General features: G+C 52.8%; 1 protein-coding gene across 3 annotated transcripts; it reads right to left on the bottom strand.

The window, feature by feature from the left end:
* Positions 1–54,030: 54,030 nt before the first annotated feature.
* Positions 54,031–71,106, bottom strand: YTHDF1 (YTH N6-methyladenosine RNA binding protein F1). 3 transcript variants are annotated; one of them, XM_049869406.1, is made up of 5 exons: positions 70,994–71,106; positions 70,779–70,803; positions 69,616–69,695; positions 59,563–61,083; positions 54,031–55,579 (listed from the first exon to the last, which is right to left on the bottom strand). In XM_049869406.1, exons 1-5 carry the CDS (start codon positions 71,018–71,020, stop codon positions 55,553–55,555), a joined length of 1,680 nt encoding a protein of 559 aa, XP_049725363.1. In that variant the 5' UTR covers positions 71,021–71,106; the 3' UTR covers positions 54,031–55,552. The 3 variants fall into 3 exon arrangements, with proteins under 3 accessions (XP_049725363.1, XP_049725365.1, XP_049725364.1); XM_049869407.1 differs by lacking the exon at positions 54,031–55,579 and adding an exon at positions 55,586–57,227; XM_049869408.1 differs by lacking the exons at positions 70,779–70,803; positions 70,994–71,106 and adding an exon at positions 69,349–69,448 and having other exon boundaries at positions 69,616–69,697.
* Between the last annotated feature and the right edge of the window lie 260 nt (positions 71,107–71,366).

The raw sequence follows: 71,366 nt of genomic DNA, 5'->3' as shown, positions 1-71,366 counted from the left end.
AACCATTGAAATGCAAAACGAGGACTCCCCCACGTGCCCCTACCAAGGAGGGGGCCATCCCTCTTAACACGTAGCAGACTCTCCAGACACCTCATCTCCCGATCCGTCCACGCTTTGTCCCACAACAAGGGCACACATGCAGGTCGGGGCTCGAAGACCAAGACAGAGGAGACTCAGGATGTTCTGGGGGAAGGTTCCCGCTGCTCTAGCCACACCGGACCCCCAAGAGACCACCAAGGTGGCACTTCCCATGTGATAAACACTCCTATGTGAAAGAATGGCGTAGTTAGCAAGGTGGGAAGTCGCAGGTCCCCATGTGGGTGTCTCTTCACAGCTTTCCTGTTTCCATCCCCACTTGAAAAGAATGCATTCCGGCTTGTTCTGTTACACGCGAAGTGCATCCCAGCTGACCGTCCCGACTCCCACACCACAGGCCGACAGGTGTGAGAGGGAACCAGAGCTGCAAGGCAGGGCTGCCCTGGCACAGGGCTCGGGCTCACAGGGAGCGGCCGGTGTCCACGCAGAATCCCGAGTGCCCTCCCTTCACCTGTGCATGGCTGCGCTGAGCAGGGTGGGTGGTGGGTGTGTCGTGGGTGCAGCGGGTGTTTCGGAGCCAAACTTGGGCTCTGGCATGACTCCACAGTTGGTCGCGGTCCAGGGGGTGAGGAGGCAGATACATGCCTTCTTGTCGTTATTCCCGTCCCCAGGGGCTGAGAACTGCTTTCTGCTAACTCAGGTGTTTCTCAGCGGCCGCTGAAAACCTAAGCTTGGCATTGTGAGAGGATTCCTCTGATTGAAAATAAAATGAAGGTAGGTCCAGGGGAGGCTGAGTGTGTACACACATGTGGGTGTGCATGTGTACCTGTGCTTGTGTGTGCATGCGCGTGTGTGTGTGTGTGCATGCATGCACAATGTGCACCTGTGACCAATGGGCCCAGTAGACTTGGTAACCCTCCCTCCACCCCAAACAAGTGGCTCTGGACAGCTGGTCCCAGCAGGTGGCTGCTTGAGGGTTGGAGACATGGCCCTGGTGGTGCACAGTGGACAGGAGGTAACGATTTCTCGGCAGCTGGCTCCACGGCACCTGTTCACGCACTAATTCATGGGCTGTGCAAGCCTTGACTGGTGTTTAAAGGTGTGACTTGGCTATTAAGCCTAATTTAATCTCTTTATTGAAGATGATACCAGACCATATTTCATCCTGTCCTTTGGTGGAGAGTCACTATTGATGAGCTCCAGGTTAGCTCAGTTGACAACCATCACTCAACCCACTTGGCCAGGCCCTCAGGGCCGTATAGTAAAAGCCTCCTGAGGAGTCCTGGGCCAAGGGCTGGTGTGTGGGCCTCGAGAACTGCCTCCCGGAGAGACCCAGGCATGATCAAGTGTCCACTGTGCCTGTCAGGGACAGGCATTTACCCAAACTCTGGGGCACAGGGGTTTAGTGGCACATGTGCACACATTCATGTGTGCACACACGTGCACACACACAAACACCCATGTATATACTCACATGCACACACACATACACACATGTTCCTAAATACTCATACATGTATGCACACAAACACACATGCACACGTGCACACATGTGTACACACGAGTACCTGTGCCTAGACATACATGTATACATGTGCACACACACACAGAGCCCAGGCATTCAGCCCAAAACTGGAGCTCCAAAACGGGCTCAGCCAGTGACAGCCCCCCACCCATGCCACCACCAACTCAATAGCTCAGATTGCCAGTGGCATGAGGCAAAGGTTGTCTGCCTGCTTGAACTGGAAATAAAAACCTTAATAAAGGTTGTAGTGATCAACCACTGAGCAACAGTGGGCCCACCCCGCAGCAGACACTGCATCCCTCCCCATCGCTGTCCAAAGATCACCCTGAACCAGAGCTAACCCAGCATCCCACAGCTCTCAGGACACCTGTGTGAGTGTCCCCGACCTCACTCCACCCCCGCCTCGGCACCCTGAGCCCGGAGAGCCTGTGTGCAGCTGGAGGAAGTGCCGGCAGGGTGGGTGTGCTGTCTCTGCTCCAGGGCTGGCAGCTCTGTGTCTGCACCACGCAGGCCTCTTTGTCTCCGGCACCTGGCGTTAATGAGTGTGGCCACACTGCAGAGGCCCGCCCCCTATTCCTGTGAGGAGGGGCGATGGTCGAGAGGCTGCCCCAACCCAGGTGTCACCAGCCCCCAGCAGCATGGAGGCTGGGATGAAGCTTGAGCCCAGGGGGACCGGGGTCGGGACCGCTGTCGCACCCTTGCCAGATGTGCCACACAGACTTTGCTCAGCCCCTCAAAGTTTCACCTCCCACCGTGAATGGGCACTGGTCCCTCGTCGGCAGTGAAGATGGCAGGAGGCAGCCCTCGTGAGGCGCCCTGGTCCCAGAACCAGTGTTGTGGTGGCTGTCAGTGCTGTGGCAAACTCCAACACCCTTGACCCTGGGACCTGGTTCTAGGTGGACCCCACAGTCCCGGCATCCTTGAGCCTCTGTTTCCACACCCCCAAAGCAGGCAGGAGGCCAGGGCAGCACTGCTCAGTGTGGGTGGTGTGTCAAGCAAAGCAGGCTTGAGGGGAGCCAGGAAGGGGCCCTCCCCATTTTGCAGAGTCTTCGGTTCCAACTCTTCTGGCCTGTAGAGTGTGGTGATGTCTCCAGTCCAGCAGGGAACTGGAGAGGAAGGGTCATCTCCATCTGAATGCTGGGGTCTGACAGCCAGGGTCCCTGGGGCCTAAACCAGAGTCTCCAACCCCTGTAAGACACCCTGAAAGTGACAGAAAAGGGCATCCACAATTTTACCTCCAATTTCAGGGACTCATGTTCCCTCAGGTCCCCATCCATGGATGGCCCAGGACCCTGCACACAGATTACACCCCGGGCCTCCATGCTAGTGTGAGGAGATGAGGCAGGATCTACAGGGTAGGGAACACAGGCTCTGGGGACAGGAGCTGAGGCCCCTGGGTGCCCCCCAGATAGGGAGCCTCGTTGGGTCCCCAGGTGGGCCTGGGTTTGCAGACTTTCCAGGCAGTCCTGCTCCGTCTGCTCAATGGTCTGAGGACAAGAACGGGGAGAGAAGGGTTGGTAGGGACCCCATGAAAAAGTAGCTCGTCGCTAGCTTTGGGATCCTTGTTTTGCAAAAACAAAATGCTGGGGGGAAAGTGAAAGAAAAGACAAAAGACGGGCTCGCTTGGCAGCAGACACCTTTGCACCGGCAGCGAGGGGGCAGGACACAGGTTGCGGGGGAGCGCTGGCTAGGAACCTGGCTCTGGCCTCTCCCCGCTCTAACCCTGGCCTGGGGTGAGGTCACTGCTGGGCTTGGCCAGACACCGAAAGCTGCCTGTTTGCAAGTGAGCAGCGAGGGCCCCCCTGGCTGATGAAAAAGCCCAGTGGAGACTTTCCGGAAATTTGAATCCAAAAGGCATGCTGTTACTAGGTCCATAGACAGCGAATTAAACGCTGCTGAATAAATCTTTTTGAGAAATCATTTTCTGAGTTCCAGGTCAGTGATATTAAAAAATTAATTTTTTTTTTCAGTGATATTAGATTAGCCTAATTGATTTTGAACTTGCTGATTTGGAATTCAAGGGCACTTTGTGTTCCTTATTCACAGGGTCGATCTTCTGTCCAGCAGCAGACTGTCTCAGTCACAGGGCAGCCACAATCCAAAGCTGGGACTCGTGGGGTTGGGAGCCCCGGACCCAACCATCCAGATGGGGTCAGCGTCATCCTGGCTGGAGAACATGGTAGGTTCCACGGCTCCTAACCCCGTCTCTCTTATAACTTGTCGGGAGGATTCAATGAGCAGGTGGGGAAGCACCAGACACCAGAGAAAAGGAGCCTTGGCAGGTCAGGCTGGGGGGGTGGTGGGGAGGAGGGGAAGATAATGGCAAGGAAAAGATTCACCTAGCACTCACCAGACACCAGCAGAAAATACTTCTCCTCAGGTCCTGGGATTGTCACAAATATTGACCATCTGTTGATCTATTAAAAAAAAAAAAGGCTCGAAAGAGATAAGTGGTATAAATCTCACCTGTGGGGTCCACTCTGACTCATGGCGCCCCATGTGTGTCAGAGCAGAACTGTGCTCCAAAGGCTTTTAATGGCTGATTTTTTGGAAGTAGATCACCAGGCCTTTCTTCTAAGGTGCCTCTGGGTGACCTCGAACTGCCAAACTTCAGGTTCACGATTTGTATGTTCTCGATTTGTATCACCCAGGAACTCTGGTACAAATCTTACCCTGTTCAAGATCAATGAAATTGGACAACAAAAGCAGACGAAAATTTCATAATCACTGACATTTTTAAAAAGCCAGGAGGCCAAGAAATGTAGCCTTTGTGTGAGAGTTGTGGGACTTAGCCAAGATGAGCTCAGGAAAGGTCTCGGCCCTAGACTTCATGGTCCCAGATAAGCAATAAGACTAAAGGAACTGAGTGTTCAGCTGGAGCAGGAAGAAAAGGAGCAGCAAATCCAGAGCGCTGCCCACTCCCGCACCACCTCCAGGACTCCTGGTATGTTTGAGTCCATTGTGTGGCTATTGTGTCAAGCCATCTCTCTGAGGATTTCCCTCATTTTTGCTTTACTTGACTTTACCATGGGCCCTGGTAGTGCAGTGGTTAAGCATTTGACTGCTAACCAAAAGGTCGGCAGTTTGAATCCACCAGCCGCTCCTTGGAAATCCTACAGGGCAGTTCTACTCTGTCCTATATAGGGTCGCTGTGAGTCAGAACTGACTCGAGGGCAATAGGTTTGGTTGGTTAGGTTACTTTACCAAATATAATGTCTTTTTCTAGCAGTTGGTCTTTCCTGATAATGTATCCAAAGTAAATGTGCCAAAGTTTCACCATCTTCGTTTACAAGGTAAGTTGTGGTTGCATTTCTTCTAAAACTGGTTTGACACTTGGCAAGCCACAATATATTAAACATTCTTCGCCAACACCCATTTGAACACATCATTCTTCTTCTGTTTACCTTTTTCACTACTCAACCTTAGTCATCAAAGTGATATCTTTGCTTTTTAAAATTTTAAAGAGGTCTTTTGCAACAGCTTTGCCCAATGGAATGTGTCATTTGGTTTCTTGACTGTTGTTTCCATGAACATTGATTGTTAACCTTAGTAGAATGAAATCCTCGACAACTTCATTTTTATGTCCATTTATCATGATGTTATTTATTGGTTCAGTTTTGAGAATTTTTGTTTTCTTCACGTTCAGGCATAATTCATACTGAAGGCTATAGTCTTTGACCTTCATCAGTAAGTGCTTCAAGTCATCTTCATTTTCAGCAAGCAAAGCTGTGTCATCAAAGGTTCTTAATGGTTCGTCCTCCAATCCTAATACTGAAGTTTCCCTCATATAGTCCAGCTTCTTGGATTATTTGTTCACCATTCAGATTGACTAAGAAAGGATTCAACCCTCTCACACACCAGACAGCAACACACCCCATCCAATACCCCAGGTTATATCTTCAAACAAATTATTTAAGAAAACAAGTCATCAATTCTGAACTCTCCACATTCCTCCAACTGCTTCAAACCACTTTCCACACAGAGATACCAGGCTTCTCAGGAAATCTTGTAGGAAGAATCATGGAGCAAAAAGATAATGCATTTAGAGGTGGAGCCAAGATGGCGGAATAGACAGACGCTTCTGGTGAGCCCTCTTTACAACAAAGACCCGAAAAAACAAGTGAAACAAGTATATTTGTGACAAGTTGGGAGCCCTGAGCTTCAAAGGCAAGCTTAGAAAATGAACTGAGGGGCAGGGGAAAGAAGAGACCATTCAGAAGCGGAGAGGAGTTACCGAACCTGAATCACAGGGAGCCCTCAGGCACCATTCCCAGAGCAGCAGCTGATGCGGGCTGGTACTAGCATTTGGCTACAGTTTCCTCAGGGAGAAGCAGGCAGCCACACAGCCCACTCACACCTCCGGAACCTGAGGAGAACGGCGCTCTCTGCAAAAGCTAAGCACTTGCGTATATTTTAACGTGTCCCCCCACCTGCAAACCAGCTTCAGCGGCTGAATTCCCTGGGCCTGAGATAGGCACTGTTGAGCACCTAGAGCCATCCTCCTGGCCTTGGGGAAGGAAAAAAATTGCGTTTGGGGGAAAAGATAATTTGCTAGCTCCACTGACCAGAGGAGCTCAGGACAGAAGCAGCTCCTGTCCAGGCATAAACCGTCCGTGGACTTTGAGCACTTTTCCCTTCTGCATGGACCAGGGTGGGCGTATTTCGGGAGAATAGGCCCTTGTTGGCAGACTCCAACCATTTCAGCTGTGTGGTGGAGAGGTGGGTGTTTGATGTTTGACATTGCTTTGCCTATTAAACAAGGCCCTCACCTACCCACATTAGGGAACTAAGGACTGGTAGCTTCACCCAGGCCACCCAGCCACCCGTGACAGGGGTCCAAAGATAACTGGTACCTCCCAGTCCTCACAACCAAAAACTTTGGGTGCCCATGGTCCATCTGCAGAACTCACCCGCCTGCACGCTTTAGGGAACGGGGACACGCTTTCCTCAGAGACACTCAGGGGTCAGTTCTCAGCCCCCTGCCTTGTTCAGAGCGTGACCCCCTGCTGCAATCAGGTACCGGTATATACGCCAATCACCCGTGCCCCTCTAAGACTGTATGACAGAGCCTGTACCACACACTTGATGATCAGCTACCTGGAAACCTGATCTGAATTCATAGACTGATATACCTGTAACAGCCCTAGCCATCTGGGGACAGGACGTCAGAGCTCCAAAGACAAAAATAATCAAGCTAGCTCACTCAAGCAACCCACAGGGGTATACCAAAACAAAACAAAGCAAGCAGCTATGACACAGTAAGCAAGCATAAACTAATACGATAACTTATAGATGGCTCGGAGACAACAGTCAATACCAAGTCACATAAAGAAACAGACCATTATCACTTCAACGGGCTCTCAAAACAAAGAATCCAGGGATTTTCTAGATGAAAGTGCATTCCTGGAACTACCAGATGCAGAATACAAAAGTTTAATGTACAGAACCCTTCAAGACATCAGGAGGGAAATCAGACAATACACAGAACAAGCCAAGGAACACACAGATAAAGCAATTGAAGAAATTAGAAAGATTATTCAGGAACATAATGAAAAGTTTAATAAGCTGGAAAAATCCATAGACAGACAACAATCAGAAATTCAGAAGATTAACAATAAAATTACAGAAGTAGACAACTCAATAGAAAGTCAGAAGAGCAGAATTGAGCAAGTAGAAGCTAGAATTTCTGAACTCGAAGATAAATCACTTGGCACTAATATATTTGAGGAAAAATCAGATAAAAGAATTTTTTAAAAATGAAGAAAACTTAAGAATCATGTGGGACTCTATCAAGAGAAATAACTTACGAGTGATTGGAGTACCAGAACAGGGAGAGATAACAGAAAATACAGACAGAATTGTTGAAGATTTGCTGGCAGAAAACTTCCCTGATATCGTGAAGGATGAGAAGATATCTATCCAAGATGCTCATCGAACTCCACATAAGGTAGATCTTAAAAGAAAACACCAAGACATATTATAATCAAGCTTGCCAAAACCAAAGATAAAGAGAGAATTATAAGAGGAGCGAGGGATAAAAGAAAAGTCACCTACAAAGGAGAGCCAATAAGAATAAGCTCAGACTACTCGGCAGAAACCATGCAGGCAAGAAGGCAACGGGATGACATATTTAAAAAATTGAAGGAAAAAAATTGCCTGCCAAGAATCATATATCCATCAAAATTGTCTCTTAAATATGAGGGTGAAAGTAAGACATTTCCAGATAAACATAAGTTTAGGGAATTTGTAAAAACCAAACCAAAACCACAAGATATACTAAAGGGAGTTCTTTGGTTAGAAAATCAATAATATCAGGTATCAACCCAAGACTAGAACACTGGGCAGAGCAACCAGAAGTCAACCCAGACAGGGAAATCCAAAAAAACAAAGCAAGATTATTTAAAAAAAAAAAAAAAAAGCCCAAAACAGGGTAACAGTAATGTTATTATATAAAAGAAGACAACATTAAAATAATAAAGAGGGACTAAGAAGCGTAATCATACACCTTCCATATGGAGAGGAAGATACGGCAATTCAAAGAAATAAAAGTTAGGTTTAAATTTAGAAAAATAGGGGTAAATAATAAGGTAACCACAAAGGAGACAAACTATCCTACTTATCAAAATAAAATACAAGAAAAAAATAGAGACTCAGCAGAAACAAAATCAACAACAATTAATATGAGGAAAGGACAATATATAAAGAAAATCTACTCAGCACATAAAATCAAGTGGGAAAAAGAAACTGTCGACACACAAAAAAAGACATCAAAATGATAGCACTAAATTCATACCTATCCATAATTACCCTGAATGTAAATGGACTAAATGCACCAATAAACAGACAGAGAGTGGCAGCATGGATTAAAAAACAAGATCCGTCTATATGCTGCCTACAAGAGACACGCCTTAGACTTACAGACACAAACAAACTAAAACTCAAAGGATGGAAAAAAATACACAAGCAAACAACAATCAAAAAAGACCAGGAGTGGCAATATTAATTTCTGACAAAATAGACTTTAAAGTTCAATCCATCAGAAAGGATAAGGAAGGACACTATATATAATGATTAAAGGAACAATACACCAAGAAGATATAACCATATTAAATATTTATGCACCCAATGACAGGGCTGCAAGATACATAAAACAAACTCTATCAGCATTGAAAAGTGAGATAGACAGCTCCACAACAATAGTAGGAGACTTCGACACACCACTTTCGGTGAAGGACAGGACATCCAGAAAGAAGCTGAACAAAGACAAGGAAGATCTAAATACCACAATCAACCAACATGACCTCATAGACATATACAGAACACTCCACCCAACAGCAACCAAGTATACTTTCTTTTCTAGTGTACATGGAACATTCTCTAGAATAGACCACATATTAGGTCATAAAGCAAGCCTTAGCAGAATCCAAAACATTGAAATATTACAAAGCATCTTCTCTGATCATAAGGCCATAAAAGTGGAAATCAGTAACAGGAAAAGCAGGGAAAAGAAATCAAACACTTGGAAACAGAGCAATACCCTGCTCAAAAAAGACTAGAGTAGAGAAGACATTAAGGATGAAATAAAGAAATTCAGAGAATCCAATGGAATGAAACACTTCCTATCAGAACCTTTGGGACACAGCAAAAGCAGTGCTCAGAGGCCAATTTATATCAATAAATGCACATACAAAGAGAAGAAAGGGCCAAAATCAAAGAACTATCCCTACAACTTGAACAAATAGAAAGGGAGCAACAAAAGAAACCCACAGGCACCAGAAGAAAATAAATAATAAAAATTAGAGCTGAACTACATGAAATAGAAAGCAGAAAAACAATTGAAAGAATTAACAAGACCAAAAGCCGGTTTTTTGAGAAAAATTCAACAAAATTGATAAACCACTGGCCAAACTGACAAAAGAAAAACAGGAGAGGAAGCAAATAATCCAAATAAGAAATGAGATGGGCGATATTACAACAGACTCAGCTGAAATTAAAAGAATCATATTAGATTACTATGAAAAATTGTACTCTAACAAATTTGAAAACCTAGAAGAAATGGATGAATTCCTAGAAACACACTACCTACCTAAACTAACACAAACAGAGGTAGAACAACTAAATAGACCCATAACAAAAGAAGAGATTGAAAAGGTAATCGAAAAACTCCCAACAAAAAAAAGCCCTGGTCTGGACGGCTTCACTGAAGAGTTCTACCAAACGTTCAGAGAACAGTTAATACCATTACTACTAAAGGTATTTCAGACCATAGAAAAGGACGGAATACTACCAAACTCATTCTATGAAGCCAGCATATCCCTGATACCAAAACCAGGTAAAGACACCACAAGAAAAGAAAATTATAGACCTATATCCCTCATAAACGTAAATGCAAAAATCCTCAACAAAATTCTAGCCAATAGAATTCAACAACATATCAAAAAAATAATTCACCATGAACAACTGGGATTCATACTAGGTATGCAGGGATGGTTCAACATTAGAAAAACAATTAATGTAATCCACCACATAAATAAAACAAAAGACAAGAATCACATGATTTTATCAATTGATGCAGAAAAGGCATTTGACAAAGTTCAACACTCATTCATGATAAAAACTCTCGGCAAAATAGGAATAGAAGGAAAATTCCTCAACATAATAAAGGGCATTTATACAAAGCCAACAGCCAACATCACCCTAAATGGAGAGAGCCTGAAAGCATTCCCATTGAGATCGGGAACCAGACAAGGATGCCCTTTATCACCACTCTTATTCAACATTGTGCTGGAAGTCCTAACCAGAGCAATTAGGCTAGATAAAGAAATAAAGGGCCTCCAGACTGGCAAGGAAGAAGTAAAAGTATCTCTATTTGCAGATGACATGATCTTATACACAGAAAACGCTAAGGAATCCTCCAGAAAACTCCTGAAACTAATAGAAGAGTTCAGCAGAGTATCGGGATACAAGATAAACATACAAAAATCAGTTGGATTCCTCTACACCAACAAAAAGAACATCGAAGAGGAAATCACCAAATCAATGCCATTTACAGTAGCTCCCAAGAAGATAAAATACTTAGGAATAAATCTTACCAGAGATGTAAAAGACTTTTACAAAGAAAACTACAGTATACTTCTGCAAGAAGTAGAAAAACATACCTTGCTCATGGATAGGAAGACTTAACATTATAAAAATGTCTATTCTACCAAAAGCGATCTATATATTTAATGCAATTCTGATCCAAATCCCAAGGACATTCTTTAATGAAATGGAGAAGCAAATCACCAACTTCATATGGAAGGGAAAGAGGCCCGGGATAAACAAGGCATTATTGAAAAAGAAGACAAAGTGGGAGGCCTTACTTTACCTGATTTTAGAACCTATTATACCACCACAGTAGTCAAAACAGCCTGGTGCTGGTACAACAACATGGACCGATGGAACAGAATTGAGAATCCAGACATAAATCCATCCACATATGAGCAGTTGATATTTGACAAAGGCCCCAAAACAGTTAAATGGGGAAAAGACAGTCTTTTTAACAAATGGTGCTGGCATAACTGGATATTCATCTGCAAAAAAATGAAACAAGACCCATACCTCACTCCATGCACAAAAACTAACTCAAAATGGATCAAAGACCTAAATATCAAATCTAAAACGATAAAGATCATGGAAGAAAAAATAGGGACAACGTTAGGAGCCCTAATACATGGCATAAACAGTATACAAAACATTACTAAGAATGCAGAAGAAAAACTAGATAACTGGGAGCTCCTAAAAATCAAACACTTATGCTCATCCAAAGACTTCACCAAAAGAGTAAAAAGACTACCTACAGAATGGGAAAAAGTTTTTAGCCATGACATTTCTGATCAGCGCCTGATCTCTAAAATCTACATGACACTGCAAAAACTCAACTACAAAAAGACAAATAACCCAATTAAAAAATGGGCAAAAGATATGAATAGACACTTCACTAAAGAAGACATTCAGGTAGCTAACAGATATATGAGGAAATGTTCACGATCATTAGCCATTAGAGTAATGCAGACCAAAACTACAATGAGATTTCATCTTACTCCAACAAGGCTGGCATTAAACCAAAAAACACAAAATAATGAATGTTGGAGAGGCTGTGGAGACACTGGAACACTTATACACTGCTGGTGGGAATGTCAAATGGTACAAGCACTTTGGAAATCGATTTGGCGCTTCCTTAAAAAGCTAGAAATAGAACTAGCATACGATTCAAATCCCACTCCTTGGAATATATCCTAGAGAAATAAGAGCCTTCACACGAACAGATATACACACACCCATGTTTATTGCAGCACTGTTTACAATAGCAAAAAGATGGAAGCAACCAAGGTGCCCAATCAACGGATGAATGGATAAGTTATGGTATATCCACACGATGGAATACTACGCATCAATAAAGAACAGTGAGGAATCTGTGAAACATTTCATAACGTGGAAGAACCTGGAAGGCATTAAGCTGAGTGAAATTAGTCAGTTACGAAAGGACAAATATTTTATAAGACCACTATTATAAGAACTTGAGAAATAGTTTAAACTGAGAAGAAAACATTTTTTTGTGGTTACTAGAGGAGGGAGGGTGGGGGGTGGGAGAGGGGCATTCACTAATTAGCTGGGAGATAAGAACTACTTTAGGTGAAGGGAAAGAAAACACACAATACAGGGGCGGTCAGCACAACTGGACTAAACCAAAAGCAAAGAAGTTTCCTGAATAAACTGAATGCTTTGAAGGCCAATGTAGCAGGGGCAGGGGTTTGGGGACCATGGTTTCAGGGGACATCTAAGTCAACTGGCATAATAAAATCTACTAAGAAAACATTCTGCATCCCACTTTGGAGAGTGGCATCTGGGGTCTTAAACGCTAGCAAGCAGCCATCTAAGATGCATAAATTGGTCTCAACCCACCTGGATCAAAGGAGAATGAAGAACACCAAGGACACAAGGTAATTACAAGCCCAAGAGACAGAAAGGGCCACATGAAACAGCGACTACATCATCCTGAGACCAGAAGAACTAGATGGTGCCCAACTACAACCCATGACTGCCCTGACAGGGGACACAACAGAGAACCCCTGAGGGAGCAGGAGAGCAGTGGGATGCAGGCCCCAAATTCTCATAAAATGACCAGACTTAATGGTCTGACTGAGACTAGAAGGACCCCGTTGGCCATGGCCCCCAGGCCTTCTGTTGGCCCAGGACAGGAACCATTCCTGAATCCAACTCTTCAGACAGGGATTGGACTGGACAATGGGCTGGAGAGGGATGCTGGTGAGGAGTGAGCTTCTTGGATCAGGTGGACACTTGAGACTATGTTGGCATCTCCTGCCTGGAGGGGAGGTGAGAGGGTAGAGGGGGTTAGACGCTGACAAAATGGACACGAAAAGAGAGAGTGGAGGGAGAGAGCGGGCTGTCTCATTAGGGGGAGAGTAACTGGGAGCATGCAGCAAGGTGTATATAAGTTTTTCTGTGAGAGACTGACTTGATTTGTAAACTTTCACTTAAATCACAATAAAAATTATTAAAAAAAAATAATGCATTTAAAAACAAAAGTAGCCACAGTTTCATCAGTTTCAGTGAAAATAACTAAAGCAACTATAGAAAACTTATCCAAAAAAAAAAAAAAAAAAAAATCCAGTGCCGTCGAGAAAACTTGAAGAGGATAAAAAAGACAAGCTACAGATGGGGAGAAAATATTTACATATCTGACAAAGGACTCTTGTGTAGAGTATAAAGAACTCTCAAAAATCAACAGAAAATAAAAAGTGATCAATTTAGAAAGTGGGCAAAAGACATGAACAGGCATTTCACTGACAGGATATACAGAGACAAACAAACACACAAAAAGATGTTCAGTATCATTATCATGAGGAAAATGCAAAATTAAAACCACAATGAGCCATCACTATACAACTATCAGAAAGACTAAAATTAAAAATAGTGACAGCACCAAGTGCTGGCAAGGACGTGGAGAAACTGGAACGCTCACACATTGCTGGGGGGAGTGCAAAATGGTACAGCTACTCCGGAAAAAAATTTGGCAGTGCAAATACTATATGACCCAGGACTGTACTCCTGGGCATCTGTCCCAGAGACAAGAAGTCTTATGTGCACAAGAAAAGCCTGCACACCTTTATTCATAGCAACCTTACTTGTAATAGCCAAAAACCAGAAACAACCAAAATGTCCTTTAACGGGTGAATGGCTAAACAAACTGTAGTCATCCACACCATGGAAGACCACTCAGCAATAAAAAGGAACAAACTATTGATATACCCAACAACTTAGATGGATCTCCAGGGTGTTACGCTGAGTGAAAAAAGCCAATCTAAGAAGGTTACATACAGTATGATTCCATTTACGTAACATTGGTGAAATGGCAAGATTATAGAGATGGAGAAGAGGTCAGTGGTTGTCAGGGATAGCGACAGCGAGAGAGGAGGGAGGTGGGTATGACTATAAGGGGTAGTACAAGGAAGATCTTTGAGGTGATGGAACAGTTCTGTATCCTGATTGTGCTTGTGGTTATGTGAATCTACGCCTGTGATAAATGACACGTGCCCGTGCAATCTCCTGGTGGTGACATTGTACTATAGTAACCTACCACCAGAACCTGTCTGCCAGTTTGTCCTACTGTGGTGGCTTGCATGTTGCTGTGATGCAGGAAGCTACACCCCTGGTATTTCAAATACCAGCAGGGTCACCCACAGCGGGACAGGTTTCAGCAGAGCTTCCAGATTAAGACAGACCAGGAAGAAAGACCTGGTGATCTGCTTCCGAGAATCGGCCAGTGAAAACCTCAGGGATCACAAGACTACTGCCCGATGTCGTTCTGGGAGATAAGTCCACTAGGTTGGGAGGAACTCAAAGTGCACAGTGGCCGAAACAATGGAATTGAGCATACCAACAATTGTGACAATGACGCAGGACCAGGCAATGTTTTGTTCTGTTGTACATGGGGTCTTCATGAGTTGGAGCCAACTCAACAGCAGCTAACAGCAAAAACAGCGATAACGTATTTACATAAGATGCAACCTTTGGTGGGAGCTGGGTGAAGGTACACAGAACCTCTCTCCACTTTCTTTGCAACTTCTTATGAATCTATAATTATTTCAGAAGAAGAAGTATTAAAAAATAATGATGACAGGCCTTGCTTTGTTCCAGGCAATGAGTTGCTTGAAGTGAATGCCGAGAAAGGCCTTTGCTGCCTATAGCTGGGGCACGAGTTGTTTTGGTAACTGTTATTCCAGTATCGTTTTATCTCACGTTTGAAGATATGAAGAAACCTCATTGTCATAACGGCAATTTTTAAATCTGTTTGCACAGCAAGACAGCAACCAATTGCAGTAGCCTTGACAGAGAAAGGGAAGCCGAGAAACAATACAGTACCAGTAGCCTCTCTGTGTGTAGATGTCATCTGTCATGATACAATTAATCCAAAACAGACCACAAGCACGGGGCAGCTCTGTCCACAGACCGCCGAGGGTGGCATGTCACCGCACTCTTATCCAGAGGTGGGTCCCACACAGTGAGAGGCCCTGAAGTCATTTCTAAGTGTGTTAAATTAAAACGGTCGTGGTTGCCTGCATGTTTTTATCTCCGCCTTTCAGGGAGTCCAAATGCTCCCCTCTGTCGGGCTTCACTCTGCGTGGAGGAAACACATCCTGGAACGATGTTACCGATTTAAAAATCTCTCCGTTCAGTCGTTTCGGCTGGAGCTGCCATTATCTTGCTGAAACAGCTGCTGGAATATTAACAAGACGCGGTGGTAACAGTGCAGTGTAATTAGCACTCCTTGTTCCAGTGAATTTGCAGTTTTAACTGGGAACAATTTGCAGAACATCTCCACGCGCTTGTAATTAACTTAGCTGGCACACCACACAGTGTGGGGACACCCAGGGACCCCAGCTTGGCTGTGGGCTCCGGCTGGGACCCTCTGAATAGCCCCTGATGTCCTGCCAGATAGTCCCCCTGCCTGGATGCCTCCTTCTGTCGACCTAGCACAAGCTCCCTCCTCCTGAGAAACTTCCCAACTTCCAGAATGCCCACCTGGTCCCTCATTCTGATCCAACCTCCTTATCATCCACCTGCCCATCACTCAAATACTTTTGATCCCCCATAATTTGCCAGGCTGAGGTCTCAGTCCCCAGCTCCCATTAAACCCTCTGGTGCCTGTGGCAGACCCAGCCAGGCTCACCTGGGAAATGACTCAGACCCAGCCATGGTCAGGCATGGGCCAAGCTGGGGCAGGTGAGAGGGAACCCAGGGCAGGCAGGGGCCTTCTGGAAAACGGAGGTTTGAGCAATCGCCTCCCGGCACCCTGTATGTTCTAAAACTCATTGCCACTGTGCAGTGGGCATCATGAAAGGGGACCATGGAGCCTACCCTGGAGCTCAGAGAAAAGGCCAGAGTTCACTCAGATGTGGAGGGACAGGGGCTGCACACACCTCATGCCCACTGCCCTAGCAGTCCTGGGCTCCCCACCACATTGCCTCTGGGAACAGGGGGCACCATGGCTCTTCTCCCCAAACAGAGGCCACCTCTTCTCTTTCCTTGAAGCTTTGGTGACACAAGAATGGAGCTCAATGGTCAGCACCTGGTTCAGAAAGTCGTTGAAAAGCACGAACCACTGAAGCCACTGGGGCTCTTCCCATCCCTGTTTCGTTGTTGTTGTTAGCTCCCACAGATCAGCCCCCAACCCATAGCGACTCCACGCACCACAGAACGAGACGCTGCCCGGTCCTGCACCATCCCTGTGATCAGTTTCAAACTGGAACATTGTGACCAAGCCTTTCTCCCTAGTCTGTCTTAGTTAGGAAGCCCTTCTGAAGCCTGTTCAACACCAAAGCAACATGCAAGCCTCCACCAACAGACAGGTAGTGGCTGTGCAAAAGGTTCATTGTCCAGGAATCAAACCAAGGCTTCCCAAAGTGGAAGGTGAGAATTCTACCAGTGTCCCCACTTTCCTGATGAGTAAACTGAGGCATAAATGAAGCCAGTGACAAACTCCAAGCAGCACGTGAGTGACCACCGGCTACAGCGAGGCTGTGGTGAGAGGTGCCCGTTTGAGGGCTTAATACACACTACAGCTAGCCCCCAGCCACATCTGGATATTCACTCCTCCGGGAGCCCCGAGCTTGCCTGGTCCCCTGCTGGACACCCGTCCCACTGCCGCCAGGACAAGGAGGAGGGGCACTGGCATCAGGAGTGAGACGCCTCCAGGCAAAGCCTCAGTCCGGAAACGCACTCCACAAGAAGCACTTATTTTTAGAGTGTGCTTTTACCTCGGGGTGGCAGGGACACAGGTTCATGGCAATAAAAATAGCACATTGTCCTGCAGCCAAGAGCCCCTTTGGGGAAGTCCTTTTGTTCAAAATAAATCACAAAGTGGCCCTTTGCAACGACACTGGCAGCAGGGCTCCAGCGATCCACTCAACTGGCCAGGGCAACCTTCATGGGAATGACAAGTCCACACCCAGGTCCATGGTGAGCATTCTGCCCCAGAAGCTCCTTGTCCTTCAGGGGTGGGCACATCTCCCAAGTCAGAGCCGAGGATGGAGAGAGGGGGGTGGGAGGCAGGACAGTTGCTGTTCGCTTTTGTTATGGGCTCAATTGTGTTCCCCAAAAGATATGTGAAGCCCTAACCCCGGAACCTGTGAACATGGCCTTGCTTGGAAACATGGTCTTTGCAGATGTCGTCATTCAGCATGAGGTCACACTGGAGCAGGGGGGGTCCTGACCCCATCTGAGCAGTGTCCTATAAAAGAGACACAATGAGACTCAGGAAGTTTGACCATGTGACCATGGAAGCAGAGGCTGGAGTGATGCAGCCACAAGCCAGGAATGGCTGGGGCCATCAGCAGTTGAAGAAAGAAAAGCAGGATCCTTGCTGACCCCTGATCTCGGACTCTGGCTTCCAGACCGTGAGGGAATCTGCTGTCTGAAGCTTCCCCGTTCGTGGCACTTTGCTATGCAGTCCAAGGACACAGACGGCCTCTGAGACTACAGGGGGACCCCAAGGGTCTTCTGACCTCTGTGAGGCCCAGAAGACCAGACAGGGCGCCTCATAAGCATTTAGCTGTCTTCCGTTCAGTTTGCACTGGGAGCTTGGATGCTCAAAGTAATCAAACATCTCCTCCTATGCGGGGGGCTGGGTCCCTGGTTGAGGAGGTGCTCAGCAAGCCTGTTTTGAGCAGGGGGAACAAGGGTTGGGGGCAGAGCCACTGTGGTCACATCTGTCGTGGAAGTGAAGTGAGAATGACCAGCCCCTACTTGGCGCTCCCACCTCCAGCCCTGCCCAGAGCAGGTGACCCCAGAGTGTGGAACCCACGCTGGCAAGCCGGAGGGGCTGAGGCCTGGCTGTCCAGCCCAGCAAGGCTTCACAGCCATCCACTGCCTGCGGCCCAGGACGCCCTGCCCATGCTGGACATAGTGCTCCTCTCTGTCCCTCACCCTTCACTTCATTAAAGGGAGGGTCGACATTCCTCCTTCTTCATCCAAGCTGGACGCCAGGAGGTTGGCCTGAGAGCGGCTTGCCAGTCCCTGGCCCGGCCCTTCTCAAAAGAGGAAAAGGTTCCCTTGTTTTCTCCGTGGAACCATTCACTGTGACCAAGGGTAGGTTTCTGACCCTCTCTAAGCCTCGGTCAGCCACCTGCAAAATGAGGACAGGGAGCTGCTCACCGGGACCCCACATGGTGTCAGGAATGAGATCACAGGCCAGCCGGGTCCTTCTGATGCGGACCCCAGAGGGGTCTCTGTCCCACTGTCTCCCTGGCCCGGCTATGGGTGAACCCAGCCTCCCAGCCTTCTCTGAGGAGCTTGTAAACCACAAACTGACCTAAGAAAGCTGCCTCTGCCGTCCAAGGCCGGTGTTTCTACACCAAATTTAGCGGCGATACCAGTGGATGATACTTTTTCTCTTTGTTGTTCATGTTGATTAAAGATGTTGTTATTCATCTGAGCTCCCTGTTCTGCTGGGGCTTAAATTACAAACTGGTGTGAATCACCAGACGCCCAGAGTGGCGGGCCGCCAGCAAGGCACAGCCTTGTAGAAGCAGCAATAACCTACCTCGGACTGTTTTGTCTTTAATTATAGTAAACTAATAAAGATTTCAGAGCGGCTCCCAGTATAATAGAATGCAGAGTTATAACTGGTTACCTATTTTAAGCAATTTAATTTCCCATGACCTGCTTTCCAAATTAGCATAGCAATAGAGGGGGTGCCGAGTGAGGACAAGCCCTTCCTTCAAAATGCCCCCCATGACAACATTTAAAGGTGTCTCTTTTGTTGGTGGTGCAAACTGTTAAGCACCTGACTATTATCGGAAAAACTGGCAGTTCGAACCCACCCAGAGGCCCCTCAGACGACAGACCTGGAGATCTGCTTCTGAAAGGTCCCACCCTTGACAACACATGGAGCAGTTCTGCTCTGCACATACGGGGCCCATGAGTCAGAATCCACAACAACAACCCTTTACTGATGTGCCCATGTGAAGAGGTGCTGGTTTGTGTAAAGGGTCTTCCTGTAGCATCCAGTGACCCCGACTCCGTCGGCTGGGCTCTGTCCCATCACTGCTGGATGCCACTCTCTGTGACCCCATCAGCTTGGCAGGTTGCACCCAGGTGCTCGGTCCTCCCTCATGGGCCCCTCACACCTGGCAGCACATAAACCCACAGATGGGGATGAAAGGTGAGCAGAGTTGTGGCTCTCCGCAGCCACATTCTCCGCCTCCCACTCCCCCTCTGAGTCCAGCCCATGAAGGACAGGTAGGTGCCCCTGAGGGATGGACCGACCCCATAGATGGGGATGGGGGGTGGGAAGGAAGAGGAAAGAGGAAGAGGCCTGGGAGGGAGGCAGAGGGAGAAGAGAGTCACCCATTGTGCAAACGGACAGAGAGGGCTTCGCTGGAGGCAGATGTGTGCTGAGAGGTTTGGGGAGACTCCTGCAGGAAGGAGCACAAGGAACTCACAAACCAGCTTCCCGTCCCTAACCCCCTTTTCCTCCTCCCCCCTTCTTCCACCTCTCTAGGAGGGAAGGGCGGGGGGGAGGATGAGAGAAAGGGGAAAGAAGAAGGGCAGGACAGTAGAAGGGAGACAGGCCCCACTACTCATCCCCATCTGAGGCCCCTTCCACCTGCCTCACCTGCAGCACCCCCACCTGCAGCCCTTCCCACCTGCCTCACCTGCAGCCCTTCCTACCTGCAGCACCTCCCCACACAGGAAAGAAGGCAACAGGGTTAGGGGGGAGGCAAGGGTGCAGGGAGGAGATGGGGGTCCCACCCCGCCTTCAGATGAGGATAGGTCCCGTCCTTACCCGCAGCCCCACCCTGACCCACAGCCCCCACCCTAACCCACAGCTCCTGACAGCCCCCACCTTGACCCACAGCTCCCCACAGCTCCCCCACAGCCCCCCCCACAGCCCCCTTGCAGCCCTCCAAACCCCCCCAAGCCCTGCAGTCACCTGGCTGTCCCTCCCCTCTACTGCTCCCCTAGCCTTTTCCAGGCCAGACCCTTCTGCTAATTGGACAAAACCTCCCCACCCCAGCCAGTGGGGGCCCATCCTCTCACCCCCCACACATACACACACACTGGCACACTGGCACACTGGCAGCTGACAGGGAGAGCCAGGTCCTTCCCTCTGGCAGAAGCTCTCAGGTCCGTCTAAAGGAAAATGAGGCCTGAGGCCCGGGCTGGCCCTGGGCACCATTGTCTAAAGGGACTGCCCTTTGATCTCTCTCTGAGCTGGATTAACTCTTCAGGACAAAGCTCTGATGAGTGCCAGGTGCCATTCGTGGTGACGGATCAGCAGAGCGCCAGCCCCAGGGGCAGCAGCATTAAGTGACGACTAATCCCCTTGGAACAGCAGGCCAAGGTTATGGACTCGTGGCCACCCTGTCACCTGCTGGCCACCAGCTGCTGGCATTGAGCATGGTCGTCCCTGCCTAACCACACGCTGCCTTCCAGCAGGCTGGTCCCACAGCTCAGAGCCCAGGCTGGAATGTGGCTCATGGAACTGCCCCTCCACACGTAGCGGTCCTTGCCTGGACAATTCAGAGCTCCCAGCCCCTTGGTGGCTCACGGTGACCATGGGCAACTCTGTGCAGGGGGTCAGCTGGGGAGTGGCCAAGGGGTCCTTCTGCAGTCCCCCAGAGCTGCTCCCACCACCACTAGTCGGCGGTCAACTCCTCTGATCGAGAAGCCAAGGGTCAAGCTGGTGGGCAGTTATCCCAGCCCCTGGGGTAACTGTGACAAAATGCCACATGGTGGGTGTTTCTAAGAACAGACATTTACTGTCTCACAGTTCTGGAGGCTGGGGGTCCAAGTTCATGGTCGGCAGAGCCACGCTCTCTGTCATCTCAGGGGAGCGTCCTTCCTCGGGTCTTCAGCTTCTGTAGCCCGGGGGGTTTTTTGGTGTTCCTCAGCTTGTAGAGAGCAAGGCTTCTGCCCCCAGGGAGGTTTGTCTAGCTGGAGAAATGACATCCATTCAAACCAACAGTACCACCCATGAAGGATGTCAAGTGAAACATGTACAATGGGCGTTACAGATGGCGGGGCTCTAGGACAGCAGCACAGAGTGCTCGCGCACTGCGTCCAGGCTCCCTGAGCCTACAGCTTCAGCCTCTCCAGGGAGCTTGTTAGAAACTCCGAATCTCAGCTCCCCGCCCCCGCCACCCAAAACTCGCTTGATCCACCTCAGCATTTTAGCAAGCCTCAGGCCATTTGAGTGCATATTTACATTTGAGGAGTGCCACTGCCACAGAAGGCTTCCAGGGGGTGGCCTGGATGAAGGGCTTGTAGGACTGGTGGGGCCACGTAGGAGGCAGCAGACACCCCAGAATGAGGGTGTCACCCAGGCCCAAGATCTCACCGCTGGAGTCATTGCATTGGTGGCAAGAGAACACCCAGGAAGGTGCCTGCCCCACTGTACACTACACTGCCTCCACCTGAGGATCCCACAGCACTTAAAGGGCAGGGATCTGCGTGTCACCACTGATTCCGCAGCTTGTGTGCTGGACTCCGCAGTGCTCACCTTATGGCTGGATGAATAGATGGACTGAAGTAGGGAGGGAAGAAGTGGAGAAGAAAGGAGGAAAGGAGAGAGGGAGGGAGGGAGAAAGGAGAGAAGGGAAGAAGGGAGGAAGGATAAATGATGGACAGGTGGGTGGGTAGGTGTGAGGATGGATGGATGGATGGATGGATGGATGGATGGATGGATGGATGGATGGATGGATGGATGGATGGATGGATGGATGGATGGATGGATGGATGGATGGATGGATGGATGGATGGATGGATGGATGGATGGATGGATGGATGGAAGCAGGGAGGGAGGAAGGGGGAAGGAAGGGGAAGGGAGGGTGGGGAGGAAGAAGGAAGGATGGAAGTGTAGCTGATGGATGGGTGGGTGGGTGGGTTGGTGGATAGATGGATGGGTAGATGGGTGGATAGATGGATGGATGGATGGACGGGTGCATGGGTGGGTGAATAGGTTGATGGAAGGAAGAAAGGATGGGTAGATGATGGGTGGATGGACTGATGGATGAATGAATAGATGGAATGCATAGATGGATTGGAAATAAAATGTTTTCAATATTCTCTTTATAATAGTGCCAAAAAATAAAATACTTAGGAATAAATTCAGCAAAAGACATGTAAGATTTCTTCAATGATAACTACAGAACATTACTAAGATAAATTAAAGACCTAAATAAATGGAGAGATACACCATGGTCTTGGATTGGAAGACCCAATAGTACTAAGATGTCAATCTCCTCAAAATGATCTACAGATTCAACTCAATTCCCACCAAAATTTCAGCAGATTTTTCATAAAAATTTACAAGCTGCTTCTAAAATTTATATGAAAATGTAAAGAATCTATAATAGCCAAAACAATTTTGAAAAGGAAGAACAATATTGGAGGACTTATTTAATTTTAAGATACAAAAATGAAGCCCTCCTCCCTGCCTTCGCTCATACCCATTCTCCTCTTGGGACACCCTCTCCTTGGCCTCCTGGAACATTCTGGGCTAGCCCAGCCTCCCCTGCCCCCATCACATCCCTCGAGCTCACCACTGCTGCTGAAACCAGCTCCTGCCAAGAGTGAGACTCCCAGGTGGACACAGCTCAAGTGTCCATCAACAGAAGAATGAACAAGTAAAATGTGGTCCATCTGTACTCAGTCATAAAGAGAATGAAGTCCTGACACAAGCTACGACATGGACGAACCTTGAAAATGTCATGCTAAGCAAAAGAAGCCAGACACAAAAGCCACATATTGTATGATTCCATTCATATGAGTTGTCCAGAATAGGCAAATCCACAGCGACAGAGAGCAGCTCAGTGGTTGGGGGAGGGGAGTGGGGAGGGACTGTTAATGGGCACGGGGATCCTTCTTGAGGAAAAACATTTTCAAGAAGTGGAGAGAGGTGATGGCCGTACAACAGTGGGAATGCACAAAAACACCAAGCTTTTTATTTTCACAAGGCTAGCTTTACGTTATGAGACTTTCATCTAGACAAAAAAAAAAAAAAAGTGAGTCCGTCCCCCCACCCAGGCCCACAGGGGGTCCCTGAGGCAGATCCAGGCTCCTCCTACGGCTTACCAGCCCCTCCCAGACCAGGACATGGATCAGGAGATGCTGGGTGACACTGGGACTTCCAGCCGTGGCACCCCCACATTGACTCCTCAGTGGACCCCCTACTCAGGCCTCATTTGAGAGAAAGCAGGCTGAGACCCCATCCTCTTCGGGTAATGTGTGCCCTGAGCTGGCACCACCCCAAACAGCCCACCTTCCCAGACCTGCTGCAAAAGCTGTCCTGTCAGCCCCCGCCCCCACCTCAGGTCTGGGAGAGTCCGGGAGGGCGTAGGAGGGGGCATCCACAGCACTGGGTTGGCTGCAAGCCCTGGGATGCTCAAAGGCCTCAGCCCCTGCCCGCCCCAGAAGGGTCTCACTTTCACCGAAGGATTAAGCAGTGGCTTCTCTCTCCTCCATGTCTCCATCTATATTTAATGCATATGTTGCCCACATTCTATATCAAGAATGACCGCTTGTTAGGCTCCCGTCCCCAAGGAGCGTGGTTTTAGTTTCCTCTCCTTGAGGATCAATCACAGATTAAGCTGCGGTGTAGCTTTTTATTAGAGACGCACGTTCACTGTTAACAGGGAAGCGGCAACGGGTGCTCAGCGTGGGGCAAAAGTGATTTTGTTTCCACTGGTCAACAATAAAGTGTGCCGACATCAACGTTGTCACCCAACACCCACTCAGGCACACCACACACGTGGGTGTGCCTCAGAGCAAGTGGTGCTCGTTCATACACGTACGCACACAAAGACACCATACATGCCGTACACATGCACCACACCCACTACACATGTGCAACACACGTTATACACATGCACCACACATACACACAGACGCCACAATGCTGTACATGTGAACCACAATACTACACACACGCATTATATGCTACACAGACACCCACACATGCAACACACACACATGCACACACACATACACATTCTCACACACACACTCCAGACACACATACACATACAGATACTCGCACACTCACACATCACACTACACACATGCACACTCACACACCATAGTACACACACATGCACACTCATACACCATAGTACACACACATGCACACTCACACATCATACTACACACATGCACACTCACACACCATAGTACACACACATGCACACTCACATCATACTACATACATGCACACTCACACACCATAGTACACACACATGCACACTCACATCAAACCACATGCATGCACACTCACACACCATAGTACACACACGCACACTCACACAACATACTACATGCATGCACACTCACACACCATAGTACACACATGCACACTCACGCCATAGTACATGCATGCACACTCACACACCATACTACACGCATGCACACTCACACCATAGTACACACATGCACACTCACACACCATAGTACATGCACGCACACATTGCTTGCTGCCCTATGTCCTCTCCACCTACACCCCGTCTGCGGCCTTGAACCCCAGGGGCAGGGAGACGGTGCAGCCGCTGCACCTCCAAGGCCCAGCCCCCACGGCATCCCCATGGTAGGCTGCAGCGGGCGCCGGGCAGGCCTGGCTTCATTTGTTGCTCTCAAGGCTGAGCCCCTAAGCTTGTCCAGCAGCACTGTGACACCCCTCAGGGTCAGATTCTTCTGAAACCTTTTCTTTAAGGAAAAGTAAATGCCAACACCCATCAGAGAGAGGCCTTTCCACCAGTCCCCTCCCTCCCGGAGGGCTGCTCCCCAGTGTCCACTAGAGACCTGTCTCCGGGGTGGGTCCCAGGTCAGACTGATGTGAGCTCTCTGCAGAGATGGGGGAGATGGGGTGCAGGAGCGGCACATTGGGCAGGTTCCAGGGGAGGCCCACAGGTGCCAGTGGTTTCCTTGGCCCACACAGGCAGCGGACACGCACTCGACATCACACCATTGGTCTAGCTCTGCAGAGGTCAGACCTCACCCACGGCCAGCACTGCCTGATGTAACCACCAGCCAGCAAACGGGCTCCTGGCCCTGGACAGCTGCCACAGAACACGTGCCCTTCTACTGCCGGGACTAGTCTGTTTACTCCCCTGGACCATAAAACGGCAGAAGCTCAGTGTGTCCCTGAGGCCAGGGCCTGGGTGTGGCCATGACAACAGATCCTGTGCCAGGAATCATCTCTGTGTCATCCACGAGGAAACAGGTGCATTGAAGACAAGCTGCCCACCATGTGCCTGCAACGATGGCGGTTGGGCCCTTCCCAAGGGCTGGGGCTTGGGACTCCTGGTTGGTAGATGGATGATGCCAGTGGGCAGCCAAGGGTGTCCTGTCTTGGCCAGGAGCCTCTGTCCCCAATATCTCTCACCCTCAAACAGGGGTCAGCCAGAACTACAAGCACTGGGCGGAAGGCTGGGGTGGTCATCAGGCAGCATGGCCTCCCCCCAGTCTTTGGGGTGCTCTTGATGGCAGGGACAGCCGGTTCAGCCTCCTCCTCTCATACACAGTCACCGATACAGATAGATATACCTCTGTGTGTATGTATACGGACACACATACAATTGCCCAAACCCATTGCTGTCAAGTCGATTCCAACTCATTGCAACCCTGTAGGACAGAGTAGAACTACCCTTAGGGTTTCCAAGGCTGTCGTCTTTACAGAAGCAGACTGCCACATTCTTTCTTCTGAGGAGCAGCTGTTGGGTTCGAGCAGTGAATCTTTCAATTAGCAGCCGAGTGCTTAACCACTGCACCACCAGGGCTTTTTCGTACAATCTCAGGTACGTGTATGTATACACACACATGCAATCTCATAGACATAGATATACCTCTGTATGTATGTATACACGCATGCTGGCACCACGGTACAAAGGCATTTTCCACCCTAAGCCTATGGATTACTGGTTTGGGCTTTAGTAAAAAAAGGAAGGAAGGGAAGAATTGCTAGGCAACCAGTCAGGGGTTGCTATGGCATTTTCAAGAGAGCAGCTGGGCCAATCAGGGCCGGCAGCGGCGGGTGGTGAGGAGCCTACTCCGTGTCGTGTCTGTGCCACCATGTGCTGCCGCGGACGCCTCTGGGAGGGAGAAAGCTGTGGCTGCTGAGCAGGAGGAGCTGGGCTCTTACCAGACAACAGGCCTGATTGGAGCCGGCGCCTCATGAATATTCATGGCATGATTGAGGGAAAGTCAATTAACTACTTGACTGCACAGCTTCCTGGTGGTGTTCCTCTCTTTAACTGTTTGTCCTTGATGTGGGCAGGCTGCTTGGGGCCCATCCGGATCTCTGTAGCAGCGATTAGAACAGCTTGCGTTTGAGGGCCAGGCGGCCCTTGGCTCCGGGTGAGGTTGGCATTCCACCAGAGCTGGGGCTTCTGGAGGCAACAACGCATCATTCATTCCCTCTTCCCTCACTCAGTCATTCCTCAAGGTCTCAGAGCCTGGCTGCGGGGAGGGTGGGCACATGCGCTGGGCAGTGCATTCATGCCCCTGGGGAGCATTCCAGCACTAGATGGTCAGAGGCTATGAAGAGTCTGGAGGGACAGTCCCTGGCAGTAGACTGGGTTGGGTCGAACCAGTCAAGAAGCATGAATGAGAAGCTATGCCTTCTCTCAGGATAGTCCCTAGATGAGTCTGGAAATCTAGTCATGCTAATGGGGCAGCCAGCACTGGGGTCGGGGAGGGCAGTGGGGGAGAGGAGAGGACCATGGGACTGTGTCTTCCTCGTCTCATTGCTCCCAGGGGCTCCTGGGTGCTCATTCTGCCCCGAGTTATCCACAGCCGCTGGCAGCTTCAAGGGTGGGCCTGCTGCTGTGCTCAGAGGAGAGATGCCACCTGTGGGACGGACACCCCAATTAGGCGGGAAGAGGCTGGGCACACCCAACCTCCCACAGGCCCTGGGGGAGGGGGTGCTCTGCTGGTCCCCGAGCCATGAGGCAGTGTCCAGTCATGTGTGAGAGAGGGCCTTCCTCCTCACAGTCATGTGGGCACAGAGCAGCAAAGCCACCTTGCTTCCCACCTGGTTACCTTCCAGCAGGACCCAGAGGGCTGTGGTCTGTGGGCCGTGGTCATGGGCTGTGGGTGTCTGGCTGCTGCCACAGGCCAAGGTCAGCTGGACTGTGGGGTGCTACACGTGGGCAGACACTGGACCTTCCCACCCGCTTGCCCCTGCCTTCCCCCGCCTGCAGCTGGGGGGTAGTGGGGTCCCCACCTGGCCTCCTGTGCCCCCTGGATAAGGTACCATCCAGCATGGCCATCCAACACCGCTGTCTGCCTGTCCTCTGCTCAGTGTGGGTGACGGAGGGAGGCCATGCCTTCTGTGGGATTGGGGGGCTGCACAGCCTGCACAGACCACAGACCACAGACCCCGAGAGGCTCAGGGCTGTTACTGCTGCCAACTGAACTTCTCAACTGTTTTGGGCATAGGCCCCGTGGCCCATTTTGCTCTGGACCCGTAAAGCCTGTAGCTAGCCCTGTGGAAGAAACAACAATCCTGGGCTAGGCGGGGCCCTCCTAGGCCTCACAAGATGGGCCCAGGCCCAGCAGGAGGGAGCGGGGGAGACACAGCGGCCCAGTTAAAGCCTCTGCAGCCCTACGAGCCCCTGCCTCTGCATCCCCAAGCCCAGCGGAACTTGCACAGACAGAAAGACATAACATGTCAGGTGTTTGTGCCCACTGGAACCCTCCCCACAGTGAGTGGTGGCTCTGGTGATGGTGATGTTGGTGGCGGGGGGGGGGCAGCCGTGGAGGAGGAAGGCAAATGTAGTGACTGCCATGCCAGGTCCCCAGGACTGGCCTTTGTCATGGACACGGCCTGAAGATGTCCTCAGCAGACAAGGTTTCTGGGCCTTCCCCAAGTGGAGTGACCAGCTGCCCTGGTCCCTGTGGGCTCCCTGTGGGCTCCCTGTGGCCATGGAGGCAACTTTAGCGCTTTTAGAACAATGGTCTGGGGTCTACTGTCAAGAACTGGCTCACCCTGCTGTGGATGAAGCTCAGAGTCCTGAAAAGTTTGGGGGGCTGGACAAAGCTGATCCAGAGACTAAGGCCAGGCTTGTAAGCCCATCTTGGGGGAACCAGGCCCATCCTGGTCAGCAGCCAAACTGAGACTCACAGAGACCATGGTTCAAGGACATGGCTTAAGTCCCTAGAGCCAGGTAATGCTGAGATGAGAAAACCACCCTAGGTACCTGAGTGGGACCCAGAGCACTCCCTCTTTCATATATTGGGGACAGAGCCAGGGAGAGCCAGCATGTCGCCATGGCCACCATCGCAGAGCCTGGACAGCCAGCGAGGACAGCTGTTGGGCCTCCTGACATCAGTGACCACAAGGAAGGGTCCCTTTCCTGGGACAGACAACACTGCCAGGCAGACCACGGAGGGCAATGCTGGCAGCACTGCGGACAGCTCCAGATGCCAGGCTTCTGACCCTCCTGATAGTTCCCTTCCCTCCCCACCCCTGTGGCAGGACATCCCAGCTCCTGTCCAGCATGGGGAGGAGGGTGTTAGGGGCCACCCTCAGGGGCCCGGCTCCCCCTCCTGTCCCTGTGGGGCCTTCCGTCTCTCTGCTCCTAGAAGGAGGTGGGTCCAGCTGGGGAGCCCATGGGTAGCCAAAGGCAGGAAAGAAAGCCTACCACTGGCCTCCATCGAGGAGGCCTGGCCAAGTGGGCTCAAAACACAGGAGTCCCTGGATCCTCCCTCCCTGAGCTGCCCACACCGCTGATGGGCAAGATTCTAAGAACCACCACTGTCCGCCCATTTAGTTGCCCGCTTTCCTTGCCCCTCACCCAGGGCTAGTGGAAACCAGGTACTCCTAGGTGAGGCTGAGCCCTTCACAGGGGAGACAGGGATCCTGCACACAGCTTCTCACGGGGAAGCAGCACCGGCTCCTGGTCCTCTGCCACCTCTGGCCGGGGTGGTCAGCCTCACAGTCCCTGGCAGGCGAGGGTATGACTGTCCCATTTCCAGATGACAACAGAGGCTCAGAGCTGGGAAGCCAAAAAGGGGGCTTGTCCAGGCCTGTTGATTCCAGAACCCACTCCCAGGCCACAATGCGAGCCTGTCTGTGCTTGGACAGCAGCAAAGGGGCCTGAGGCTGTCACCACCCATCCACTTGTGGAGGCCACCTCCACTGCAAGGTGGCTGAATGCCAGTGCCCAGGAGGAAGAACGATGAGCATCCGGGGCCCCCCAAAGCAAGACCCTCAATTGGCCCTCAGAGCAAAAGGTGTCAGGAGGGTAAGGAGAGATGAGAGGGTGGGGAGAGGTGGCCGCGGGGGGGGAGCAGGAAGGGTAAAGGGGAATGGGGTCCCCTGGCACATGGAGATAAGTACCTACTCACCAGCACAGCCTCTCTAATCATGACTTGGGAGCCTCCACTTTTCAACAAAAATTTACAAGAAAGCACGTTCAAAGTGTCCTGATCGTTTCAGCTCTCCAGCGGTCGTTTGAGCTGTTTTGGTTACTATCAGCAATTCCGCCCCTTCTGCAGGTGGGGCCAGGGGAGTGAGACCAGGCACCAAGTGGCCAGTGGAGGGGACCAGCAAGCTGGGGACTGCAGCACCCCAGGCCCCGCTCTGGGCAGCATCTCTTCTTCTCAGAGGCACCTGTCCCACCACCCACCCCCAGTCAGGCCTGGGTGCCAGGGAGGCTGGAGGGACCCCTGGATTTAGCTGGTCTGTGGTCGTGGCCTGTGCCGGCCATACACCCCACTGCAGAAGCGGACGGTAGGTGGGGTGGGGGTAGGCTGGGATCCCTCAGCAGGTGGAGGAGCAGCTACTCTGGGAGGAAGAGGTTGCTGCTGAGTTGACTCTCCATAATCTCCGGGACCACAGGCGAGGAAAGCAGGAGAGCCCGGTGTCCCTCTGCTCCCCTCTGGGGACTCTGAGCTACAGAAAATTCCTCCTTTAAGAAACAAGCGGTGCGGAAGCGCACCTGAGAGGCAGCATTGAAGTCCCAGTTGCGAGTTGCTGGCACACCTGGAAACGTCTACCGGCCTGGCGGATGCACGGGTGGGGCACGGCTTAGAGGGGAGGGGCGGGGCGGAGCCGGGCCTGGTGGGGCGGGGCTTCGTAGGGCCGAGAGGGGCGAGGCCGAGCGGGGCGGGCATTTAGTTCTTTGTCTTAAAGGACCAAGGTGAGAGGGTGGTCCCCAGGCCTCCAGGACTCGGCCGCCAGGAGGCAGGGCTCACCCCGCCCACTGGGAGACCTGTTAAAACAAAAGTCTGCGCCGGCCCGGGGTCCTGGCCAGGAGCACCTGGAACCTCGCGCGGAGTCCGCTGAAAAGAGTCCGCTGAGGAGCGTTTAATGGGCGCTTTTTGCACAGGTGTGGTTCAGATGGAAACCACGGGACAGAAAAGAGACCTGAAGCTGCCGAGTTCACGGCCACTAACAACTTAAACAAACAAACAAAAAAAAAACCGTTGCCCTCGAGTCGATTCCGACACATAGCGACCCTATAGGACAGAGTAGAGTTGCCCCATACGGTTTCCAAGGAGTGTCTGGTGGATTCAAACCGCTGACCTTTTGGTTAGCAGCCACAGCCCTTAACCACTATGCTACCAGGGTTTCCACTAACAACTTAAAAAAAAAAAAAAAAACTTAGAGGGAATCAAATCGACTATATCTGTGGAAAGAGCGGATGGAAAAGCTCAACATCATCAGTCAGAACAAGACCAGGGGCTGACAGCAGAACAGACCATCAATTGCTCATATGCAAGTTCAAGTTGAAACGGAAGGAAATTAGAACAAGTCCATGAGAGCCAAAGTAAGACCTTGAGTATATCCAATCCGAATTTAGAGACTATGTCAAGAATAGATATGATGCACTGAACACTAATAACAGAAGACCAGATGAGTCTTCTGACATCAAGGACATCAGACATGAGGAAAGCAAGAGGTCATTAAAAAGACAGGAAAGAAAGAAAAGACCAAAATGGATGTCAGAAGAGGCTCTGACACTTGCTCTTGAGTGGAAAGCAGCTAAAGCAAATGGAAGAAATGATGAAGTAAAAGAGCTGAATAGAAGATTTCAAAGGGCGGCTCAAGAAGACAATGTATTACAATGACATGTGCAAAGAGCTGGAGATAGAAAACCAAAGAGAAGAACACGCTCGGTGTTTCTCAAGCTGAAAGAACTGAAGAAAAAATTCAAGCCTTGAGTTGCAATATTGAAGGATTCTATAGGCAAAATATTAAACAATCCAGGAAGCATCAAAAGAAGATGAAAGGAATACACAGAGTCACTATACCAAAAAGAGCTGGTCGACCTTCAACCATTTCAAGAGGTGGCATATGATCAGGAACCTATGGTACTGAAGGAAGAAGTCCAAGCTGCACTGAAGGCGCTGGCAAAAAACAAGGCTGAAGGAATTGATGGAATACAAATGGAGATGTTTCAGCAAACAGATGCAGTGCTGGAAGTGCTCACTCATCTATGCCAAGAAATTTGGAAGACAGCTACCTGGACAGATGACTGGATGAGATCCATATTTATGCCTGTTCCAAAGAAGTTATCCAACCAAATGCAGAAATTATCAAACAATAGCATTAATATCACACTCAAGTAAAGTTTTGCTGAAGATCATTCAAAAGTGGCACAGCAGTACATCGCCAGGGAATTGCTAGAAATTCAAGCCAGATTCAGAAGACTTGGAAAGAGGGATATCACTGCTGATGTCAGATGCATCTTGGCTGAAAGTAGACAATATCAGAAAGATGTTTACCTGTGTTTTATTGACCATGCCAAGGCATTCGACTGTGTGGATAGTAACAAATTACGGATGACATTGTGAAGAACGGGAATTCCAGAACACTTAATTTTGCTCATGAGGAACCTGTACATAGATCAAGAGGCAGTAGTTCAAACAGCACAGAACCTGATTTGCGTGGTTTAAAGTCAGGAAAGGTGTGCATCAGGGTTGTATCCTTTCACCGTACTTATTCAGTCTGTATGCTGAGCAAATAATCTGAGAAGCTAGACTATATGAAGAAGAATGGGGCATCAGGTTTAGCGGAAAACTCATTAACAACCTGCCATATCAGATGACACAACCTTGCTTGCTAAAAGTGAAGAGGACTTGAGCACTTACTGATGAAGATCAAAGACCACAGCCTTCAGTATGCATTACACCTCAATATAAACAAAACAAAAATTCCCACAACTAGAACAATAAGCAACATCATGATAAATAGAGAAAAGACTGAAGTCATCATGGATTTCATTTTACTTGGATCCACAATCAACAGCCATGGAAGCAGTAGTCCAGAAATCAAATGACACATTGCATTGGACAAATCTGCTGCAAAAAATCTCTTTATAGTGTTAAGAAGCAAAGATGTCAACTTGAAGACTAAGGAGCACCTGACCCAAGCCCTGGTGTTTTCAATCACCTCATATGCATGCGAAAACTGGACAATAAATGAGGAAGACCAAAGAAGAATTGATGGCTTTGAATTATGGTGTTGGCAAAGAATATTGAATACACCATGGACTGCCAAAAGAACAAACAAATCTGTTTTGGAAGAAATACAGCCAGAACGTTCCTTAGAAGCAATGATGGCGAGACTGTATCTCACATACTTTGGACATGTTATCAGGAGGAACCAGTCCCTGGAGAAGGACATCATGCTTGGTAAAGTAGACGGTCAGTGAAAAAGAGGAAGACCCTCAACTCAACGAGATGGATTGACAATGGGCTCAAGGATAACGACCGTGAGGATGGTGCAGGACTGGGCAGCGTTTCATTCTGTTGTACAGGGGTTAACTATGAATTGGAACCAATTCAACAGCAACTAACAGTAACAACAACAGCACCTGTCTTAGTCATCTAGTGCTGCTGTAACAGAAATACCACAGGTGGATGGCTTTAACAACAAGAAATTTATTTCTTCACAGTAAAGTGGGCTAAAAGTTCAAATTCAGGGTGTCATCTCCAGGGGAAGGCTTTCTCTGTCAGCCTTCTCATCAATCTTCCCCCAGACTATGAAAGTCTCCATGCAGGGACCCTGGGTCTAAAGGACGCCCTCTGCTCCGGCACTGCTTTCTTCATGGTAGGAGGTCCCCACTCTCTGCTCGCTTCCCTCTCCTTTTATCTCTTGAAAGACAAAAGGTGGTACAGGCCACACCCCAGGGAAACTCCCTTTACATTGGATCAGGGATGTGACCTGGGTTAGGGTGTTACAATCCCGCCCTAATCCTCTTTAACATAAAATTACAATCACAGAGTGGAGGACAACCACACAATACTGGGAATCATGGCCTAACCAAGTTGGCACCTATATTTGGGAGACAGGATTCAGTCCATAACAGCGTCTCAGGATGGAGGAACCTGGGGACTGAGGAGCAGGGCCCGGCAGCCAGTCCTCTGCAGGAGGGGACTGGAGATAAATACCACCTCACTACCCCCTCCCCCTCTCACACCAGCCAAAGCCAACTGGAAGCCAGAAGGCAGGGGGCCTGTGGCAGCAGCCTCCAGGGCACAGTAGGAGGGGGTGGAGGGAAACAGCAAGACTTGGCAGTCATTTACACCTCAGTGAGAATTGGTATCAAGACCCTTCCCAAAGAAAGGCCATCAAGTGGCCCCAGTGATAGCCAAGGGTGAAACTGACCACAGTGCACATCCAAGTGGACATGTCCATTCTTGGCACACCCTCCCCCACTCCTGCCCAACAAATACATGCAGCTCCCCCACCTCCTTGCAGCCTCCTCCAGGGGGCTCCCAGGCAGCCAAGAAGACTGATCCACCCTCCTTTGTTTCACCTGAGAAGCCTCCCTGTGGGAGGCCTCCAGATAACAGGCTTATGGCCCCAGGGAACCCCAGGCCCACCCCACCACCATTCCTGGTGCACCATCAAGGCCAACTCCAGGCGGGCTCCCACCAGGCCAACTCTGGATGGAAATGAGTTGCTGAGTGGTATCAGATTGGACCGTGAGGACCATTGATTGTAGACGCTCTCGTATGGGAGCTTCGAGACCCTCCCGTGGACTGGGAGCTCCTGGTGCCCTTCTCCAGCTTCAGTGGCCCATACCACTCTCACCACAGAGCTTCCTGACTCCATACTTGTCTTTAATCCACTCGCTTTGCATTTAAGTAACTATTTGAAGGTGCTCTCTGTATTTCCACTACTAGAAGATCACTATCACTTGTCCTAAATAAACAACAACCCTGAAATTAACACAATTAAAACCCAGCCCCATCCTAATTCCACTCACTGGCCTGACGGAAGCTCTGAGCCCACCGGCCCCCTTTGTTGAGACAGGGAGATTTGAGCGCGTTCAAGGCGTGATGAAGATGGCCCAGCCCTAACGGAGCTTTTCTCCCACACCACCAAGGGGGGGTGGTGGTGGTTATCCAGCTCTATTTCAACCTCCTTACTGCCTCTTGCCATCCCGTGCACACCTTTCTCCCTGCACCCAGCACCCTGAAGCCCCAATGCCTTCCTGCTCTCCCCTCAAAAGCTGCCAGAGGCTCAAGAGGTGGAGGCAGGTACAGGGACAGAGATGGGGATGCGGATGAGAGATAATGATGCAGAGATGAGGGGCAGAAACAGAGACCAACACACTGATGTGAGAGAGGGGGACTCACAGATGGGCAAGAGGAAGACTGAGCCTCAAGACACTCAGAAGTGGGGTCTGAGAAGGACAGAGACACAGACACGAAGGAGCAAGATGGGGGAGGAGTGGCCAAGGGGTCAGAGGACCAAGCAGGCTGCAGAGGGCCAGGGCAGCCAGAAGAGACTGGCTTGGCAGACAGTTCTGGGGACAGGACATAGCGTGGTTGATTCTCATCCTTCCCTGAGACATGGGCTGCCAGGGGCCTGAGCCACCTGGCCCACCTGTAAGCTGAGCCAAGGACAGTCCCACTGCACCTCACTGAGCTAGGCCATTCCTGTGGCTCTCAGTCTTCCCAGAACTCAGGGCCACCAGCTCCGCCTCCACAGCTGCCTCCTGAGGGACCCCATCTTGTGGGGTTCTGAGCGTGGGGGCCTCTGAGAGCTGACTGAGAAGAGGGCAGCCAGAGCTGGGGCTGCCACACCCTCTGTGCAGGGGGGCCTGTTCTGTGATGGGGGAGTGCTGCTCAGATCGAGTAGGGAGAGGTCACCTGACGACCCCCACTCCTCACCTAAAGCTTTCTCACCACCAGAGTCTGCAAAACCACCCCCCTCACCTCTGCTGGGCAGCCCAGCCCAGCCTCCCCTCCAGGCGGGGCCAGGGCTGAGAGAGGGGAGCAGAAGCCATTCCTGAGTCAGGGCTTCAGGCTTCTCCAGGGGGCAAAGGGCCCGGTGCCAGGCTGACCTCATTCACCACCGAAACTCGAGACCAGGACACCTTTGCCCTGCTGGCCAGAGAAACGGACAAATAGACTGCTGAGGTCAGGGTCCCACTGAAGGTCCCAGGCCCATGGTCTGCAAAGCCCTGGTGGTGCTGCCTGGCGGCCCAGGCACACGGAAAAGCAGCATCTGCAACTGTGCTGTTCTCAGGGTCCGGGACCGCCCATGGGCCCCGCCTGCCGCCCTACAGGCCACACCCACGGGCTCCACAGGCCCCCACAGGTCCTACAGGCCACGCCCAGGCCCAACAGGCCCTGCCCGTAGGTCCCCTGCAAGCCCAGCCCACACGCCCGGCCCACAGGGCCCCCACAATGTCCCCTGCAGACCTAGCCTTCAAGCTCGGCCCACGGGCTCCCCATAGGCTCTGCAGGCCCCTGTTAAGGGGCAGGCCCACAAGCCCTCCCACAGGTCCCTACAGGCCCAGGACACTGGCCAGTCACTAGCCAAGCCCACATGCCTCGCGGGCCCCGCCTGTAGGCCTCACAGGCCCAGCCCACAGGTCTGGATTGTTGGAGCAGAAGGTGCCCTGGCTGCTTCTGGTGAAGACCCGGGCTCTGCTGGCCCTGATGAAATCCCGGCTGACCAGACCCACCGCCTTCCCGAAGCTCCTGCTCCCCACCTCTTCGGCGGTTCCTACGGCCAACGGGGGGCAAGCCTCTCACCCCTGGCCTCCCAGGAACAATGTGCTGACACCAACACCCTACATGGTCCAGCTGAGGCCCGCCTGGGTCCATTCTCCTGAACATTCTCTCTGGTACCCGAGGCGGGGCCCTGCGGCAACCGGGAAGGTGCTGACTCAAAACCAGGACCCAGCCCTGTTGGGGGGGGGGGGGAGGCGGACGGGGCCGCAGTCGAAGGCTGGGCTGCGAGGCTCCTGGGGCGGGCAGCTGCTGCTGCTGGCAGAGGAGTCCTCTGAAACCTGAGAGAGGTCGAGGGATTGACCAGGGACGCTCCTCTGGCTGAAAAATCGGGCCCTGGGGAACAAAGGGGCCGGTTCCCGCCGCGCCGCGCCACCCCGCTGCAGCCGGGACAGACAGCCGGGCCCCGCGCTCGGGACCGGCCCAGGGCCGCGGCGCTTACCCGGCCTCCGACAGCGACCACTCGGCATGCGCGGCCCCGCCGCACTGGCCGCCTTCGGGTAGCACACTCAGCTTCCACAGGGCCCCGGATTGAGACTTGTTGCGTCCCTTGGGCCTGCCGAGGGCTCCGCCTCTGGGGCTGTCAGTCCCGCAGTCCCTCTGTCCCGCCCTGCGGGTTCGGCCCGGGAAGGAAGGAGGGGTCGAGGGAGGAGAGGGAGGAAGGGGTACAGCCTCATTTTCCTGCGGCGGCCCCAGGACCCTGCCTGCCGCCCATTGTGCGCTGGCTTGGCTCACAATCACCGCCTTTGTGGAGGCTGTGCTCCCACCTTCGGGTCCCGGCCCCCCACCCGCTTCAAAGGGTGAGAGCCGGGAGGGGGATGAAACCAGGAAGGTGAGATGCCCGCCCTCACCACCAGGTCGCCCGGCCGTGGCAACTGGTCCCCTCTGGACCCGAGCCCAGAGGGTGGGGAAGGGGCATCTTCTGGCAGATTGGGTGAGGGGAGGAAGCCTGCAGTGTTGGCACCCCACCCTAGTTACATAGGTGGAGCAGCCACATAAAGTGTCCTCGGAGCACGTGGGTGTGGAAAGGAGCCCCAGAGGGGCACGGGAAAGGGGCTGGCCTGGGTCTGATGGGCCTACTGGAGATCCACCCCCCCACCACGGTCTCAGGCACCTGCCCTGCCTCTTGAAGCCTTAGTCCTGCCAACCAAGGAATGGGGTGGGACCCCTGTACCAGAACATGGACATGACCAGTGATATCCATGGGAAACGTTTGGAGTCATGGGGTGGGGGGAATGGAGGGGACCTGGCCTCACTTCTGGGAGCTCGGTGCAAAACGGGAGGCCCGGGGTGAGCACTCTGAGCTCCCTCCACCATCCAGCCTGAACTCCAAGGCTGGGGACAGTGGCTAGGCCTCGTGGGGACCCCCTCCACCTAGGTACAGCCAAACTGTCCCCTCCTTTAGGTTGGAAGTCCTCTTCCCCTCTAGACCTGTCGGCATCTGCACGGCAGGCCCCGTGTCTGACCCCCGACCTCCTCTCCCAGCCTCTGCCGCAGGGGTGCTGGGGGGAGGGGGAGGGACACTTCAAGGATCCGCCCCATTTCTCTCCCGGTGCACTAGGACAGGGTCAAGGGTCAAGAGGCCACAAGCCAGCTGTTCCAGATGCGGACCATCGCCCTCCCCCTCCCCCCTTTCTAGAGGAATGACAAGCCACGAAAGGTGGGGCAGCGTGACGAAGGACGCGGGAGAGGAAGCAGGGGGCTCTTCGGGGATTTCTGTTGACTTAATTCCACGCCATTCCCAGGCTTGCACTGTGGCGGCGGGAGAAAGGGGGAGGGGGGCCTTGGCCGCTTCCCTCCTCCCTGCTTCCCCGCCTCCGAGCCACCTGACCCGCCTCGAAGTTGCTGGCCCGTGGCGCGCGGAGCCTTTGTGCGCACGGAGGCGGCCGCCAGCAACCGCAGAGCTGAGCCCGCTCCGGCCCCGCAGCTCCCTGGCGGTCGGAGCCCTTAGCTCTTGCCCGTTGCGCCCACACACACCCTCGCGCCCCTTCTCTCCCCTTCCCTGTCCCCGTGAAGCTGGCAAATAAATAAACCCACAAACACAAATTCTCGATGCTCGGGCGAGGCGGCGGCGTGGGAAGCGGCGGAGAGAAGTCGCGGGAGAGGCGAGACTGGGCCGCGCAGCAGCGGGAGCTCAAACCCGGCCTTGGCCCGGGCAGCAGTAAGTTGACTTTTATGAAACCTTCGGAGGCTCCGGGGCCACCAAGGAGGTCTCTCTTGGGCGGTCGTGCAAGGGCGGGGGCTGGAGGCGGGCTCCTTTTCCCGCCAGGCATCAATAGGTCGACTCCTCCCCCATCCCAGGGCGGCCCTTCCGCCCGCCTGCCCCGGCTAGGGCCGGCCGGACGCTGGGCGTGGATGGGGCAAGCCTGGGACCCAGGACCCGAGAAGTGAGAAGAGCAAGAGGAAACGCCCTGGGTTGTCCTGAGAGGGATTCGCAAAAAGCTGGTGGGACCCAAGGGAAGGGTCCTGACTCCCAGCCTCCTCCCCATCTCAGTCTGAAAGACTTCGGGTCACGGTAAGGGGAGGCAGGGGGAGGCTCTCCATGAGAGTGGGGAGCGGGTCTGTGAGGGAGCTGCGACCCTCCCTTGGCTCCAGGGAGCTGACCTTGCACGGAAGGGGTGCTCGTCTGAGAAAGATTTGGGGTCTATAAGCCTGAGGCGCCCTGCGGAAGGTTTCTGAGTCCTCCTCCTTAGAATGCAAATAAGCTCTAGGGAGGTCAAAGCTGGGGGGGGGGGGGCGGGGCGTCCAGAAAGTCAAGGGTGGGGCCTGGAGTCTGCCGTGTGGTCCATGTTCTGCCTGATCCCGTGTGTCTGGAGGAGGGGGCAAACTGCCCGGAGGCGAGACAGGGAAGGAAGGAGGTGTCGCGGGGTTCAGGTTCGGTTTCAACACCATGGACAGCGGACGCCGCGTGTGGACAGCCACAGCCGCGTTGGGGTGAGGATAGGCACCGACCTCAGGGCCCGGCTGAGGACCAGGGGACACGGTCTCTGAGGAAGCTGCAGCTGCCCGAGGTCCCGCCCTCCTCCCCGCTTCAGCGAAGGGCAGCGCCGGACTGTGGTTCTGGGCGCCAGGCAGGCCTGGGGCGGTTTTCCCGAGCTCTGAGCTGGGGGTAGCGCTGAGGTTCCGCTCAGGTGGTGGAAGGGTGGGAGGTTGTGTATTCCAGCGAGAGAGAAGGCTTATCCGCGACACCTGCAAAGGCTGAGGAATTGCGGCTGCGGAGAGTCGGGCTGGAGCCGCATGAAAGGGGGAGGGGCGCCCTGACACGGGTTGAGGATCGGCCTGGGCAAGGGAGCAGAGACGCCCCAAGGTCGGTCCCCCCTCCTAGAGGCTCTGCACTAGTTCCTGCAGCGCTGGACAGGGTGATGGGGGTCCTTCGCTGGGGGAGGAAGCAGGCCCGTGCCCAGGGTGAGGAGGGTCAGCCCGGCTGTGCTCCAAGGGCAGATGGCGCAGGGGCTGTGTTGGTCCGGGGAGGACAGAGGCCTCAGAGGCTCCTTCGCTGTCTGCACTGGGAACAAAGGTCCACGGGGGAGCTGGGGTGGCCGGCGGCTTGGGGAGCCTTGGATCTCTGGCCCTAGAGGGACACAGCAGAGTCAGCCTTCCCCAAGACCCAAGGAGCCGTGCTGTAGGTTATCCCCTGTTCCTCCGTGGCCCCTGGAGGCAAGAGCTCCCCACCAGTCAGGAGATGGTGAGGGAGGAAACAGCCTTTGATGGGATGAGGGGGGGTCAGCCTCCCCTGCACATAAAGAGCTCAGCAGCCCTGTCCTCGACTAGACCTGCAAGCCGGCGCGCTGCGCTCCTCAAGGCGCTTCCTTCTCTCCCCGAGGGAGTCCGGGAGCTGTCGGGCACTGGGGAAGGGAGGCGCTGAGAGCCGAGCAAGCGCGGAGTGTGTTATGGAGTGGGTCCAGAGAACTGACTCGCGGCGAGGGCCTGACCGCAGAGTGTCGGAGGTGCGCTGCCGGGTGTGCAGGTGTGTGCGTGGCGAGGGTCCAAGAACAAGGTGTGGCTGGTGTGTGAGGACGTGCCGCTGGGGCTGTTGCGTGCGCATCCCCGCGAGCGTGCGGCCGGTGGGCTGCGGGAGGAGCGTTTGCGTGGGTCCGGGAGGGGCGTCGTGTGGGTTCCGGGGTAAATGGTTTGTATGCGACAGACAGGCGTGTCCGTGAGCACACATGTGGCCGCGGGCCGCCGGGCATGTCGAGGGCGCTCGAGGGAGGCATCCGTGAGAGTGGAGGAGCGCGCCGGGCGGGACGCGGCGCGTGTGCTGGAGGGACCGGGCGCGCAGTGCGTGTACAAGCGTGTGCGCGGCGCGCGTACCCCGCAGTTCTCAAGGACACCTCGGGGAGGCGGCGGCGGAGCCGGTGTCCGGGTGACGTCACCGCGCGCCCCAGTGATAATCGCCCGGTGCCCGAGCCGAACGCGGATACGCGCGAACGCAGCGGTGGAGGCGGCGGGCGCCGGGACAGTAGCGCGGGGACCTCCCGGGCGAGCGGGAGCTGGGCGCCCGCAGCCCGGACCCCGGGAACGCTCGGCTGGCTGTACGCCTGCGACGCTCGGGGATTTGTCCGGCTCTTTTGGCAGCGTCCTTCGCCTGCCCGCCGCCCGCGCTCACCTTACGGTCCCTGCTCTCCTCTGCCCGGACAGCGGCATGCCCGGCCCACGGGCGTCCAGGAGGAGGCAGGACAGGGCGGCGTAGGGAGCGGCGGCGGCGGCAGCGAGGAGCACCAAGCGGCGGCGGCTCCCGCCCGGGACGGGTAACTGAGCTCGGGGCCAGGCGGGGGCGGCGCGGGGCGAGCCAGGAGGGGCCTCTCCGGGGCCCCTCCTTCCCTCTGGGAATGGCTCGAACGTCTTCTCGCTAGCCTGCGGCGCTCGGTGAGGACGTGCTTGCTGGGTGTTACAGAAACTGTTTTCACCTCCGAGCATCGAGATTCTTTTAACCAGGCTAGGGGCTCGCTCGTGTGTCGGGCAAAGCGGGGCGGGGGGGGGGGGCGCTGCGAAGAAGCTCTAGCTGCTGGGATGGAGCCTGCTCAGCGCCCTTGGCAGCCCGCGGGTGGGGACGGGCGCGCACACACGCGCACACTGCGCTCGCTCACCCACTGGCTCTGACGCCTCCCTCGCAGCGATTCCGCGGGGCAACGAGCTCCGAAGACGTCCCGAGAGGCTTGCGTGGGGCTACCTCCCTGGTGCGGAAGGGGGAGAAAAGAGGGCTTCCGGAGCTGGGGGCGGCCGGGGGCTGGAGTCCAAGGAAGCGTCGACTGCCCTGCGCAGCTCCCCCGCCCCGCGGCGAAGACGCTGGAGCTCTCGCGCCCCTCGGGCGAGGACCCCACGCACGCTAGAGCGTGGCCGGGACCCCGGCCGGGCCGCCGGTCACAGCCCTGAGGGCCCCTCTGCGTGTTCACAGCGGACCTTGATTTAATGTCTATACAATTAAGGCACGCGGTGAATGCCAAGAGAGGCGCCTCCGCCGCTCCTTTCTCATGGAAATCGCCAGCGAGCCGGGCCAGGGCGGCGCCCCGCCCTCGGGAGGAAGGCGAGCCCGGCCCCCGGCGGCCCCTCGAGCCGCGGACAAATCCGGCGAACAATGCTCCCGCCCAGAGGGCGGCCCAGCTGCCGGCCGGGGACCCGGCCCGCGGGACACAAAGGGGCCTGCAGGCCTTGGGCGTCGCGGGGCGGGTGGGGCTGCGGAGAGGACGCTGCTGCCCGGGGGAGGCTGCGGCCACTCGGCCGGGCCCCTGGCCACGTGTGTCCACAGCACAGGGCGCTGGAGAGCCAGGAGAGTGCAGCGGGGACCGGGGGGGCGTCCGAGGAGGAAAGGAGACCGGAGACAAAGGGAGTGAAACGGCGGGATGGGGGACAAGAGCCCGGCGGGAAGGGGTGCGCCGGGGGAACGCGGCAGCAGCCCGGGCCGGGCTGGGGAGGCTGGGCCACCCGGGCGGGTCGGGCGCTGTCCGCAGTGCTGGCTGCGGGGGTGGCCCCGAGGGACAGGAGCACGGCGGCGCAAGGGCCTAGACCGTCCCGGATGCCATTCTCGCCCCCACCGCGAGTGCGCTGGGCAGTTGCCATGGCAACGAGGGAGGGGCTGGGGTAGGGTCTGAGGTCACTGCAAAGTATGTCCTTCCTCGTCCTCTCCGCCTCTGGGCGCGGATAGGGGCGGCTCATTGAGATCCTGGAATGGCCCCGCGCCGGTAATTGGGGGGCGGGGGGCCACGTCTACGCCAGCGTCCACGGTCCGGACAAGCACAGGTGGGTGCTGCGGACTGCGTCCGCCCCCAAACCTCTCTCTTGGCTATGCGGGTCTCGAGGCACGTGAGGCTCCGCAGGCCAGGGAGAGAATGACAAATCCCTCCCCGCCCCCTTCGCCATCTGCAGCCGCAGTGACACCCACTCGGGTTTGCTGCAGGAATTCTTTTTTTTTTTTTTTTTTCTGTCCTCGGGAGCCAACGCCACCTGCTGGAGGCCTGGCACAGCCTCTGCGCCCGCGCCTCCTTGCCCTCCTTCACCGCGGTGACCCCCCACTCCAGGGCCCTCAGGTAGACCAGTTTGCAGGGCTGTGTTGCCTCTGGCAGACAAGACCCCGCCGCTGATGGGTCAGGGGAGGGTGCCCCCCCAAGCACCCCTCCTCCCCTTCCGGCAAGTGTCCAGCCCAGATTTTGCAGCTGTGCAGTTCTCCCTCTTAACTAGGGCAGGGATGGAGAGCCCCCTCTGCCAGGGCTGGAGTCTGGGTAGGGCCTTGGTCTCCACAGAATCTCCCAGCCCCCCCGCTCCCGCCCCCGACTCTGGCAGGAAGCAGGAAACCAGGAGGCCGCGCCTGTCAACACCCCTGGCCCCCAGCTACATTTCAGGGACGAAAGTATAAAAGGAGTCGGCATCGTGGCTCCTTTCCTCAGCACAGATCTGCAGCAGGGGAGGGACGCTGACCCCCTCCCCAAGACGCAGGACTGCAGGCACTAGCAGAGCCCTGGGCATCTCCGTCGTCTCACCCCCCAGTCACCGTCACTGCAGAGCTCGGGAGCCAGAGCCTTTTTATCCTGTGACCCCAGAGTGATGGGGACACAGCCAAAGCTGCCCCCTTGAGCCTGGCCTGACCCGTGGCACTGACTGTGGGTGCGGTGTCCCCTTGTCCTTCCTTCCCTGTGAGCATCAGCTCACATCCCCCCCCCATCCTCCCAGGTAGGCCCTAGGGGAGGAGGAGGAACACATCATCCCTCCTCCTGGGGCCCTGTGATCCTAGGAGAGGGGGAGGAACCCACCAAGGGCTCCAGACCACTCCTGGACAGCCCTGAAGGGACTAGAGGCCAGCATTCCAGCCTGGGGGCGTTCTAACTGGCCTCAGGAGCCTGGGCCATGTCCAGCCCGAGCTTTTTCTAGGGGCTGTTCAGAGGTCCCTCTAGAGCCAGGCAGCCCTGCTCCTCCCCTCTGTGCCAGGGATGCAGGCAAGGCTGTGTTCTTACACCCCTTCCTAGAGATGAGTGTTCTGGGGCCTAAACCTCCCCGGGTCAGAAGGGGAGGCCGGTGGGTCCCTGGGGGGTCCCCTTGAAGAGCCCCTTGGATGTGCAGCAGTGGGGAGGCCTTCATCCTCCTAGACCCCCCAAGGAGCCCTGACATTGAATTTCATCTGGGCCCAGCCCCCCAGGCAGGTCCTGCTCAGTGAGGGGGACAGAAGGGGTGTTAAGGCTCCTGGTAGATCCCAGGCTGCCCCGCGGGGTGGGGGTGCTGATGGAGCCTCACTGCTCAGGGCTGCAGCCAGTCTGTCGCAGTGCGGGGCAGCCACGTGACGAAGGACCAGGGCTCAGAGCTGCTGGCTGAGCCGCCAGCCTGTCCAGGACACCAGCCCGGAGTCCACTGTGCTACACATTGCAGCCAACACTGGCCCTGCCTGTCCATTCGGCCTCCCCACTTCCTCCACTCACACAACACTCACACACTCGTACACACATACTGACACACGTGCACTCACACATGCTGACACGTATACTCATACACACGTGCACTCACACACATACACATGCTCAATGCTCACACATGTATACTCACACGTGCACTCACACGTATACTCACATGCTCACACAGTATACTCACATACACATGCTCACACACATGTGCACTCACACTCATAACATCCTCACACGTGCACTCACATGCTCACACTCACACGTACACTCACACATGCTCACACACATGCACTCACACATGCCCACACACACTAACACACACACTACCCGTCCCCTCCAGGTGGAGCTTGGCCACCTGTCCAGGACCAATCCTCCCTCCCCCCAGCCTGCTACACAGCAATGGAGCCATACAGCGCCCAGAGCCCTGAGCTTGTCCTCTGTGTTGGGGATCATTCTGCCCTGGGGCCCTCTGAAGGAGACGTGGTAGATCCTCATGAGGACAGCAGGCCTGGAACATGCCCCATGGCCGGAGGGAGCACTGAACTCAGGCTGGGCAGGTGCTGTACAATAGGGGAGCAGACAGCAGGGACCCCTTGCCTTGCAGGTTTGCCCATTGCTGGTGCAATAACCCTCCCCCATAGTGAGGGGAAGAAGTGCAGCCAGAATGCTCCTTAGAAGCAAGGATGGCGAGGCCACGGCTTACATACTTTTGGACATGTTGTCAGGAGGGATCAGTCCCTGGAGAAGGACATCATGCTTGGCAGAGTACAGGGTCAGCGGAAAAGAGGAAGACCGTCAATGAGGTGGATTGACACAGTGGCTACAACAGTGGTCTGTCTCAAGGATAACAACGATTGTGAGGATGGCGCAGGACCAGGCAGTGTTTTGTTCTGTTGTGCACAGGGTCGCTATGAGTCAGAACCAACTCAACGGCACCTAACAACAACTAACATGGTGAGAACTGCCAGCTCTGCTTCAAACCCAGTGAAGTTGCCCAGTAGTGCCCCAGCTGGGTGTCCTCTCAGTCATGACCAGGTTCCCTGTGAGGCTCCGACCATGGCCCTCTCCAGCCCCCTAGGGCCACCTGGATACACCTGGATTTGGCCCCAAATGGGAAGGAGCCACAGAGACCAGCAGTGATCAGCCTGGACCAGGGCGGCCACCTCCCTCCACACCCCCCGCCCCAGACCTCTCACTGCCTTCAAACTCCCATCCCACAGGCTCCCCTGGGGTAGGCTTCCAGAAGCCCCTGCACCCATCCCCTCCATCCTAGCCCCCAGGTGAGTCCTGGCCGTGCCCTGGAACCCAGGCATAGAGATGGGTGACCTGCAGGGGTTGCCCACAGCCTGGCTCTGCCTCTGGTGCTGGGGCGCTCAGCAAGCTGGGGGGAGAACAGGGAGGGGAATTAAAGTCAAATGAACGTGGCAAAGTGCTTCTCTCCAACTTCTTAGAGGTGACAGAGAAGAGGAGAGGGCCTCCCTCGTGGTGCGGTCAGTAATGACCTGGGGCCGGCGGGGGGACATCTGCTTGGTGACCCCATTCCAGGGGGGACTGAGAAGGGTTGGGGCCTGTGAGCACACATGCATGCACATGCACACACGTCACACATTCAGATATGCACACGTGCACACATGCACAAGACTGGCACGTGTACACACATGCTCACACGAACACACATGTACACACACATGCGCAAGACAGGTGTACACTCATGCTCAGACACATGCATGCACACGTGCACACACATGCACAAGACTGACATGTGTACACACACGCTCACACTCACACATGTGCAAGACTGACACAGTTGTATGTGCACATGCATACACACACATCCTGGAGCCTCATCCCACCCCACCCTGTCCCTGGGATGCCACAGGGCCAGGAAATCAGAAGCCTCCCCCCGACTAGGGCCCAAGGCACTGCACACCCTCCACCCCCACCCAATGCTGACCTGGCTGGACAGAGGCCTGACCACCAACCCTGCACAGCATCACCGCTCCCTGGACCATGTTTTCTCCTCTGCAAAACCGAAGGAATAAAAGCCAGTGTGTCTCCCGGGGCCTCCGGGGCCTCCTGGTGGCCAGGGGGTAGATGAGAGAGACTGGGCCAAAGGAGGGGGATGCAGGGAGAGGGACCCCAGTAGGGGTCCACAGAGTGCCTGAGAGCTGAGGCCCAGGCGGACCCCAGCCTAGGACTGAGAGCATGAAAAAGACCTATTTGCATGGGCAGACCCCCCTCCAACTTAGATCCTCACGGCTGCCCTTGTCCCTCCACCCTCGCCCCTGAGAGCTGAGTTCCACAGATCTGCTCTGCGTTAGAGACTCAGCCACAGAGACAGCCACGCTGCCCTTGCCAGACCTATACTGAGTGCACCCCAGGGGCGGGGCCTGATCCCAGGAGACAGGCCACTGGGCAAGTGGAGCCCTCGCCTCTCCCACATCCCTGGAAGCTGGTAGTAGGAAGGTAGGATGGGAATGGATCCCCTCCCCACCAGCATTTCTGAAGATGCATGGATGGGGGTGGAGCCAGCCAAGGCAGAGAGCTGCTAAGCCCCCTCCCCAGAGCCAGGGCCAGCAGCAGGGAACCTGAGCAAGATGGGAGAACACACTGCTCCTTAGCTGGATAGCAAGACTACCCATCTTGGGCCCTCAGCCCCTTTCACCAGCTCCATTCAGGCTTCCCAGGTGCCAGTGATCTCCCTGCAGCACTTCCCTCCCCCACTCCCCGGATCCCCACCCCAGGCCCCCAGGGCCTCCTGCCACGGCCTGCCCTCCAAGGTCACCACCAGCCAGGGACATGGGGCAGAGGTGGCCTCAGAGTCCAGCCTGGTCCCTGGGCCTCTCCTGCATACAGGCTCATGCCAGAAGCCCTGAACACTTGGGGCATCTGCACTGTTCCAGGGCATGGCCACCCTGGACCCTTTTACTGAGAGCCCCAAGCCAGGACCAAGACTCCTGATCAAGCCCCAGAAGTCTGCCCCTGTGAGCCCCACCTGAATGGATGACCAACAAGACTGGGCTCAGACACTTCCCAGCCTGAGGCTGTGCTCAGCCAGGACACCTGTGACTATGCCGCAGCAGCTATTGTCTTTACAGCCTAGGATGGCTGCTCCACAAACCGCTCAAGCCCAGCCCAGGTCAGGTCCCTGGAGGCTCAAGAAAAACAACTGCTCACACCTTGGCATTAACTGGTCTGTGCAGGTCCTCCTTGCAGGTGCCTGTGCTGACCACATGAGGGCGCCTCGAAGGTCATCACAGGACTGCAGCAGGACAGGGACTGGAGGGACCTAGTGGTGGAATGAGGCACCAGAGGGACCTGGAGCATTATGTGGACAGCGGAGGCCAGTCCCAAAGCCACCTGTGTGAGCAATGACAGCAAAGGCAGCCCCTCCCCACCAGGAGACTGAGAGAGAAGGAGAAGACCCTTCAAGGGCTGCCCCTTGCCCAACATAGCAGGAGAGGACAGGACTCCCCTGCACACCTGATGCTGTTTGTCTGTTCGTTCATTCAACAAATATATCTGCACCCTCCTAGAGCCAGGATAGAATGCTGCCAAGGTCTGAGAGCCTGAGGGCGCAGGACCCTGATGGGCAGAGGGTAATGATGGCCCCTGCACTTCACCCAGGAACCTGACCAGAAGCAAGTCTAGAACAGAGCAGGAGCCAGGGCCACCTCGGCTCTGGGGCATGAGTCTCACACTCCTGGAGTCAGGCCTCATCTGGTTGCTTCACTCCTCTGTGCCTCAGTTTCTTCATTTGTGGAGGACAGTGAGGTCAGTAAATGTGAGCAGTTATCACCATTACCATAATCATCCCCATCTCCAGCGGCAGCATCACGATCATCATCTTCGTCACCATCATCACCATCACCAACATCATCCCATCCTCCACCTCACAGAGTGGGACCACAGAGCTCCCTCTGGCTGCCCTACTCTCAGTTCTTTGGAGCAGAATGAAGAGGGTGCAGACTTGATAGAACTTGGGCACCCAAAATTCACTCAAGAGACCCATAAGCTGCTAGGAGGCTGTCCGTGGGCTGAGGACACAGGAGGGGTAGTGAGGGGCAGGGCCAAGAGCTTGAAGTGGAGTGGTGACACATGTGACCCTTATGGTCCCTCCACCCTCCTCATGCCAGAGTTTCAGCTATCACTGCCAAAGCAGCCCCTGGCCCAGCTACCCCTTCTCAGTTCCTCCAAAATGTCCAGCAGAGACCCCTGCTTTGGCTCCAACCACTTCACAGCCAGAGCACAGACCCTGAGGGTGAGCAGTCCCGCTCTGGGTTTAGAAGGCACAGTGGCCATCCCTGGGGAGGTAACAGCCCCTCTTGGAGTCAGCTGCCCAAAGATTGGAGACATGGTCTCAAGAGCCTGACAACCAGACAGAGCCACAGAAAGACTCACTTCCAGCTAAATCTCACCTTTCCCCACATGCACAGTCCTGAGAATTACAGACCCAAGGAGGTGCTTGGCCTCAGTCCAGACCAGAGGGAAGGCTGGACTCTCAAGCGCTCCTGTTATCTTGGACCTTTAACATCTCTACAGTCCATCAGTTTTACACAGGCCTGCACGCACATGCTTGTGCATGTATGTGCTCATGTGCACTGTGTGATCATGGGTGTGATGTGCATACATCTGCATGTGTGGGTATGTACATGTCTGTGTGCACGTATGTGTGCACGCATGTGCATTTGTATACAGGCATGCTAGTGTGTATGTGCACAAGTGTGCTATAGGTATGTGCATGCATGTGTGTGCAGGGCACGAAGGGCCGCTCAGGGGGAAGGCCGCCAACCCCTCCGGCCCTCTTGCTCCTGGAATGCTCAGTGTCCCTCCTGTATGATGCAGGGATCCTCTCTCTGGAAGACTCTTCCCGCCCTGCCCCACCCCCTTTGCCAACTCTCCCTTTGGGTCTCATCTCTTGGGTCTCTGCACTTGCCGGGACTAAACCCACTCCTGCGGTGCTGACTCTGTGAACAAAGAGGACTTGCCGGCATGGTTTTTTGAGCAGCACACAGGCCAGCCCGAGAGGCTCCTGGGTCTGACCTCCAGCCCTTTCACTGCTGGGCAGTGGGGACGGTTCGCCATGGCTGCTGCCCCCAGCCCTGCCCCAGACCACCCCCCATGTCTGCTGTCTGCCAAGCTGGCCTCACCTTCGCTCCCTGGTGCCCTCCACCCAGCACCCACCCTTTGCATCCCTCGAGCCCCACCTCCAACCCCACGCACTTCCCCGAGGCCCCTGCCCTGTGCTCAGCACTGCACTGAGAACAGGGAGCCTGATGTGGGCACCCCTGAAGGCCCAGCAAATATGCAGACCCCTCCCTTCCCAGCAAGCCGCATGCAGAGACAGGACCAAGGGCTGAGTTCCCACCAGTCTCTGCCTCCCTCTACTGACCCAGGTTCCCTGCCAGCACCTTTGAGTGCATGCACCTGTCTTGCAAAATCAGAGCCCTGAAGGACCCTGGCCCTTCCCCAAACCAGCACTTTCTGTTCTGTGGACACCCACTCCCCAGCGCGCAGCCTCACCCACAACAGGGCCACTGGTATCTCCATCAAGACCCCTGTACAAGATGCTCCCCTTTTTCCAGAAACGCCCACCTTTGGGCTCCCACAAGCCCAGGAGGACCCTGCCTCCACTTTCTTAGCCTTCAGGTCTGAAACTTGGAATGTCGCAGTTCCTTAGGGCAGGTCCCGGATTTAGGACACCCTGTTTGCAGACGAGAGGAGGAGCCGGGGACCGGGGGAGGGACAGGAGGGCAAGGAGGGGGTTGCTTAGGAGACCGCCAAGGGGAGACCAGCAGCCGCAGGACAGGAGCCTGAGAGCAGAACAGATCCCTGGTCACGCGACCCTCCCTGGCCCCCAGCCTTCAGAGGCCCCTGGGCTCAGGGGAGAACCCTAGAGGCCAGTGGGGACTCCTGGGGGCTGGGGGGAGGTTCTAGGAGTCAGTGGAGACTCCAGGGGGTCAGCCTCCCTAGCATAGAGGAGCGGGGGTAGGGGGGCAGAGGAAGAACTGAACACCCCTCCCAGGTTATCATGTCTCTTGCTCCCAAACAAAATGCAAACATTTCCTCCTTGCCCTCCTGTAGGCCCCACAGGGAGCACCTTCTCCTTAAAGCCAGAGTCCAGATCTTGATCCTGAATCTGGCCTCCTCAGCAGGCTCTGTCGCCCCCTCCTGGTCAGGGAACGTGGATCTTAAAGGCTTCCCCCAACCACAGGGCAGTAGCTCTGCAGAGGTCTCCTACCACATCCCTGGAATGCCAGGGAGGGCGGGCTCCCCCTGACAAAAGCAGAAGCTGGTGGCCACTTCCTGGAGGGCATAGCCAGTCCTGCAAAATGGGCAGTTCACCCTCAGATGGCCCAGAAAACACACTCACCATACTTGCACACACACTCACACAAACGTTCACCCACATACACACTCGCACTCATTCACACATTTCCCAGAGCAGGTCAAACAGCTCGCCAGCAGGGCCAAGGCTGACCAGTGACATTGGGTAAAGAGAATTTTCTGGACTATTCTTTAAAAAAGATTTTGTGCTATTCTTGTTCTTACAGCTTTCCCGTAAGTTTGACATTATCTCCAAATAAAAAATAATAAAGACTGCCCTCCCCCAGTCCCACCCTCACTTTGAGGAGCTGTGCAGGGTCCCATGATAAGGATCTGCCCCGTCTCTGTGCCAAATGCCTTTCTACAGGCACTCCCTGGAGTTGCCAGGCTCCACATTTGCGGTGACAATGAAGTCTGCCCCCAGGCTGAGACCCGCCCCCGCCCCCGTCCCTGCATCTCCAGGTGTGTAAGCCCTGTACATAGAGCACTCCAGGCCTCCCAATTTAGTGAAGAGGCAAGGGATGGCGGGGGCTCCCACTTCACTTCCCCATCGAGCTGAGCCTCGTGGCCAGCTGGGCTCAGGGATCTGCCATCCTGGCCTCCCAAGCACTCTACCTAGCCTGAGAGGGTGCGGCCCTCACACTCAGTCTCCCCGATAAACCACAAGAACAGAGTTCCAAACCTGACAAGGACTCACCTCACATCTGGTGGACCCCACTCCTGGGTGGACCCCCCTCTTGGTAGACTCCTCTCCTGGTGGACCACACCTGGGTGCACCCCACTTTTGGTGGACCACACCTGGGTAGACCCCACTCCTGGGTGGACCCCGCTACTGGGTGGGCCCCACTCCTGGGGCCTCACTCCTGGCAGACCCTACTCCTGGGTGGACCCACACCTGGTGGACCCCACTCTTGGCAGACCCCACTCCTGGTGGACCCTGCTCCTGAGAGGACCCCACTCTTGCTGCTGATGCCTACAACTAAAAAAGGCCCAAATCTGTAAATTCCTTGGGGGCAAGCTCTGTGTCACTTTCACTTATTGTATTCCTAACTTGGTAGTTAGAAAGCTCTCAGTGACTATTTATTAGTAGACAAAATGCCGGGATAGAATTAAAGATAAGACTTAACACTTTAAATCAGCCTGGGGGGAAACACCACCCCATTCATACACTAATGAGTAAATGGCTTGTATTAGATATGTCACTGGGAACAGGTTTTAATACGAAGAAAAGGGGGTGAAAAGCAATCCAGTCCTATTTGAGAGGAGACAGTCATGGGTTTGGGTTAGCCCCACTCCTGGGTGGACTCCACACCTGAGTGGACCCCACTCCTGGGTATAGCTCCCTCACCTGGTGGACCCTACTCCTGGGTGGACCCCAAACACGGGGTACCTCAATACCCAGCTCTTGGTCCTTGGCCCCCCCTATGGGGGCTAGGTACTGGGTCCCTACTGCCCAGTGCTGGTCCCCAGGTCCCCAATGTGGCTAAGATGGGGACCCAGCAAATCTGAGCTCAGTACCTGGCCTGACCAGGCATTTCCCTGAGATCAGCTGTGTCCCCCAGACGGCTTATCAGGGGAGTGGCCATCCTCCCAGGCATGCAACCCCAACTGTACCCCTCTGGCCCTCAGCAGAGGCAACCATCCTTCAGGCCAGGCCTCATGGGGGGCCACCCACCACCCCTCACCTCTGTGCTTGGCCTCCAGATATCCAAGCAAGGGGTGGCTACAGGGCTGGCCAGACCTCGACAGCCCAGAGCAGCTCTCCAGGCCACTGGAGATGCCTCCCAGCCCAGCCTCCCCTCCATGGGTCCACCCCCAAATCCACAGGATGCTGGGTGCCTACCGTTGAGTGGAGACGCCCAGCAGTACACAGCAGCCCCCGCGCTGGGGCACCATTGCACAACCTTTGCACACCCTGTGCCTTCAGACCCTTTGGTGTCCTGCGAACTGTTATCGTCTGAGCTTGGCTGCGTCCCTGCCCAAGGTCCCCGGGCTTGGGGGAGGACGACAAGGGGCCTGGGCTGGACAACTGGGGACACAACACGGCACTGGGCACTACAGGCATCTCCAGACATTAACCATGGTCGCTCTCCCACATGACAGGCTGGGTGGCTGGGGGATGAAAGGTGACCAAAAGCATCCCATGGTGACTCAGAAGGCCTTGGTGACCCCCCTCCCTCAAAGGCAGGAGCTTAGCATGCACTATGACATTTAAGCAGCCTAACTTTTAACATGGTGTGCCTTTGAGGAAGAGGCGTGGGAGATACTAACAACTTGCATAGCTTTATGAAGCAAAACCTGATGGCGGTTAAATGAATTGTTCCCGATTCCTTAAGCCAGGTCTTGCCAAGCGCTAGAAGACCAAGATGACTGGACACCTGCCCTGCCCTCAAACTTGGCGTCCGACATCTGTCAAAGGGTTTGCGTGTTACCAGAGGGATCAGACCAAACCTGTCCTGTCAGGCCAACTCCTGTTCAAGGCGACCCCATGTGTCAGAGCAGAGCTGTGCTCCAGAGGGTTTTCAGTGGCCGATTTTTTGGAAGCAGACTGTCAAGCCTTTCTTCCAAGGCACCTCTGGGTGGACTCGAACCTTTGACCTCTCTGTCAGTAGCCGAGTACTTAAACATCAGAGACCCCTCAGCAGGAGTGGCTAAGTCCTCCCTAGGTTTGGGGGAAGCCTTCAGAGTGGGTGACATTAGTGGCAGCTCTGTTCATTCTGTTAGCAACTAATGCCACTGGACTGGAGTCCCCACAACTCACCCCACAGCTCTGCCACCTCCTCCAGTCCATGCAATCCCTCCATCCTCACTGCTCAGACATGGCCCCAAAAGGGGGGCATCCTGTTGGGATATGCACTGTCAGCGTGCCATTCGGCCAGCCATTACCAAGAATTATGTCATATTTAGAGGGGCCCAGCGATGGAACCCAGGTCAGAAATGGCAGCCAGACACGAGAGCATTAACCCCTGGAGGTCCACAAAGCACTTCCTACAATAAAAGCGCAGCAGTAACCTGAGACCAATTTGGGGTTGTGTCTTTATTGCCATCTTCTCTGGGTGGGGTGACTCCCCTCCTGGGGCCTGTCAGAGCAGGGACCTCCGTGGCGTGTTCTCTTCCTCACACCAGTGACTACACCTCCCAGCGAGGCGTGCCTGCCTGGGACGAGGCCATCACTTTGTCCAGCTCTCTCACCGCTAAAGCCTGCGGAGGGACACCTAAGACTGGTGCATTTCATTCCATGTGGTTCAGCTCGAAAGCAAAACACCCTGCAAACCAATATTTAACTCGTGATACGCGTGAGTGATTCAGAGGGTGTGTACTGATGTCTGCAGTTTGAAATGCATAAAAAACGAGACTAAAGAGTAGGCAGAGGGACAGGAGAGAAACCAGGTGGAGGAAGCCAAGAGTGGTGGGGTCTGGGTGGTGGGCCTAAGTCACCGCAGAATGCTTCAACTTTGCTGTGTTTGGAAATGCTTGTACACAAATGCTGTGGTTACACATTCCGAGTCCTAGTCTGTAAAAGCGCTGCTCGACAGCGTGTGATGAGGACGTGAAGGTACAGCACAGTTCACACAGTCTCAGGGGCCACCAACCCCCTGCTTCCTGGAATGGCCCTTCGGCAGACAGAGGACCACGGGTATGGGAGAGTGACCCTTCAAATAGCTTTGCAGTTACAAAACAGCAGCCCATGCAACAAGGTAAAAAACGACGTGACACCCAACGTGCTAAATAGGAATTGTTTATTAAGGCTTGTATTCTCCTAGAGGACAGTTATCCAGCGCTGCCCGTTACTCCACACGGCAGTAGAAGCTCGGAGAAGGTGGTACGTTCCAATACAAGTCTAAGTAATGCAGCGTACGTTACACGAGAGGCTGTGGCATGTAGCTCCAGAGCCCTGTCTCTGGTGTGGTGGGCACGTGCAGACGCGGGGTGCCAGAGCGACAGGCAGGAGCACCGCTTCCATGAGCAAACTCCGGCTTGGTGGTGGTGGGTTCTTCAGTGGCTCCCTCACGCCACAAAAACACAACAGCAAATCAGTTCTGCAAGGGTTTTGTTCTATGTTTTTTGCCTTTTTTTTTTTTTTTTTAACACATTCAACAGGAAAAAAAATCAGACCCACACGGTCAAAGTGACACAGGCACACCACGGCCCGTCTGCGCGCCCAGATCCTCCGTGAAGCCCGGCAGCTCTGGCGTGGTGGCCCGTCTGCGCGCCCAGATCCTCCGTGAAGCCCGGCAGCTCTGGCGTGGTGGCCCGTCTGCGCGCCCAGATCCTCCGTGAAGCCCGGCAGCTCTGGCGTGGTGGCCCGTCTGTGCGCCCAGATCCTCCGTGAAGCCCGGCAGCTCTGGCGTGGTGGCCCGTCTGCGCCCAGATCCTCCGTGAAGCCCGGCAGCTCTGGTGTGGAACTTAAACTCAGGAGGCTCAAGGGAAATTAAATGGTCTGCAAAACGCAAACCTCAATGCTGAGCCAGATCTAGAGCGGTCTGCAGAACCTCAGCACAACGAGTCATATCACCATGCAGCCACTGACAACAGAGCCACGGGGGGACAGCAGCCTGCGGGACTGGTCCACTGACTAAGGAAGAGCGGGCGTCCCCAAGAAAACACCACAGTTTTCACCAAGTTTGAGAAATTAAAATTCTATTTCCCTTTCTGTCTAGTAAAAAATCAAATGGGCAGATAAGCCTTTAAGACAAACACCAACAGATAAAAAAAAACAGCAACCCAGCCGACCAAGGTTCTTGTCAACCTTTTGACTTCAGTATCTAATAGAAGTATTTTAATAGAACCCTCGAAATGACAAAACAATTCATGGTTTCTTATGTTTGCTATGAAGCAATAAGGGGGCAAGAAATAAGAAGCCTCACTTAGAGATATTAAATGACTGTAAATATAATAACATAATTTCTGCCAAAATAAAAAAAATCTTTGGGCTGTATTAGGTTCTTGTTTTGTTTTTAAGGATGCTTGTATTTTGCACTAGGTCAGTCTGATTGATAAACTGACAAAAAAAAAATACACCTTTATTAGTGAGCTCTACAATATTATAATACATAGAAAACATACAAACAAGTGCAGACCCATCTGGGCAAAATCAACTACAAAGAACTTAGAGATGCAACAACTCGATCCCTGCGCGAGAAGACACGGCGGAGCTGGCGCCGGAAGACAGCACCAGGCATACGTTTTTTAAACTTTGTTTTTCAAAGTCAAATGTTGGAACATATGTGAAACGGGCTTATTCTTATTGTTTGTTTCGATTCTGCCGTTCCTGTAAAAAGAGGGAGAAGATTAACACACCGAGTGACCACATACGTTAATTCCCTCAGAGTCTCAACTCCCGGTGCACCTCCACTCTGCGGTCAGACCCAATGGGGAGGCCAGGCATCCTGGATGCCCCAGCAATGACCTACCTCCCAGCTGCGCTGTGCCTGTCCCTATCCCGAAGTGCCTTTTCTATAAGCACAAAAATGCCACCACTTCAACCACAGGCCACCCTGCTTGCTGGGGCTCTCACCTCCTGGTTTTCTCCTTAAATGTCACTGTCATTTTACAAGGAAAAACACTTTAGAAACAAAATTTGATGCCCTGAGGAAGAAGCCAGCACACACCCTCTGCAGGAGCCAGGCTGTGTTCTCAGGTCTCGTCTCCTTCAACTGCATGTGGTGCCGGGGAACCCACCCACTGTAGTGAGAAAGGAACGGGGCCTGAACCCCATGCTCCTCTCTACACCAGATGAAACCAAGGCCTCCACCAGCACCTACTTTTTATCTACTTCTCTGGCCAGGTTTATTTCCTGTCACCGTAAAGCAGACTCTTTTCCAAAGGACATCTGGCACAGGGGCACGTAGTTTACCTCTGCACCTTTCTCCACGTCACCTGCCTGGTTTCTACGCAGCAGGGTCCAGAGCCACCTCGATCCTTTCCTTACAACGCCAGCACCCGCAGTCAGCCCCGGACACGGAAACACACCGTCCAGGCCTGAGTTACATGCGCCCGGCACTGCTGCCCTCATGCTCGAGTGTACTAAGATACAGACAAGCGAGAACCACTGTGTGGGGAACCCGCCCCACGACAAACACCCAACACTGGCAGCGTTACGTCTCAAATATCATCCAAGAACTGGCTCCTCTCTTGCTGACCGTCTCCAAGTTAATAAACGTCCCAGCATGCCCCACAGACCTCAGGCGCACTGTGTGCTGTGTGTCAGAGGGAGCCTCATCCCCCGCCACCAACCCCCTCCAGGCGGTTGGCATCCCGTGGCTCCCCAGACCCCTGTGGCGCTCTTTAAATCAGACTTTCATCTTCAAAAGCTACACGTATTGCATCAGCAAACTGAGCAGGCGGCCACCAATGTTAAGAGCCAGCATCTCCTCCCTACCCTGAGCTCTACAGCTGCAGAAATTAAGAAACGCTGTATTCTGCATTCTCTTAAAAACTCACAGGTATGGATCTTCCTGAAAAGCCAATCCAGTATCTCTTTTGAGACCAAAATGGCTCCTCGTGATGCCATCAGATGAGTCAAATCTCGAACTGCTTTGTCCCCTCCAACCATTATAAATAACTACAAAGCTCACCGTGTGCTCTTAAAAAACACTATTACTCACAAAACTGCTCAACAGTCTCTTCACAAAGAAAGAAAAGAGAAGGCAGACAGGCTGTAGAGCTCATTCTTGGAGGAACAGCCCACAACGGGGATTCCTGCTCTTGCCTCAATTAACAGGCACTCGACTTCATCCAGTCCCCAGATCAAGGGTGGCTCCCCAGCCCCGTGTTGATGAGGCCGGAACACCTGCGGCCAGCGCCAGCGGAGCGTGTGTGAGGACGTCTCTGCGTGCGTGAGGGCGTCAACATCTGAACTTAAAATGGATGGATCACTCAAAGTCTTCAAGGTTTTAAGCACTCTTGGAAGTGACTGTCTGCAGATTAACAAAAAACAAATTTGACAAATCCAGGCCTTGGTCTGACAGTTACCACAAAAGCTGCCGCTTTTCTAAGAAATCACCACGATTCCAAGTTTACAGTTGAGGTGAGATGGCGCAGCAATCCTACAAAACGCTGAGTACGTTTTACTCTCCAATCGCTAATCTACTTTTCATAATTATGACCGTTTAAAAGCAGTGGATCCTAACTCCAAAATAATAACTAAAGGGTGGGTCTGTTCTTAAATGTCCTGGGCAAGAATTCCAAGGTTGAATGGCTGGGCAGCCTCAGAGTCACCCCAACAGCCTATAACAGATGAGGCCCTCCCCCGAGGCACCTCAGCCTGCTAACTCTTACAAACACACTGAAGGGGTGCAGCATTTAGAAGTCCACCTTGAAAGCACGGAGGGCTCTGGCTTCTGTGTGAACAGATAACCCACCAGATATGGACTCTGGTGCCCCCAGCCTGACTCTCGGGCCCCGCAGGTCAGCCACCGAGAACATGCACTTTTGACAAGTCCCCACAGGACAATGACACTGCTGGTTTGGGGACCACTTTCTGAGAACCTCTCACATTCCTACACAAAGTCTAGTGAGTTTGGTAAATACCTGAAATTCTACCAGAGCATCTGTCAGTTTCAATCACAAGAACTAATTTAATTCACGGACTAGAAACTTTCCAGCTTGCCTAACTCATGGTTTGGGGAAGGGCTACAACACCCTCTCCTACAACACCTCACGAGTTCACTCCCAGGCAGGGCTCACTACTTAGTGGTGGGGGACGGGAAAGGCCGGGTGAGAGCCCAACTCCTGACTAGGGGCCAGGATGGCAAGGCCACACGCAAGCAGCGCATCACCGACACAGGAGCCTCATTTCGCGACACCCAACACACAATACTATAGCTATCCTGAGCACCTGTGATTACACTGCCAAGCCGATGACAGGTAAAAATCTATCCCAAAGTTCATCACAAACCTTTGGAACCAAGTAAGTGACAGGCAAAATCCAAGTACTACACTATTTAAGCAAACGATCCACATACACAAAAAGCCAGTTGCTAGTTTAAAGTCCATTAAGAACATGAAGCTTCATTAGCAATTATTCCTATAAATGCAGCAAGTCGGAATCTTATACCTAAAAAGCTGACGTACAGAATTTCAGCGACTCAACGACAGCCTCTTCTCCTCACCAGAGCAGAACAGGGACCATCGCTTTTTCAGCATTGAAAAGCCTCAGTTCTTTGCAATATGCTTAACATTTCAAACTGCTAATCATGTGACTATACACCCCGATTTACACGCCTTCAGGTGAGTGGTATCTTCTTGTAAGCTAGAGGACTGACTAAGGACTGGAAGCCCATCTACTATCAACTAACATTTCAGTTCAGAAAGGACATTCTAGCACCAAAAAAGAGTCTCTGGACGACCTCTCCCAAGGAAGTGTGCCCCAGCGTCCTTGTCTCTGGGCCGGATGAATACTAAGGACCACCTCTCAGGTGAGCTCTAACAGGCGGGGCTCTGGCAGTCTCCTTATGAACTGTAATAGGGAATTAGGACGATGATTTCAGAGACCCAACGTACAGGTGTTTCACGGCTGGCTATAAACATCTGCCATGTATTATTACAAAGGGTCTTGGGCCCCCAACCCCTTGCCCTGCCCCCTTGCTGCCATTTTCTTTACTACCCCAATGAACAAGGGTAAGTTTCCAAAGCCCACAGGATTTTGGGTTCTCAAAAGAAATAAGAAATGACCTGTGGGCCCACACTTCCCAACTGCTGAGCAGCTGAGCCCCAGGAGCCCTCTGAGGGCTGAGGTGATGATGAGACTCCAGCCCTGAGCAGCCTCGCTGTCCACCCCAGTGCTGGGTGCACAGTGTTTTTCCATGTATTCCTAGCTTGACAAAAGTCAGCATGCACCATTCTGGAAAAAATCGTTACTCGAAAAAAGAACAAAATAGAAAGAATGACCCTCGAGTTCTTCATAACTAAATCTGTACACTGTGGTGCTAATTAAGTTTCTCAAAAGATTAAAAAGTGATCGAAAGTTGCGCAGTGGCATCTGCTCGAACGTTACCTGGGTCATTCTGGGTGAACATGCTCTGGAAAGGCCACATGGTGCTGGCAGCGCCTGCCCAGTGACCACACCCTGACCAGAAGGGACTGTCACACACAGCACCTGATGACCTCTGCCCCTACCTGCTGCTGGCCAGCGTCTCCTCCCGCCTCAGCCTTTTCTGCCCATAGAGCTGTCTGGTTTAGGCACAAAGACCAAAGTGAACGTGTACCATCGGTGCCCCATCGCTCATGTCCGCATGAGAAGTCCACACTCACCTTGCGCACCACCTCCTCCTCCTCCTGGCGCTTCTCATAGTGGGAAAAGTCGTCAAAGATGGAGGTGGTGTGCTTGTAAGAAGCAATGATCTTCAGCACTTGCTTTGCTTTCTCCAAGGGCACCTCCTGGGTGTCGCGGGAGTTTGTGACGGGCTTGTTGTCGTTGTTCTCCAGCCGAATGTGCCGGAGCTGGTTGTTGGGCACATCCTTGACAAAAATCCACTTGACATCAAACTTCCCCTTCCACTTGTCCTGAGACCAGACCCCTGCACTGGTGCCATAGTCCACCGGCGACTTCATCTCTGCCACGCCACAGAAGTGTCCGCTCCCGTTGACACTGAAGAGCAGGTAGACGGGCCCCTTGCTGCCCAGGGAGCGGAAGGCACCATCCAGGCGCTTGTTGCCATGCTCCGTGCTGCACCAGATGGAATACTTGATGGAGCGGTGGACGTCATCCTCCGAGTAGCTCTTGATGATGAACACGCGGCCGCTCCTGAGGTTCCAGTCAAACTCTTTAGGGTTGTAGCTGTGGGCAGCTTTCAGTTTCTCAAGAACAGGGTGTGATTCCACACTTGGGGCCAGGTTGGGCTGGGTATTTCCAGGAGAGTTACTATCGCTGCTAGCCCCTGTGCCCTGCCCAAATGCTGCGTTCCTGCTGCGTGGGGCCACCCAGCGGGTCTGGGGTGGCTGCTGAGTGTTCTGGTACTGCGGCTGGGCCAGAGCTGGCGGCTGGGCCAGAACAGGCTGGACAATCTGCTGTGGCTGTGGGGCCGACTGGGGGGACGGCGTCTGCTGGGGAGCTGGGGCCTTCATCACAGGCCCCTTGTTGTCCCAGGTGCCGATGTCCATGTTATGCTTGATGGGCGGGGGTGGCATGGCACCGCCCATCATGGGCCCGCTCTTGGCTTTCATCTTGGGCTGTAGCTTTGCCGGCTTGCTGGCAATGGCAGCCCAGGAGGTGGGTTTTGAAACTGGCATGTTCACGTTCGCTACCCCGTTGCCAGAAAGAACACTGGCCATCGCGACACTGCTCACGACAGACCCCACAGTCTTGACTGCTGACGTGGCCACATCCCCAATCTTCAGGCCCACCATGCCCTGCTCCAAGCTGTTCATCCCGGGAGCCTTGTTGAGTGTGTCACTGTGGAAACCCGTCTGTCCATCCACAATCGTACCACCCAGGGAACTAGGCGGGTAGGTGTAGCTGCTTCCATACGCTGAGCTCTGAGTCTGCTGCCCTTGAGACCCGCTTGTCCCCCATGCAGAAAAGGCAGGGTTTTCGGGGAAAAAATTAAACCTATGCTGATAGATGTTGTTCCCCAGGCCCCCGGGCTGCCCAAAAACAGCATCATGCATGAAGTGATGGTCTCCGTTGCTGAGCTGTCCATAGGTGGTGAGGTACGGAATGGGAGGGTCCCCTCCGGTCGACCACGGGGCTTCATTGAGGGAGTAAGGAAACCCAATGGACGGAGGGTAGTAACTGGACAGGTAGGGGTCCGTCATTGAGGGGTAGCTGTTACTCTGTGAAAACAAAAGCGTGAAGAGTCAGGCGCTTCCACCTCTCGCCGTGTCCTGTTTACAAACTCATCAGGAACAAGATCGGCGCGGCACTGGGCTCTCCCTCCCAAAGGAGAGCAAAAATGGCTGGTGAGAGAACACAGTGACGAGGAAAGATGTTAAAGAACAAATCCTGGCTGCTGTCCTAAAATGCAAAGGCCCCTTGCAATGATCAAGTCCAAATTAAGCCACTAAACCAAGCAAGCTCCGTGAGGACTGGCCGTGAACCAGTCTACTCACAGCCCCTTCTGCTTTTACTTGGAAGTATCCAGAAACCAGGCAGAATAATACAAGAAGTGACCCACGGAAAAGCACAAAGCGTATCCTGCAGCAACACCGCTTACAATGGGCTGTGCGGGCAGTGTAGTGGCACAAGGTCACTCGGAAGGCGCTCTATCGGCACTTGGAGTGTGCAAGGCTATGACCAGGGGCCCCGGACAGACTGGCTGCAAACTTGCCGATGACTGCACACAGCCCGGGCCACCTGCCTCTCCGTCTGCACGCAGAGTGTGCTCCAGAGAGCACCCCTTCCCACACCTCTATTCACCCTTCAGGGCCTCCTCAGAGGCCCCTGCCCCACCTCTGAGTGCAAGGGGGACCTTTCTAGACCGCTCACCTCCGGTAATGTGGGTTCAAAAAAAACAACACCCAAATTGAACCCAAATGCTTCTTCATGATCTAAACTCGAAGGTCCTACCTACCTCTACCCTGCAAAAACCAGCACACCCAGGAAAAGGGACAGCACCAGATTAATTATGAGTGAGCACACACCTATGCACATGCACATGCAAGCGCACACAGGAAACACAAGGCAGCCAGGTGTCTGGGAACGAGAGGTGCTTGGGGAGGCCGGGCTGCAGCTGCCTTGGCAAGACCTCCACCCCTCCACGCCTCTTGTGATTTGTCAGAGGGGTGGGGGCGGGGTCTACTGCGAAGGAAGCAGCACTAACTGCAAGCTCACTGTCATCAGTCCAGTGGCACTACAGATCTCACGGGAGCACTGAGACTCACACACCACAGAAGGAAAAAGATCACTCCTAACTTCAAGTTCCCAGATAAAAACAAGGTGCAGTTGAAGAGTCTCCTGAAAACCCTGCTGCAGACCCACAGAGCTGTCCTGATATGGAATCTCGAAACGCTGCCAGATTTCTCATGCCCACACCCCTCTTCCAAGTACCTCCTCAGCACAGGTTTAAGCGCTATCTAAGCAGTAAACATGAGGTTTAAACACGACTTTAAATCGGCTCTGCCAACAGCTCCTAAAAATCCTAGCAACACCTTCCCCTTTGCCCAGTCACCGGGCCACACGGTAAACTGTGTGCTGTGCACCCCACCTCTATCTTATGACAATCTTACCAACAAGCCATTTTCTATTACATCTGGCATGTTTCCTTCAAAACTCTGAAAGTAAAGCAAAAAGGTAATTGGAAATCCAAACACCAAACTTGTTGCCACTGAGTTGATTTCGACTCACAGAGACCCTGTAAATCACAGTAGAACTCCCCCATGAGGTTTCCAAGGAACAGCTGATGGATTCGAAATGCTGACCTTTCAGTTAGCAGCCAAACACTTAACTATTGCACCATCGGGGCTCCAGGCTATTGCAAAGCTATTTGAAATAGGTCTCTGTGCACAGTAAGGAAATCTAACTTTAGTATTGCCTGCACTTTCATACAAGCTAAAACGCTGGGTACAGCCTGCATACGGCCCTTCCTCCCTTCCCCTTCCCGTCCAACACTGGTTGTAGGGCACGGGTGCTGACTGTCGAGGCCTGAACTCACACGAAGCTAAACCTGCCCTTTCTGTAACTGGGCCTGGAAAGGCAGCCCCACAGGCGGAGGGCACAGTTGCAGCTGCATGTAAAGACACACAGTGGGCCTCTTTTGGAGCCTGCATGGACCATGGGACCCCTCCTTTGGCCTTCTGCAGCGTCACACCCAAGCTCGGCCACCACCAGGCACCAGCAAGGGCTCTCCAGACAAGAGGCTTGTGATGTAAACATTCCTCAGCTGTGCAGCTCCAGATACCAGGTAAGAAGCCATCTACTTAGCCGACTATGAGACTCCAAGTTACACATAGGCAAGTTTATTTATAAGGGCTACAGTTGCACAAACTCAAGTTTTGGGAACTCGCCACCCCTGACTTCAGAGCAAGTCTGTTCCAGTTTCGGTGAACGGAGCCATGCGGGACAGTGCAAGTGACACTCTGCTGCCCTGACCGTGGGCCCCAGCTCTCCTCAGAAGACCCCAAGTGGCTTTCACACCAGACATTCTAATGACAGCCTTGGGGATAACAGGGCCTCAAAAAAGTCAGGCCGACACATTTACAGGGGTAAATTAGAGTCTACTGACATAATACACCCCAAACCCGGGACTCTTCGGGCTCCTCCTGGTGACTAAGCCAAAAATGAAAAACAACACATCCCCTAAGACATTGTAAATATTCAGTGATATTCACTGGTGGCACAGTGGTTAAGCGCTCAGCTGCTAACCAAAAGGTTGGCAGTTCGAACTCACCAACCACACCATGGGAGAAAGGTATGACAGCCTGCTTCTATAAACATTACCGCCTTGGAAACCCTATTGGGCAGTTCTACTCTGTCCTACAAGGTCACTGTGAGTCAGAGTCAGCTCACAACAACAATTATCCCTAGATTGGCATTTCCTTTGAAAAACTAATCAGTAAAATATAAGAAAGTCATGAATTTATCCTAGATTTAAGAGCAGAGCTTTTCCATACTTACTCAAATTAGCCACATTAAAAACAAAACAACTCTCGTTCAAAACAACCAGAACCACTTACATGGAAGTTGAAATGTTTACTTCCTATATCCAGTTTTCTGAGAAGGAAGGAATTCTGAATTATTCAAATACTTCAAGTTTCACAAACAATAAAGTGATGCAGCCATCACAGTGACAGAGGAGGGACAGAGTCACTTTAGAAACCCAAGATGTACACAAGGTTTTTGGAGTACGTTGAGGAGCATTAACTTAGAAAATGAACAAACAAAAACCTTGACTAAATTATGCAAAAGGCAAAATGATCAAGGGCAGTTATAAAAATGTCCTAGGGCTGAAGCAGGCCCACCAGCCCTTAGCTCCTCGGAAGCAGCCTTGGGGACGCGTAACAAGTGTTTTTAAAGAACCATCTGGTTGGCTGGTAACTTTTCAATCTGCTTTCAAGGCTGGCCCTTCTGAAGCTGTGATTTTACTCCCTTTGCTGGGCGGGTCCCTACGCAGAGACGGCAGTTTCTGACACAATCTCTCTGCATATTTCATGCATCAATAAACTTACAGTTTTCAGAGTCCTACCAATAAGAATCACGTTAATATTCAACTGCATCCTCCCAACTGCATTTCTGCTAAGTAATCATGATGGCGAATTCTTGGAAAATGTACACATCAGTGTGTATTGTGCAAGAGCCCACATTTCTAGATGCAAGATACAGGAGACGGAGGCCACGCACAAGCACCGCAGGACACGCCAGCTTGGCGAGGCTGGCCCTCTCTGTCTGTCTGCCCGGGGCACAAGCCGACAGGGAGGGACTCCACAGGGGGCAGACACAGTCTGACAGAGCTCCTATCTGGCCAGTCTTTGTGCTGCTCGGTGAAAAAACAGCCCCAAACAATAAACCAGAGAGAAATTTTTAGCAGCATGTTGAGCTCAATTTTCAAAACTCACCTGTCTTTTTTTTTAAACTGAAATCTCTCTCAAGGTCAGAATCTTCTTTCCAAAAGAGTGTACAGCTACAAATTTCAACTTATTCATGTAAAATAGCATTAACTAACGGTATGCACAGGTACTTCCAGAGGTGCCCCGATGAGACCCAGAAGACATCCGGAATCTTAAAAGTGCACACACATGCACACACCCCCCCCCCTAGTATTTCAGGCAACTCTAAACCAGAAAACCAAACCCACTGCCATCAAGTTGATTCTGACTCATATTGACCCTACAGGACAGAGGAGAACTGACCGATAGAGTTTCCAAGGAGCGCCTGGCGGATTCGAACTGCCAACCTCTTGGTTAGCAGTCATAGCACTTAACCACTATGCCACCAAGGTTTCCCAAGCAACTCTACTCAAGTCTAGATACAATCCCTGATTAACAAGAAAACTTGATTAACAGTGTAGCTTTCTAAAAGAGCAGTCCAAGAGAGTCTAACTACAAATCACCCGCATATGCACATTTGACAATCTAAACTGTTAAACATGACTTTATTTGGAGTCAAAAAACCACATTTGGCTTTCTTAAAAGTGTGCACTAAACAAAAGGAAACGGGGGAATTTATAAAACTTTCTCATAAAGTGAATGTTTCATATCATACTCAGAACAGAACTAAATTACTGAAGAGGAAAAACAAAAAGTTCCAGTTCATTCCTTCCTGTTCCTGTTAGATGCGAGTGGGCAATCAGGCCTGCCAACAAGTATTTTAAATTGCAGGGCAGATGCCATGTCCCATGCCGAGGTGCCTGAGTTCACTCTTAACGATGCCAGGCACGGTGGTCTTGGCAGGCCAGTGGCATCCATGCCACGCTCAGGCAGATATCCTCACAGGCAGTGTCACCACTCTCGAGGGTAACAACCCCATCATGGAGTTTTACAAGGTAAACTGCGCTTAACCTAACTTAAAGGGCTCTGTCAAAGTAACTGCAAATTAAAAGATGGGTAGATAGAGTTAATAAGGATTCTGGGTGACTGAAATCTTACTGCACATATTACGGCAGAGGAGGTCCTTTTAAGCTCAAAAAATTCCACCTGCAATGAACAAGCACCTTCTCATTTTCCTGCACCTTAACTTCACAGGATTTAAAAAAAGAAATTTGTCCAAATATCAGTAACACGCTGTCTTAGAAAAAATGTAAAAGGCATGCTCTTATATATTTTCCAAATCATCCGAAGTATTCAAGTGTCTCAAAACAGTGAAGACACAGTAGCCTCCAACTGACTACTAGAAGCCACATGTGACTTTTTCAAGTACCACAGGGATGATGGAATGTTCACTCACCCTAAATGCAGTAATGGTTTCACAGGTGGGTACATGTGTGTAAAAACTTATAAAACTCTACACTGCAAGTATGTGCAGTTTATTGTGTATCACCATTGCCTCAGCAAAACTGCTAGAACACAGGAAAACAAGTGCCAGGAGGTTCCCAAACACACCTGGAGAACTGTCAGTATATTGTCATGGCCACATCAGATGACGTCTCTAAGCCAGTCATGAATCTTCTAGCTGGGTGGACTTCACAGAGTGTCCTTAATCTGAGAACTGGGAACCAAAACCTAAGTGAGAACTTTTCTAAATAGCAGAAATCTTCTTCAGAAAAATCAAGATCAGGGGTAATGACAATCCCCAAATGGCTCATGACTACAACAGTAGTACTGGGAGAACCCAAGGCAAGGAGGCAAAAACGATGTAACAGCTCCAGGTGAAGAAACAAGCGACACATACAAAGACAGAAACGTAGTCATTTGCTGAACGTGTCAGAGGAACACCCCAGAGAGTCAGTGAGGAGCCCCAGCTCTACTACAAACTGCTCCATGACTGTGAACAAACCACATGCCCTCTCTGGCCCCCCGTTTCTTCATCTAGAAAATGAAAGGGCTGGAAGCAATTCTGATCTAAAAGCACGCCTCTGGTACATGCTTCCCATACCCCAGACCAGTTGGGCATTTCTAGAAAACCTGTTATTGACCAATAAAGAGCATGTATTTAGTCACATCATGTACTGACTAGCCACCCTGCTGTAAGTGCTCATCTAAACACAAAGGATGAAGATGCCATCTTGGGCTGTTCACTGGTAGCATTGACCTATGCCACTGTCTTCCCACATGGCCTCCACCAGGGCGGCGCAGGGCTGTGGCTACGCTGCTAACACCAGGAAGAGTCTGGTTCATTTTTCAAAAAACTACCCAAATCACACAAAAGCTTCTAGCTTATAAAGATGTATCTCAGAGTGAAATCAGTCAGGTGCAAAAGGACAAATATTGTATAACACCACTATTACAACATCTCGAGAAATAGTTTACACTGAGAACACCACATTCTTTTGTGGTTACGAGAGGAGGGAGTGAGAGAGGGTGGGAGAAGGGTATTTACTGATTAGATAGTAGATAAAAACTACTTTAAGTGAAGAGAAGGACAACACTCAATACCGGGGAGGTCAGCAAAACTGGACTAAACCAAAAGCAAAGAATTTTCCTGGATAAACTGAACGCTTCGAAGGTCAGCGAAGCAGGGGCGGGGGTTTGGGGACCATGGTTTCAGGGGACATCTAAGTCAATTGGCAAAATAAAATCTGTTAAGAAAACATTCTGCATCCCACTTTGAAGTGTGGTATCTGGGGTCTTAAAAGCTAGCAAGCGGCCATCTAAGATCCATCAATGAGTCTCAACCCACCTGGATCAAAGGAGAATGAAGAACACCAAGGACACAAGCTAATTATGAGCACAAGAGACAGAAAGGGCTACATGAACTAGAGACTGCATTATCCTGAGACCAGAAGAACTAGATGGTGCCCGGCCACAAACGATGACTGCCCTGACAGGGAACACAACAGAGAACCCCTGAGGGAGCAGGAGAACAGCGGGATACAGACCCCAAATTCTCATAAAAGACCAGACTTAATGATCTGACTGAGACTAGAAGGACCCTAGAGGTCACGGTCCCAAAACCTTCTGTAGGCCCAGGACAGGAACCAGTCCCAAAGCCAACTCGTCAGACATGGATTGCACTGGACTATGGGTTGAAGAGAGATGCTGATGAGGCGTGAGCTACTTGCATCAGGTGGACGCTTGAGACTATGCTGGCATCTTCTGTCTGGAGGGGAGATAGGAGGGTAGAGGGGCTTAGAAGCTGGCAAAATGGTCACGAAAAGAGAGACTGGAAGGAGACAGCAGGCTGTCTCATTAAGGGGAGAGTAACTGGGAGTATGTAGTAAAGTGTATATAGGTTTATAAAGGAGAGGCTGACTTGATTTGTGAACTTTCACTTGAAGTACAATACAAATCATTCAAAAAAAAAAAAGTATCTCAAGTGTAGTGAAGCAACCCTCCTCTTTTCTTTAGCAAAGAATACTGTTACAGGTATTCAAGGCACGTAAGGAAAAATAAGACGTTAAAAAAAAACACACACAGATCCATTTAAGTTCTTGCCATTAGCCTCTGGTCAAAAGCCCATCACCACGGCCAGGTCAGGCCTACTCTGCAGAACTCTGCTTGACCAGAGGAGGAGGGGCGTCTCAGGAACAGAAGAACCACGGTCTCCCTGCCCCTCAGCTGCTGACCTGCCCGGTGCAGGGGGAGAGGTGGGACGCAGTTTTGATGCTTTAGAGAAGGCAAACAGGCAAGACGACAGGCTGACTAGCTTTATTCCACCACAGGGAAGTGGCCAAATCTGGCTTCATTCGTATGATAAAGCAACCACGCTTGGCGCATTTTAAAAGTGACGGATATTACATTTAAACCTCTACCTAGCCCAGAGGTTCTCAACCAGGGGAATGTATACATGTCTGGTGACACTTTCGGTTGTCACAACTGGTGTGTGTGCACATGAGGGGGTGCTACTGGCATTTAATGAGGTAGCGGCCAGGGATGCAGCTAAAAATCCTACAATGCACGGGACAGCCCCCCGCCCCCCGGAAGAATGTTCTGGTTCAAAACATCCACTGTTGAGAAATTCTCAACTACCAGGAAACCCCGGTGGCGCAGTGGTTAAGCGCTACGGCTGCTAACCAAAAGGTCAGCAGTTTGAATCCACCAGACACTCCTTGGAAACTATGGGGCAGTTCTACTATGTCCTATAGGGTCGCTATGAGTCGGAATCAACTTGAAGGCAGCGGGTTTTCGGTTAACTACCTAAGAAAACAGGGCAGTTGGGATACACTGGGCCTTGTATCAGATACTGCTCAGGGCTGTAGGGACACCACCTAAAGTCTTCTTCTCACAATTCTATGAGGACTCACTACTATCTCCATCTTAGAGAAAAAGGACAGTGAGGTCCAGAAAGGGTACACCTCCTGACGAAGGCCACATACTGATCGGCAGTGGAGCTAAGCTTCAAACTCAGGATGTAGTCTGGCTCCAGAGTCCAGTTCTTAACCACTCTACTAGACAGTCACAACCGCCCAGAGCTAAAAGCATTTCACCAGAATGCTTCTGAGGATGCATACCCTGACCCTTTGTCAAAGACACAGCATTACTGACCCACAAATGCTGGTGCCAACTTGCCTTGTATTTGTGCCCCGGCCCCGGGGGGTATTATTTCCTCCAGAGAGAAAGCTGAGCCCACCATCTTCACTTCACTCACGACCCATGTTCAACGTGAGGCCTGTTTTCAGAGCAAAAACCTTCATTCACATTCTTTTTAAGACTTCTAGTACCTTACAATCTGCCCCTTTTGTTTAGAATTAAAAAAACCAGAAATATGACAGTAAAGGTATACTACAGAACTTAAACTAATGTTAAAATAAACACAGGTTCGCAAAACAAACTCACCTGATTTGACTGTCCAGAAAGATAGGGCTCAAAGTCATTGTCGTGAACAGTATCCTTCTGATGCAAAGAACCATTCTGTACTATTAAGAAAAGTTGTGAGATGTTACCTTTAAATTTTAAATAATTACTTTCAGCATGCAAATTAAAGGTAATAAGTCTATTTTATCAACCTCTAGTTGAAATTATACTTTTACTTAAAAACGTATGCAATCTGCCTACCTAAAACTGATGTTTACGCAATTAATTAAAAAGAATGCCGAACTTTCGATAATCTCGTTTGCAAATCTGAGGAAGACTCGTTTGGCAAGATGTATGACAATACATAGGCATAAACAAAATGATGCCGGGGACTGGTAGCCAGGTTTTAGTGAAAATGATACCATCTGAAAAGATCTGCTTATACTGAACACAGCCCAGAGCCTCCAGAAGCACTCTGCACCCAGAGAGTCCAGGAAATTCTGCCAGGGCTGTAACCAAAGGGCTTCTCTCAAACTATCTGGCTCTCCACTTATTTTCTAGTTACAGTGTTTAGCCAGAAAACCAAAGTCAAGGTAAATAAAGTATCAGACCTCCTCCAGTTTTAAAACATGATGGACCATTCTTTGGTCACATCCGAGTAACACACATACTAGTTAAAAACGCTCTCGGGAGAAAACACGAAGTGTCACTGGTTCTCAAGGAGCGAGTTTTGAGGGTTTACCCCAAGCTGGGATACCACAAAAGACCAAGACATTGTAGCTTTTCAGGGGCCACAGAACTAGCTTACCCGGCCAAGGGCCGGCTGGCACCATTCTCCCGGGGGCCCTGGACACCCTCCCCTCCCAAATCCTGTGCAGTTTCCATCTTGCAGCACTTTACCTCCTCCTTTTCCTTCCCCCCTCCCCGCCCATCAACGATCCTGCGGTGGGAGGGAAGAACTGAAATTACTTTGGCTACTCATTTATTAACTTTTTCCTCAAAAGCCCCTGTCTTCACCCTGTCAAGTCTCCCCAAATACCACACGATGTAAAGTTTTATCTCTACGAAGCTCACGAAGAAGCGTTTTCGGCTCTAGACGCAGCTTCCCAGGCCCTTCTTGCCCATATGGTCCACTCCACACTTCGAGCCGCTCGTTTCCTCCTCCACCCCGGGCCGCCCCAGAGTCGCCGGGAAACTTCCCTCACCTTTATTATCTTGTCCTTTCGTTCTCTGCATCGCCGCAGGCCGGGACGTGCGGGCAGACGAGACCCCGGGGGGGAAGAGGGAAACAGAGTTATTCAGAGAGAGCCCCCCCGGCCCGCCGGCCCGCGCGCTCCACTCCGAGCGGGCCCGACGCACACGCGCCCCGGAGGCCCCGGGCGTCGGCCCCGCGACCCGGCCCCGCGCCCCGGCCCGCTACCTGAGGGTCCACGCTGGTGGCCGACATGCTTCATGAACAGCCGGGCGGCGCGGGCCGGGGCGCCCGCCGGCTCGGGCCTCCGCGCGGCCGGGCCCCAGGCGCCGGCCTGTCACTTCCCGCGCTCGCGGCCCGGGCCCGCCGCTGCTCCGGGCGCCGGCCAGGCCGCGGGGCGGCGGCGGGCGGCTGCGGCTGCGGCTCGGCGCGCTCGCCTGCGGCGGCGGCAGCGGGCGGAGGAGCGGCGGGCCGGAACGCTGGCGCTGTGAGGAGGCACCGACTCCAATGGCGGCGCGGCGGCGGCGACTGCAGGAACGAGGCTGCGCGGACGTCAGTGCGCGCGCGGAGCAGGCCGGGAGCCCTCCGACGGCCTCTACGC

Source organism: Elephas maximus, chromosome 25 (assembly GCF_024166365.1).
Source record: "Elephas maximus indicus isolate mEleMax1 chromosome 25, mEleMax1 primary haplotype, whole genome shotgun sequence".
In the NCBI taxonomy this organism is placed as follows: Eukaryota; Metazoa; Chordata; class Mammalia; order Proboscidea; family Elephantidae; genus Elephas; species Elephas maximus.
The sequence above is the reverse complement of the archived record's forward strand: the minus strand, read 5'-3'. Positions and strand labels throughout refer to the sequence as shown.

Coding starts and splice junctions, on each gene's coding strand:
- YTHDF1 (XM_049869406.1), bottom strand. CDS start 71,020: ATGTCGGCCACCAGCGTGGACCCTCAG. Junction 70,804..70,993: donor CCACCAGCGTGGACCCTCAG/GTAGCGGGCCGG, acceptor GCGGCGATGCAG/AGAACGAAAGGACAAGATAA. Junction 55,580..59,562: donor AGGAGGAGGTGGTGCGCAAG/GTGAGTGTGGAC, acceptor CTCTTTTTACAG/GAACGGCAGAATCGAAACAA.